This window comes from Rhipicephalus sanguineus, chromosome 1 (genome assembly GCF_013339695.2).
Source record: "Rhipicephalus sanguineus isolate Rsan-2018 chromosome 1, BIME_Rsan_1.4, whole genome shotgun sequence".
In the NCBI taxonomy this organism is placed as follows: Eukaryota; Metazoa; Arthropoda; class Arachnida; order Ixodida; family Ixodidae; genus Rhipicephalus; species Rhipicephalus sanguineus.
The window spans coordinates 44893174-44965262 of record NC_051176.1 but is presented as its reverse complement, the minus strand read 5'-3'; the positions used below and the strand labels follow the sequence as shown (position 1 = coordinate 44965262).

General features: G+C 47.0%; 1 protein-coding gene across 1 annotated transcript; it reads left to right on the top strand.

The window, feature by feature from the left end:
- The first annotated feature begins 21247 nt into the window (after positions 1-21247).
- Positions 21248-53348, top strand: LOC119383885 (uncharacterized protein K02A2.6-like). Its single transcript, XM_037652190.1, has 5 exons — positions 21248-21544; positions 21586-21769; positions 27263-27301; positions 46247-46345; positions 53257-53348. The coding sequence occupies exons 1-5, from the start codon at positions 21248-21250 to the stop codon at positions 53346-53348; spliced, it is 711 nt and encodes a 236-aa protein (XP_037508118.1).
- Positions 53349-72089: the final 18741 nt, after the last annotated feature.

Sequence of the window (72089 nt, the reverse complement as noted above, 5' to 3'; positions counted from 1 at the left end):
TGAAACGAAGTGCACTCTGAATTAAAAAGAGTCCTGATCCAAAATTTTACTGAGATTTGGATTGCACCGTATCCCTTGTATGATCATGAGGTGAATGCAAAGAACTTGCTTGACACAAGCAATGAAACTGTTGATAAACTTACAAATTCGAAATGAAAGCAGACAACAATTGCATTATGCGGTACATAAACCTTTTTTTTAAACGTACAAGCCTTCCTACCAAACCCACCACCACAATTTTTTGAAGGCGTTGTTATTACGCGTTATGGGCGATTGCGCTGATAGCTGATCACTACAAATGTTTCTGCAGATTCTATAACTAGGCTGAGAGTACCCGTAAGGAAATAAATGGTTTTGCCCTAATGCAGAAATACATTGTAAGAGTGCACTTCGTGTGGGCTGACAAGCAGCACTCATTGTGTCATTTGCAAACAAAAGCAGGTTGTTATGCATGAATGCTGGTCTTTCTCCTACGTCTGGCAAGCATAAAACACGTTTCTATTTTTACAGTTATGATACCGTATTTACTCGCGTAATGAACGCACTCGCATAATAATCGCACCCTCTAACTTTAGTCGTCAAAATTGGGATTTTTTTTTTCCCCGCGTAATAAACGCACCCCTAACTTTCATCCGCTGCAGTCCCACGAACCAACGCGCGGCGCTTCCTCGTCCGTTGATCTTTTCTTCCTTCCTTTTTTTTCCTTTATTACGCCGACCCCCCTCGGTTTGCTTCCCCCCTCCCTTCCGCCCGCGGTAGCGCACCGTTTTGTTAGTTTTTCTATCTGTGCGCGGCGCGGTCCCTCTCTTTTTGTATTGTTTTTGAAGTAAGTATCCGCACGCCGCAGCAGTATTCACGAACGGTTCGAGTGTAGAGACATCGCGGCTCACGAGCACACAGCGTAAGGAGCCTACACGACCGGTCGTGTAGGCTACCTAACAGCAAAACTGCCCACGCCATCCCACGGTCACACAAATACGAAGCTTTGCGGAGCCGGCGGCATCTTCTGTGATTATTGAGGAAAGGAAAAAGGCACCTAATTTCTGTCTGCCTTCAGGCGACACGGCGCAGTGCCTTGTAGGGGTGGGGGTAAGGAGGGTATGAAAGAATAGTAGGAAAAAATAGAGAGAGAAGTGATAGAGCCATCCATCCAACGAAGAGAAAAGAGGACAGGAAAGATGTGGGAGACGATCACGGGAGTTCAGGGACAGGACCACGAAACACAGCCAGAGGCGCGATGCACAACATCGGCGAAGCGGCGAAGGCCCCGACGATGAGCGGCGCACGGCATAGCGGGCGAGGCGACTGTCACGGAGCGCCGATCAGCGAGAGGTACGAGGAGTAATCCAAGACATCGCGGCCGGCACGTCCGTCTTGCTTGAAATCCAGCGAGCGAATCATCTAAATGTCTAATGCGGCGGTGCGGGAGCGCGCGGGGATATGATGATGATGATGGTGAAACTGTGGCTTTCCCTTTTGCATCGGGTGGTCGCAAGCCTTGCAGCTTGCAGCTTGCAGAAGATAACGCCATCTACCACCGAAGCGGCAGAATTTCCGAGGCCGGGTAGGACAGCCAATCAAAACGATGCAAGACGGTGACGCGAGTTTTAGCATTGTTGTCATCATAGCATCATAGCCCTACTTTTTTTTTTCGCCTCAGAAGTCATGCCATGCTGCCCACTGCCCATTCTCACCTCGTTGTAAGTTCTTTCTAAGCCTGTGTTGCGTTTTGTCGTGGACTATGGGCCGAAATGTGAGCTACACGGCCGGTTTCAAGCTACAGGCTGTGGAGTACGCACTTGAACACGGGAATCGTGCTGCCGGTAGGCATTTCGGAATTGATGAAGTACGTGTGCGCTACTGGCGGAAGCAGCATGACAAGCTCCGCGCTACAAATAGGGAGCGACGTTTCTTCAGGGGACCAAAGACCGGGAAGTTTCCTGCTGTGGAAGAGGAGGTCTTAAAATATGTCCGGGGCCTACGAAACGACGGCTGTGTCGTTTCGCACGAAATGATCCAGACGCAAGCGCGAGCCACAGCCAGGAAGCATGGCATCGCTCCCACGGCGTTTAAAGCGAGCAATGGGTGGACAACGCGCTTTATGCGGCGCAACGGACTGTGCTTGAGGAGGCGAACATCACTTTGCCAGCGGCTTCCTCCTTGCTACGAAAATAAGGTAGTGGATTTTCACAAGTTCGTTATACGCCTGCGGCGGGACCGAGAATTCGTTCTCTCACAAATCGGGAACGCCAACCAAACACCCATCAATTTCGACATGCCGATGAGTAGGACTGTCAATGACAGGGGAGCACGTAGCGTGCTCGTTAAAACGACAGGCGCCGAAAAGCAGCGCTTCACGGTCATGCTGGCTGTCACGGCCAGACGGCCGGAAGTTGTCACCGTACGTTATTTTCAAGCGAAAAACCGTGCCGAAGGCCAACTTCCCAGCCGGAATACACGTGCGGGCTCAGGAGAAAGGGTGGATGTCGGCCGATCTGATGGTCGACTGGGTGCAGACTGTCTGGGGACGACGCCCTGGCGCCCTGCTTCTCCCGTCTCTCCTTGTTCTCGATAGTTTTCGCGGCCACCTGGGAGAGAACGTTCGTCGGAAACTCAAGGAGCTGCGCACCGAGATCGCCATCATTCCGGGTGGACTCACTTCGGTGCTTCAGCCCCTTGATGTTTGCATCAATAAACCTTTCAAAGACGGTGTGCGCCGCTTGTACACGGAATGGATGGCCCATGGAGGGCACGCCCTGACGCCGACTGGCAAGATTAAGAGGCCGTCCGTCGAGCTGGTGTGCTCCTGGATCTTGGACTCATGGCGCTCGCTGCCAGGTGATCTGATAACAAAGAGTTTTAAGAAGACGGGAATCGCAAATGCGCTGGACGGCAGCGAAGACGACCACTTGTGGGACCAAGACATTGAAGTGGCCAGTGACCTGGACGACGGTACCAGCGATTCTGACGAAGATTGAAGCAATTGAAGTGCAATAAAAATGCGTGTTTTCAAATAGTGTACGCGCATGTTCATTGTAAAAGGTAAGCTACCCAACTTTCTTTTTTTTTTGCATTATCGTATTTTCGGCTCATCCCAAAAAAGTTTTAGAAAATTTACCTCGCATAATAAACGCACCCCCCAACTTTGCTCTGGTTTTTCGGAAAAAAAAGTGCGTTCATTACGCGAGTAAATACGGTAATCTCATCAGAAGCATACACCGTTCAGAGTTGCTAGAGAAAAAATGTGGATGAAAAAATGAGCAAGGAATGACGGACACATAAAAGAAAACTGCGACAGAACGAAGCTCGAACTAACAACTAAAAATTACTGCGGGAAGCAAACCATTTGAAACTTCTGGCAGTCACCTGGCGCATGCACGGGCGTCAACATAGAAGCACAAGCCAAGCACAACACTCGGGCAAAGGCACCAATCACTAGAAATGGAGCACTTTAAGAAGAGCACTTCCTTGTCACTGAGGCTTAGAGAAGTGGCTCTAGCGTTGCAGTGAAAAAGGCTTCTCTTTATGGAAGCTGAACATCTGCTGTTGCTTGCAGCCATATTGAACTGCTTTGTTTTGAACTAATAACTCGTATTGTAATTTTCAATGTGGTTTGAGGCACACTTCCAAGAATGTAATTTCATGTATGCTTTAAACCCCAGTACTGGTTTGGTTTGATATCCTGCGTTTAAATACTTTGCTCTCAGCTGGGAAGCTATTTTTTGGTTTGCGTATGGTACCTGTGGATGCATAATCAATTTTCGTTCAGCACATTGGCTCGTCTGCTGTGGCTTTATAACAAGATTTTTTTCAATATCTGTTACAATAATTGTGCAGTGACTAGCGTATTGTCAAGCATGATCACAGTATTGTGTTTGCTCAGAAAGCATTGTGTATTTTTTAAAGATGCACCCAACAACTATCTGTGGGTCTGTAATTAAACCAAAGAACGGCATGAAATGTTTCCTTGCTTGCCTTATGCTATATCCTATGCATGTTGCTAATAAACAGCCATGTATAATGCAAGCATTATGGTCTTTCATCAGAAGATGGTAAAAGTTGTGCATATGCAATGAATGAAACAATTACCTACAACTTGCGGCAGGTTGCATCAGTATGACAGCATGCGTTCTATCCAGTGATGTGATTCAGTGATCCAGTGATGTGATTGCTGCGCCAAAAGGTGAAACCTGCTACATCCTGCTACATCTTGGCAAAGAATTCCATTATTTGCACCAAGCATGCATCAAGACGTCGTTTGTGCGTTCTTTCGGTGAGAAGCATAACGGCAGGTGCTCGAAATCTATGGGTCACCGCTGCAATTTCGAGTGGTCATCGTGCTATGTAGTCAAAGTAGTTGCTGGGCGCAAGCCTGCCAAACAATTTCAGCTCTCCCGTATTGAGAAACTTAGTGCGTTAGATTTGAACTCGCCCATACTGTGAAACTTGCTGGGTTTGTTTTCTATCACTTCTAGACCATACTGTGAGATAACATTATTGAGTTCAATAAAACAGTTTCCAACTGTTGTGGATACTGCCAGAGAAAAGTAATAGTGACCTAGTTGTTCTTGGATGGCAGTGCTACTTGACTGGCTGTATTGATTACAGTGAATCAGTACGAGTATGTAAAACTGACCGTTCGTTTAAATTTTTTTAATTTGTTCTATTTGTTCTAGTTTACTTCTAAAGTTTTTCATGCAGGGTGCCTATGTTTTAACGCCATACAATGGGCAGAGTTTGCTAACCACACCACGTGCTATACTCGCGGACAACTTTTCTTGGTGATGAAGGCAAGGCTGCAGAGCCGAACCATGCGTGTGCTGCCACTGAATAATACAGTCCCACAATTGCGACCATGTTTCCTGTCAAAACGACACTAGTTTATTTTCTACGGGGCACTGTTTGAAATGAAAAGAGGGTCAGTGCGCACCAAGGAGATATTTATATTTGTTTTACTTTATGCAGTTTCATTTCGTACTTTTGCACCTGTGAAGACGTTGCACCTTTTATGTGCACCGTACAGTCAGAACGGCGTCTTCGTCTTCAGGCGAGCTCTAGTCACCGTCGAGCTTTTCCGACGACTCGCCGAAGGAGCTTGTGACGAATTTCACTAACAAATGGCTGTCTAAGCCTGTGACGGCCGCTTGAATAATCGGACGGTTGCCACAGGAGATACGGAAGGTTCTCAAACCAAAACTAAATTCGAAATGTGTTAAACGGGACTACTTCGTGGAGCAGTACATGTGCAGTAGCTCCGCCCCCGTAGCCTTTAGTTCATTGCCAAGAAAAGTTTACGTGAGTATATACAGTGATTGTCAATTCGCTGAGAAGGCATGGTGTCCCCAGTATTCCACTATATCTCTGCTTGGCTTCTCGACCTTGGCAACTGTACAGGTCAAGCAGCTTGTCAAACGTAAATACGTACTCCCCCATCACCGTAAATTTTGGCGATCACACATTAAATAACGAGAACAAAGGTCTAGTTACTACACCCTTATTAATAGGGGTGTACGAATAGTGAAATTTCATCTCGAATCGAATAGTGTCGAATAGTGGCCGAAAATATTGAATAGTATCGAAGCGTGCACCGCCAGTTACGGCAAGAGAAAAACAAAAAAATGAAGGAAGCCATGGCATGGTGACAGCTTGCGTGCTTGTTCGGGAGTCTTTGTTTTTTTTTTTTTTTCTCCAGCTTTTATGGCCATGCAACCACGTTGATAGAAGAGCCGCCATTCTAGTCAGCAGCGCCACTTTTAACTTCCTAATGGGTGACAGAGGGTGGTACAGTAGATAGCTTGTTTTTTTCCTATGGCCGTGCAATACGGCTCATCTGACAATGGTCACGTTATTGTGCTCCATCGCCATGGGTTCTCTGGGCCTGAAAATCTTCCGGCGCCCGTTCACAGCAACGTTTTGATTGCATGCCGAAACGATGGTAGTTTCTGATAGAACAGAGTTTCTAAACGATTGGTCAGTGCAGCAGTGGCAACTGCGCAGCGTAAACAAATTTTCGCATCTGAAACCAATCAAAGGTTTCACAGGCCAAAGTCTGGATGTCTTATGGCCCTTGTGGCATATGCGACCGAACTATGCAAGAAGTCTGGAAGCGAAGTTGAGAAAGGCTGGCCACTTTTCTTATCTTGCTTTTTTTTTTTTACGTGCTGAAATAACATAATCTCCTCAAAGGTAAACATGCGCTCATTTTCGAACTAGGAAATCGGTGAAAGTTTTAAGGAAAGGCCTATTGTAACAACGTTAGCATTAGTTTTAGCCACCCCAACTTCACCAAGTTGCACCATTGGCATTTGTCGAATAATTTGAAAGTTCGAATCGAATTATTCGATTAGGTAGTATTCGATTCGAATACGAAACTCGAATATTCGCACACCCCTACTTATTAACCACTCATTGACCAGGACCCTTACCATTCTGTACATAAAGCACAACAGCAGACACTTCCCCACAAAATGAAGGACTAGGTTGTACTAAAAGCACAAACGTAATAAGACTTTTTTTTTTGTGGAAAGTATATAGGATGCATGAAAAATTTAGACTGTGCTTCCAGTATCGTCACTAAAGCATCAGGGAAAGCCCGAGTCATTTGCAAATACCAAGCGAATTCCCGGGATGTGTTATGTGGCTTGAGCTGACTTGGGGATGTCTGCAGGAAAGTGAAGAGCAGTGACCTAATTTCATGTTTAGGAGTACTCCAAATGAACATACACGTATGCGTGCATAATGGATTTCCTTTGACGTGCGGTGCAGCAGCTCCAGCTTGAGCGACAAATGTTTGTGGCTCACACGCGTACCAACTGCCGATATAACTCTAGCCAAGTAGGTTACGGGGTGTCCTCTGGTACGTAACATAAAAGGGCGTGTTCGTAATAAATTGGGGCACTTCTGCCGGGGACTCGGAGCATGCGTCTTTACTCCGCGGCCCTCGGGCTTCGGCCTGCCTCCTCGGCCGCCTCGACTCGAACCCCCCCTACCACAGAGAATGTGTGGTAAGTAACTGCTCCAAATGGTTGCTATGCCGCTCCAAAGTGAAATTTTAGTTGCTCCAGAAGCTGCGCCAAAATGGCTTTGGTCAATCGCATCGCTGTTGGTACCACGTGGTCTGTCGCAGCACACGAGCTTTCATTTCATCATCCATTTATGGAGCTGTGCTAGAAGGCAAACCCTTTCATGCACGACATCACTGCAGCCATTGCAAAGCTTGATCAGTGGGATCAGATAAAGCACTGGCCACGGCGATGGTCGTGGCCTCATCCACTTTACACCGTATTTATGCGCATGCGAAATCTGGGAGTGTTGTGAGCGCCGAAGGTTGCACAGTCGGTCTCTGCTGGCGGCAAGTAATCTTTTCGTCGACTTTACTTTCTTCACGTCTATATTGCAATCACTACAATACACTTAAAACGGTACAATTAACGTCCCCTATACCTTCCTTGGCTTCATTATGTGCTGGTTAATATTCGTTAAGGTTGTCAGACAAAGAAATGAGCCCTCACAATTCCCTTCCTTTAATACTGGCCAGCTGTTTTATAGCCTGTGCCGACTTTTTGACCACTCTATCACTGTACCGTACCGTTCTTAATTCGAAATGGTACTGGGCTTGTGGTTTATATCGCAAAAGAAACGTTGCAGTGTTTTTATTTATGAAGCATTGTTGACGATCCCTTCGTCCGATTGGCCCTCTGCAGCCCGACCCACAGAAGAGCAAGTGACCGAGCCGCACGCACTGCCTTTGGTCACGCGACTTGCTGGCAGAGTATGCCTGGCGACGGCGGCTCCGTGTCTGGCTCGACACCCACGTCTGGCACGCCGAGTGCTTCGTGGCTGACCTGGGAGGATACCGCGTCCGGGTCCAGCCGACGGACGAGGGCATCCGGGCAGTCTATCCGGACGGTGGCAGACACCTCTCGCTCCACGTAAGCACGTTTTGGGGCTCGCACTGATTGCATGGGAAGGTGTGAGTTAACGAGGAAGAAGCAACGGGACACGTTCTAGCTTCAGCTGAATGTTTATTGTCGGAAACAGTGCGAGTAGATTCGTACACAGAAGACCCAACCACCACATGTGAAAGCCTGCCGCGTCCAGAAAGGCGAATTTAACTGTCACCGGTCCTCGCTCTTGGGGCAGCCTGAGCAACCTCGCGCAATTTTTATCTGCAATCTAATACACAACAGTGCACTCCTTAAGTCAAATGTAGTGGCAGATGGTCAGCCCCTGTGTGCGCATGCAAATGTCTGTCCTCAATAAGCACATGAACGATATGTTGCTGTATGCACTACCACTGTGACAAGAATTAATGAAGACTAAGCAAATAATTAAAAACAGTTGCAAATTTCTATATAGCAGATGCTGTCATAGTCTGCTTAGAGACAAGAAAAGACCATGAAAAAGATGTAAAATCACTATGAACAAGAAATTGTTTTGCAGTAAGGTGGTCTTGCTGAAATCCTCTTAGACATAAAAAAAGAGAATCGAGGAATAGAGCATTCACCGTATCACGAAAGTAATAAGATTGTGTAAATGGTGATTTCTTGGTCTATTCACGGGACTGCCGGGCAACTTCTGTTTTCCTCGATGATAAGAGACTGCACACGAAAGACAATGTCTAAACGCTTGTCGTGGTCTCTTTCTTGTCCCGTGTTCTTTATTGCGCTATGGTTTATGAAGAACGATGAACGACCAACACGCCCAAACGGTGTCCCTTCGAAAATGTCTAAACATGGAGACTCAAAAAGGTCGTGCCATTTGTTGTCAGTGATACTGACTGGATCAAAAGTGACTTTTCTCCCTCAGTGTTTCTACTTGACACCACTGCGTGCACTTATTTTTGTACATCTGTCCGCTACACGAACGTTTGCTGCAACGCGTAATTTTTACAGCGAAAGCTGTTATGAGATCATTTCAGTGGCTGTTTTTGGTGCCGTAGTTGTCCACCGCCGCCGCCGGTGTCCGCTGTAAGTTTGGTCTTGCGTGCTTGGCCGTGGGAATGTCCATCAAGTTGCTGAAAACCGTATGTCCGTCGGCGTGGTTCTCTTTTTATGAAGTTCTAGAAGATATTTTGGACTACTGGCGCGCCATTTTGTCTTTCTTGGGAAGCGACAAAGCCAAGGGAGCGAAGTGTGAGAAGCTCAAGAGTCTTATTTCATCGCCTGAAGCTGTGCACGACTTACTCGTTAAGATGAGGTTTCTGAAGACCCATTCATGTGCCCTGCTCGCAATCATTAAGGAATTTGAGGCAGAGAGTACCCTGGCACCCCAAGTTTATTCCATATGGGGGTTCGTTTGGACGCACTCATCAGTCAATGGCGTGATCCAACCGAGGTCTTCGCATCAGATGCCACAAGTCTGCTCGACCTCCTTCATGAGAATGATCGCTTAACGACTGTCGCAGACATTCACGATACTGCGCTGCTGTCGCTGAAAAGTGGATACAGACGTCTGAGAGGAACCTGTGTGATCAACTCCAGTACAGCAAAGAATCGTTTTGGTACTGTGTTCAAATTGTGAATCCAAATGTGAGGCATGAGGTGCCCTGCGCGTACGAAACCTATGCGCAGGGTGCGCACACGTTCTTGAAATCCTTGAAAACCCTTGAAAGTGAAAATTTCGTTTTCAAGGCCTTGAAAGTCCTGGAATTTCATTCCGGTCCTTAAACACCATTGAATATTGGGTATTTTCTCGGGGTCGGATTGCACGACTTGCAATTCAAGGCAGTTGAGCGTGGTGCCGGGCAAACTTGATTGCTTATCGCGTTCCGCGACACCGCGATTGCGAAGTCAAAGTCAGACACGGTCAAACCGCCTGTATTGGATTGGTGAGATTGAGGCATGCGCGCACCCGCTGTGCCATTTTTTTATCTGGCTTGCTTTGACTTTGGTTGGCCAAAAGCCATAAGCTGATGGCCACAGTGAGGCTACAGCATCTTGAGCTCTCCGGAAAAAAAGAAAAGTTGCACCAATGCGCTTGTAGCAGTAGATTTTACTAGTGTTTGAAATGTTTTCTTTTGGCTTTGGTTTTAGTGGTATCCCTCAGTAACTCGCTAAAAAAATACAGCACACTCTCACTAGCCTCAGCCACCTCAGCAGCATCTGTTGGCCACATTGTGCGCTGTGTAGCTTGTCAGTGCTTGCTCGTGTTCCGGTGGTGTTTTGATTTGCACGTGTCGGTTGTGGCGCGTGTTGAATTTCGCATGATCGTGCATGCAGGTGGCATAATTTGGAGTCATGCCTGGGAAAGGTAACTTCCAGAGCGCTTGGCTCAGCAACGATAAGCGTTGGATTGCACCGGATACATCTGACCCCCACCGTGCAACATGCACATTGTGCATGAAGACCTTCAACATCGCTTCTATGGGCGAATCTGGATGGGCCGAATGTGAACCTGAAGTTTTTCAGGAACATGCAAGCTCATTTTCAGGAGAACCATCAGGTCCAATGTGTCGACTTGGGGACGTGTGGCCTCCATACTGTCCATAATGCCTACAAAGCAGGCGTTGCAGCCTCTAAGTGGGGCATCGACATTCTACTGTCACGCATGAGTGCACTCTTCCATGACTCGCCTGCACGTAGGGACGATTTTTCAACCGTGACTAACCAAAAGAAATTTCCTCTGCCGTATGTGTCCCATCGATGGGTGGAAAACACAATTGTGATTGAGAGAGCTTTGCTTCTTTGGAATGATATGAAGAAATATGTGCAGAAATATGTGGAGTCCGCAAGAAGCAAGCAGGTGAGCTTACCGAAGTGTGCATCCTTTGAAAATGTGAATAGCTTTTGTCGCGACTTCTTGACACTGGCAAAACTGAACTTTGTCCTCTGCGTCGCATCGATTATTCAGCCATTCTTGAAAGACTTTCAGTCCGACGAACCTATGATCTTCTTTCTTGGGAGAGACCTTGAAAGTATTGTGCGGAAGCTCCTTTCAAAATTCACGAAAGCCTCAGTGTTGTCGTCATTGGGAGGAGTTGGTGGTCTGCTTAGGGTGGAGGTTGATGACCCCATTAACCACGCTCCACTTGAAAATGTGGATATTGGTCCCAAGTGTGAACAAGCACTGAAGGATTCAAAAGCTAGTGCAAAGGATGCATTTCAATTCATAATGGAGTGCGAACACTTTTTGGCAACTGTGGCCAAGAAAATACTGGAACGAAGTCCCCTGAGGTCATCTTTGGTTAGAAACCTGTCCTCTCTAGACCCACGCCTCATGTGCTCAAAGCCGGATCAGTGCCTGGTGGGCCTAAGGAAAGTGCTAGACACCTTGACCATGGCAGGAAGACTGAGCAACAGCCGGCGGGAATGTGTACTTGCAGAGTACACGTAAATGCTGGAAGAGTTCAAGCATGAGCTTCGCCTCTTTGAGTGGAGTGTCAGCAGGCTGGATGAGTTCTTTCGTGAACTCTTGAGCGTCCATCCCTCCTACAAAGAGCTATGGAAAACAGTTGCGCTCCTTGTTCTTAGCCATGGACAAGCAAGTATTGAACAGGTGTTTAGTGTCAGCCGCCAAATCTTCGTAGAGAACTTGAAGGGCTTGTATATTTCACAGCGTGTCGTGCGACTCAGTGGAGAGGGCAGGTGACATTTTAAGGGGAGACGCGGGTCTTGGAACGGTCAAAAATGGTCAAAAAATCGATTTTTCGCAAAGCTTATTTTCGAGGCGTTTGTACTTCTGAGCACCTACTCTCAAATTGCTAACGCTAAATTCGGTCGGGAAACGCGATAAAATCGGCTTTCAAAGCACCCCGGCAGCACTAAAATGTCCCCAAAAGGACGAAATTTGTTCGAACTTCCCGCGCGCGCCATGAGCGTTGCAGCGGGCCGAGCGCCGCCATCTTGGGCTAGATTTGAAGCTGTTTTCTTTGTGCACATTTTGCGCCATCTCAAAATGGCGTCGCTCAAGCAGAACGGCCGCCGTCGCGGGTTTTCTGAAGGTCGTTTCCAGGCCACTGATTGGCTCTCACGCGGCGCGCTTTTCAAGCGCGCCTTTCCGAGTCTCCCATTGGCTGGCGCGACCGACACGTCATTTTTTTTTTCTTTGTGTTTGGTTCTCCGCCGTGGCTGTCCGTTTGTGTGCGCCTGCTTTTGCGATCGTGCGTGTTTCTCGACGGACCGTGTCTCTACTTTGTGCCGGTAGTTTTTCCACGCGATCGAGATGCCTGGAGACTCTCGTCTGAAACCATCGACGCAACGAGCTTTTGGAAGCCGTAAAAAACGGGCTTGGAACAAGAAGGCGCCGGCTACAAGTGCACCGTCGGCAGCGGAGTTGGAGTCGCGGCCGGACCCTTTGGACCTGCCGGGAACTTCAACTGACGACACCGTGGGACCAAGTTCGACTAGCGAAACACTTCGGGTTGATGCCGCGTACTACTCAACGGCGGAGCAGGCGCAGCGAGTTGAGAGATCGGCGCAAACGAAGACCGTTCTGTCTGGAAAGTCGGCTACCCAGCGCAAGTTCGACCTTCTTGGAGTAAGCGCGGAGTGCCAGACCGGTGACGCCGGGACCGATTTTTTTGCTCGTCGATATGAAAGTTTTGAATAACTTTTTTGCACAAGCGAAGTGCGACAAATGCGACGCAAAAAGTCTCAGCGTGAGGAAGGCAACGGACAAGGAGTACGGCCTTGCGGTAAAGCTTATTTTTTCTTGCAGCAGTTGTGATTTCGAGAAGAAGCAATTTTCTTCTCCGAGAGTGAGCGGAACTGCCACCATCACTCCCTTCGAAGTCAACATGAGGGCCATGAAGGGGATACAGATGATAGGCAAAGGTGTTACTGCCCTTTCGGACTTTTGTGCGTGTATGAACCTTTCACACCGAGGCTTGCACCACAAGACGTTTCAGGGACACCTAAAAAGTTTAGTGAAAGCCTGCGAAAACACAGCGACTGAAAGTGAAGCTGCTAGTGTGGCAGTAATAAAAGAGCTGTATACAGACTTCCTGAACCCCATAGGGAACATCGATGTTGTGTTCGACGGCTCATGGATGACGCGAGGTCGGAGCTCACACATAGGTGTGGGCTGCATCATTGAGCTCTACACTGGCCTTGTAATTGACCATGTTGTTTACTCAAACTTTTGTCTCGGCTGTGCCCTGGGACCACAGCCGCAAGACGAAGGGGACACCAACTGGCTGGCAACCCACGAGTGCCAACGAAACATCGAATGCAACTCTGGCCGCATGGAAGTAGAGGCTGCGCTGACCATGTTTCAGAGGTCCTGGGCCAAGCATGGTCTGCGCTACACGACTGTGCTCTCTGATGGAGACAGCCGCACTTTTCATGCCTTGTCCGAAGCCGAGGTGTACGGCTTTATCCAAATAGACAAAAAGGACTGCATCAACCATGTCCACAAGCGAATGGGTGCAGCTTTACGGAACCTTGTGGACAAAAAGAAGGCTCAGGGTGAGTCTCTTGGGGGTAGAGGAAAGCTCACACAAGAGAAGATCAAGAAGATCGCGAATTACTACGGATATGCCCTGAGGAGCAATATCAATGACGTGCCAGCTATGAAGAGGGCAGTCGAAGCTACACTGCTGCACATGACATCGACAGATGATGCACCAAAGCACTCAAAGTGCCCCGAGGGTGCTAGCTCTTGGTGCAAGTACAATAGAGCCTTGGCCAATGGGGAGAGTCCACCTTCACACAAGAATGCCGTGCCGGCTTGTGTTGGGGCTGCTCTGGAGCCAGTCTTTGCGAGGCTCAGTGATGAGAGCCTGCTGGCACGGTGCTGTGAAGGGAAGACCCAGAACGCGAGTGAGAGTCTTCATTCGGTCATCTGGACCCAAACTTCAAAGAATGGGAACGCTTCGCTGGAAAGTGTGAAGCGAGCTGCCGCTGAGGCTGTTGCCATCTACAACCAAGGAAGAAGGGCAACCAACGAGTCCATTGCTGCAAGTTTGGGCTATATTGCTGGGGATTGCCTTGTTCGACGAAGCCTAGAAAAAGACTCTCTGCGTTTACGCAAGGCAAATGCAACTCATCTGAAGAGCACCAACACAAAAAAGACTCTTGCAAGGAGACACAAAACGGGTGCAACTGAAGATTACAGTCCTGGACTACTTTGAAGGTATTCTCTCAAGCATAGCAACCTATTACCCAGGGTAACATGCTGCCTAACATCTAGAAGGTTCTTCCTAAAGACTGAAAAGACATGAGCAGCCAGTCGCTTGAGCCTCATACCCCATGGCTTTTCCAGAACCCCCCAGCCGCTTGTCATGGTGGGGTTTTGATCATGCTTTGCACATTGGAAAATTTTTTTAGATATGATTCCTTGGGTGGAACAAGACACTTTCTGTTTTGTTTTGAAGGGAAACAGATGGGGAACATGTGAATAGAATTTATGGTTAAAGGTTCCTTTTAGAAATTTATACAGTGCGTGTCAATCTTCAAACGCGATTTTCTCAGCTTCACATTTTTTGCCAACTTGACCAGCCTTACGGATCTTTTCATTATGTTTTTGTAAGGTAATTTTGATAAATTTTATACCGTTGAATTCGTAAGAAATAGGACTGTGGAGCTATGCTATTTTTTTGTGGCTAAGATGAACATATGAAATTTTGTGAACAATAATGTGAGCTAATTGCATTTCAAGATTACACAATGTCAATACAATTGAAAGTTCTTATATGATGATATATCTCAGTGACAATATAAATAGCATAGCTCCACATGGCAGGTCTTTGGCTACAGCTGCATCTTAAACAGAACCTAAAAATACTGAGGGAAAGTGTCTTAATGACCCGTAAGAAATTACCTAATTAGATTTCACTTATGCTCTCACAATTTGATAACTAATTGAAGTACATGAAAACTAATTATATTTTTGAAAACAGGAGGAAGAAATACATATACACACCCAATTTCATTACAATATCTCCAATAATAAAACTTTTCGTTTCGAGACCAGTGTCTCCCCTTAAATGTCGCCATAACAAAAGAGCTCAGATCGGCTGTGTCCGCAGCGATTCAGCACTATGGTGCACACTTAGAATCGGGAAAGAAAAAGGGCCAAGAAAATGCTAATCAAACAAAAAAATGCTTGATTATTGAGGAACTTGAATGTATGCAGCTGAAGAGCAAGAAACTGGAAGCAGTTGTTTATAACCTCTGCTGATTCCTTTGCCAAAAAGGCAGAAGCGACAGGGGACATCAGACGTAGTGAAATCCAACAGCCTGCGAAAGACTGCAAAAGTTAAGACCGATGAACTTGACAGCATTAAGACATAAATAGAAAAAAAAACTGAAAGACCTGCCCTGAGCCTCAGAGCTTCTAATGTAGTAAAACTGTGCAATAAGTGAAGTAAACATCCTTTGTGTTGTGCAATAAAATTTACCGTTTACTATAATAGTGTTTCTTAAATTTTTTGGAAGGTCCTTGAAAAGTCCTTGAATTTTTCTCTTGGAAAGCTGTACGAACCCTGTATGCACCTATTTTTCAATTAGTGCTTCTTGAAACTGACGATATGAGCCAGCTCCCGAGTGATTTTTCGACCTATCAGTGCAGTGAAATATGTAACATTGTTGAACCCCTGCTGTTTTGGAGACTTCACAGTGTCCAGTGGCCAGTGCTCTTTATAAGAACCCTATAATTATTCAAGTGCTTCAATGTAACTGCAACTCGATTCTTCAGTGCACTCTAGGATGTGAAGTTAGCTGCTCCAGAGTGCTCTCAGATGCAAAATATCCTGCTCCAAAATGCTCCAAGATGGAAATTTTTGTTCTCCAAAGTGCTACAAAATGAAAATTCTGCTGCTCCAAAAATTGCTCCAAATCAGAAGTCCTCTGTAGTATCACTGGGAGTCGAAAAAATTAATTTATTCCCTCACTTGGTTTCCTTACTGACCGCAGCATCGTACATCAGCAATTTTTGTAAGTGGATGTAGGTTTTTTTAAATCCGATAATCTTGTTCCTCTCTGAACGTTATGTCAGTACTCTCTTAATGGTGATCACTTGCCTGGGACTATGTTTTTGTGATTTACTATTTAATATTGGAATTCTTTTTACTAAGCCTACCTAATGCAAGGAACTTTTTTTTTTGTTAAAAATAGTAACTTGCTGACATTCAGTAGCTGTTCCACTTGCTTAAAGGATAGTCCAACAGAGAGAGAAACTCACTAATTCATGCTGCTTTCCTCTGATGTTCTTTTTTTTCAGCAGTGGCGAGCGCTCGAACGGCCCCGGAAACTCCGGTGATGAGGGAAAGTGCTCGGCTGTTCCCGAACATCGAGGAACAGGAACGAGCAGTGCCCCCCAGGGCCTAAGTGAACGGCCCACGGCAGTGTCTCAAGGGGATCCCACGCCTCGCTACAATTTGCGGCCCAGAGCAAAGAAATCGCAGCAAGCAACAAGTATGCCGCAGAACAAGACCACGAGCGTGCTTCTGCAGGAAAAGCGGAACGTACCGGCGGCAGGCGTTTCCAGGCTAAAAGGGGAGCACGTGGCTAGCGGCAGCACGAGTGGCCACAAAAGGAAGCGCCTGTCGTCTCGGAGTTCCCATTCTGCCGTCTCGGAGTCCAGTGGCAGCAGTGCCAAAAAGAAATGCAAGCTCTCAAAAGGCGTTGGGAACTCCGGTGATGAACATCAAGGAACACCAACACACAGTGCCCCCCAAGGCCGAAGTAAAGGTCCCGCCACAGTTCAGAGAAGTGAGCCTCTAGGGGATTGCTCGCCTCGCTATAATTTTCGGCATAACAGACCCACTGCAAATAAGCCACAAGAAGCAAGATCATGCAAGCCCGAGCGCAGAGCCACGAGCACGCATCTACAGGAAAAGCAGAATGTACCGGCCGCAGCCAATTCAGAGCAAAGACTCAAACAAATGGCGAACAGCAGCGGGTGTGCAGGAAAAAGGAAGCGCGTGCAGTCTCCGAGTTCGAGTTCAGTCTGCTCTCGGAACGAGAAACGACCCAAGCCGCATCCACCGACCTCTCGGGACCCTCGGACCACCACGGGCCCGAAGGAATCGCCGAAACCGCTTAGCCGTGCTGAGAAACGAGCCCTCGCCGAGCAGGCGGTTTGTCGTGCAAACTACAAGCGTTTCATGAAAGAAGTGTATCCCGAACTCGTAAAAGCAAAAAGCCCGTGGGCCTGGTCTGGAACTTCCCGCACTCCAGATAGCCCGAAATCCTCGCAGCGCTCTCACGCGCCCGGGAAGCGCCCACTCTCGGAGACCGCCGAGGCTAAGCTCGGCAGGCCCAGTGCTCGTCCCGAAGGGGCACCCATGGGAAAAAGAAGCTTCTGGTACGTGCCTAAAGCACTGAAATCTCAAGATTACAAAACTGACAAGAAACCTCGTGAAACGCGAAGGTACAGGTATCGAACGTCCGATCCCTCATCAGTGCACGACCCTCCCATCGGAACTGTTAAACCCACGTACAATTTCTGGCAGAATTCTGGGAGATCTTGGAAAAAAAGCGCTCGGCCTGCAACTGGGCCAGAGCTTTTGATGGAAAGTGACGGAGAGAAGGAGATTGAGGCTGCTGTCAACAGTCTGAAGGCTGCGGCCGCACAAGCTGCAGAGACGAACTCCCCAAAGGCTCAGAGTCCCAGGGTCTCCAGGCTGCTCGAAAGACACGGCAAGGAACCCCCTATGCCACCCAAAGGTGAGAGTGCATTTTTCGGATAAAGTTTATGCTGGTAAACCATGTTGCTGGTGAGAGTGACTTCAGGCAGAAATATTTTACACTGCATGAAATTGGAGAAGAGCTTGTGCAATCGTGAACACTCTTAAGTATTTCTTGCATGTTTGCCATGCTCGTTGCCCAGGTCAAATTAGCTGCACACTGGTCATGGCACTTGTCGGTTTCAGCGTCGGCTTGAAGCGGCACTGAAGAGGAGATCACTTTACTGTCGGCAAAATTACCTGTCTGTACTTGCAAAGCTGCCACACTTGACCTTAAGAAGGGTGGTGCCACGAAATTTGTGGCTTGCGCGTTCTTTGCCGTATGATACACGCAGCAAGGTTCATGTATTCTCACTAAATAATTTAATATAGCCTTTTTATGTGGACAACTTTCGGTGTTGGTTTCTGGGTGCCGAGGTTGGGCAGTGACGTATAAGTGTAGTAAGGGGCTTGGTCACGTGACCACACAAGGCTGTGACGCACTTAGCCAGGAAGCAATCGAAACTCGGCGAGTGATGCAGCAACCGATGCTTTGCCGGTACATACGTTGCAGAGGAGGCCCCTTACTGCCTCTTCTCGGGACCAAATAAAGTTCAATTCATTTCAGTGGTGGAGGTCCGGAGGTCACTCACGTCACTACAGCAGATCTGCTGTGACGTCACTACAACTTTCGTTGCCCCTCCTATAGACCTACATCAGTGTTGGCGCACTAACGATGGGTCTCGAACGGGGGAATGGACATTTAGGTACACTTTGGAAGTGAATTAAAATATATTCTAAACGTTTGTCGTGTCCGACCCGTCATGTGGAGTGTCCTTGCATACAGAGGAAACCCACAACAGGCTTGTTACAGCCTCGAAATTTGATGGCACCACCCCTTTAAAAGAACACTGACACAGAAGCCTTGCTTCTTGTATTTTTTTTGTTGCAATAGGTAGCTAACGACTCGCTTATCATGGTGGGAAAGCTCGTTTGCTCGAGCACACTACTGTTATTTTGGAGTTGATATTATAGTGCCCAGTCAGTTTCAGAGAACGCAGGGTGACGCGGGACCCAGTGGTTTTCATGTAAACATAGCTGGCTAGATGAGCACACGAAACCGTGTGCACACGTGCACGGCATTGACAACTCATTGCTACAGAGGCTTCCTGGGTGCTGCTATATTCCCCTCCGAGCAGTGGTGTAGTTAGGGGGTGGTGACACCCCCCCCAAATTTTTGGCCATGACACAGAGCAAAAAAATTACTCGACCACACCTGCCTGCCCGGCCCGCAATTCAAATCAAGGAGGTGCCCCCCCCCCCCCTACACACACACACACACACACACACACACACACATACACCAGAAAAATTCTGCGCACGCCTCTGCCTCTGAGGCATTGTAAACCCTTAAAATGCACCCAAAGTGTAGACCCCCAAAATTGCACTGCCGAGGCAAGGACATCGGCCTTTGTACTCCCGTCCAAGTCTGGCCCCCTCTTTCCGTCAAAAATGTCTGCTAGGATGGAGCGCTTGCAAGGATTGTGGCAGCCAACATAAAGTCGTGAAGCGGGGGCGGTCATTTGTTACACTAAAACCAAAGGTGTGGTTCGAGTGCAGTGGCGCGACACGCACTTTAAAGTTGATCTTAAATATGTTCTAGGCTAGATTATCCTTTGATATTTTGTGGATGATGCGTGTTTGTCCACACTAATCTATCCCACAAGTTATCTCTTGAAATTTTGTCAGTACTCCTTTAACCCTCTGAGGTATAGAAGAAAACGAGAGACTGAAAACATGATACAATGATGTATTTTGCTTGTCTTGGCCTTGCAAGGAGCAAAAAAGCAGTTAAAAAGATAACTGCATCTATAAGAAAGAAGTTATAGGCTGGGACACATACGTCCATATATATTTAAGGGAACCAACACTCCTAAGCAATGATCGACACGTCTTTCCCGCATGGAAGTCTAGAAAACAATTTCTTGCCGCCGTAAAGCAGCAGGGCACTGCACACAGTTTGCGAAAACCTATTGCATGGTTTTCAGTCGCTCACTTCGCACAGTTTGGGCTTGGAACAGTGGCTTTTGACCATTGAAATACACGTAAGAGGCCGCACTTTGTAGGCTGTGTTAAAGTTGGGCTCCTCTCTACTCGGCTGAAACTCGTCTCCAAAATGCATAGCCCTTTGAAGCTTCTCGATGCGATGAAGTGTGATGTCTCGCCAGGCGTTTGGCCGAGGAGCACGACAGATGGCGCCACATCATGTGTTAACGGCTCATGTTTCAACGGCGCAGTTTGCGGAGCGCGAACTGAAATGAAGGCAGTTGGTCACCGGAGTCTGTTGGCTGGTCGCTCGTTTACGTTCTCCGGTTACATGTGGGAACGCTCTCAATATTACAGTGGCGACAAGGAAGACTCGTTCAGCTGCTTGGAGGCCGTTTGTTGTAGTGCCGCTGCTGCCCTGGGCTGCGTTCCTGTACTTTGGAAATGCCTGGCGTCTGCAAGCTGGAGCCGTTCGACCCGCAGACGAGCTGGAACGAATACCGGGAGTGAACTGTACAGTACTTTATTGCCAACGACGTGCCGGATGACAAACAAAGAGCTCTCTTACTCACGTGTTGTGGCCCGGCCACATACACCGTGCTTCGGAATTTACTGACGCCTGTGAAGCCATGCGACGAAAGTGACGACCATTATTGATTTTCTCGGGAAGAATTTCTCGCCAAAGCCATCGGAAGTCGTTGCTACTTTGAAGTTCGACTCTAGTACATGACAGGCGGGTGAAACGGCTGCGGACTACTTTGCGTCTTTGAACAAACTCGCTGACGACTGCGGGTTTGGCACCTTTCATGACAGGATGCTGCGTGACCGCATTGTGGCGGGCATTAACGATGAAGCTGTACAGAGACGACTGTTGGAGCAACCGGACTTGACGCTAGACATCACGAAGAAAACAGTCATTGCCATGGAGGCGGTGAGCAGGGATTCGCGCACGCTTTCGATGGCGCCGGTGCCATTCGTCGCGCCGACGAACGCAGTATCACGTGGTTCGTCGAAGCCAAGGAGGGAAGGAACGGCAATTGTGTGCTTTCGCTAAGGCGGCGAGCATCTGGCGACGCAGTGCCATCATCTGAACAGTGCGTGCCACAAGTGTGGGTTCAAGGGCCATCTCTCTCGTGTGTGTAAGGGGAAGAAAAAGTGTAACGAACACCAAAGGACAGGTGCCCCCGGCTGGCAAGAAAAAATTATGTACACGCCGGGCGACACCGGGGGCGACGGAATTGAAAAGCGGCTCGATGCGCCGCAAGTGTACGAAATGTACACTTGCGGCGCATGGTGGAGGACCAAAGTCGGAACGCATGGTGGCCGGTACACCCAGTTCTGCCAATGGAAGCAAGGTGTCGCTATGTAACTGAGGATACGCAGCCATTCCGTGTTGAAGTTTCCATGAATGGAATTTCCCTGCTGATGGAGCTTGACACGAGTGCGAGTGTGTCGGTTGTCTCGGAGGACACCTTTCGCCGCAATTCGGGCGAGCTCATTCCTGTCAAAGGAACCCTGGCTGTGTCCGTGCGGCTTGGCAGCCACGAGTGCGACGATCTGCTACACGTCGTCTAGGGCCGCTGCCCATCCCTCATGGGGCGGGGCTGGATGAAAGGACTGGGAATAGAACTTTGCAGCACCATGGATGTCAACGCAGTGTTGTCTATTCAGGACGTTATTGCGGAGTACCGCAGTATCTTTGACGACGAACTGGGGACTTTCAAGGGCGTCGCTGCAAAGATCAGCCTTTGGGATAATGCGAAGCCCAGGTTTTTTAAACCTCGCCCTGTCCCGTTCGCAATGCTTGATCACGTAAATGACGAGCTGCTTCGCATGGAATGCACAGGCGTGCTGCGACCTGTGAAGACCTCTGAGTGGGCTGCACTGATGGTGCCCATTTTGAAACGAAGCGGGCAGATTCGCATCTGCAGGGATTTCAAGGTCACAGTGAACCTATAAGTGTACCAGAGGAAAACGCCATACCCCGTGTTGAGGACCTGTTTGCCAAGTTCAGTGGTGGGGAGAAATTCACGACACTTGACCTGAAGGATGCATATTTACAAGTGCCGCTTCCTGAAGAGTCAACTAAGCTGGTGATAATCAGCGCACCGAGAGGTTTGTACCAGTACACCCGTTTACCCTTCGGCATAACCTCTGCACCTTCGATATTCCAGAGGGAAATGGACAACCTCTTGCAGGGGCTGAGACACGTTGTGTAGTTTGATGACGTGTTGGTGACGGCACGCGACGACCAGGATCACCTGGAAAACCTGGCCCAAGTGCTAGGCAGCCTGAAGGAGGCTGGACTGAAGCTGAAACTGAACTAGTGTGTTTCTTGCCCCACAGGTCAAATACCTGGGCCATGTCGTCACGTCTGCGGGTTTCCACCCAAATCCCGACAAAACGGAGGCTGTGCTAAAGGTGCCAAGACCAAGTTACGTCAAGTCACTGCAGAGCTGCCTTGGGCTAGTGAACTTTTATCGGCGTTTCCTACCCGATTTGTCCAACGTGTTGCATCCTCTAAATCAACTCCTTGGAACCAAGGCACCATCGGTGTGGGGAGATGACCAAGAACAAGCTTTTCAACAAAGGAGCTACTCGCATCGGCAGCTGTTCTGGTACACTATGATCCCAAGAAGCCCCTGGTGCTGATCTGCAATGCATAGGTGCTGTTCTGGCCCACTGCGATGAATACGGCACTGAACGGCCGATTGCTTTTGCGCCGAGGAGTCTCGCGCCGGCCGAGCGCAACTACAATCATCTGTGGTGGTATTTTGTAAGCATTCCTAAAACGGACGGGGGCGGTGGTCTGTCCGTTTGAGTCGCACACCATTGGTCAATGTGAGCTGTGAAATGAAATGAAACGGATGGACGGACACGCAAGAAAGTCTCGAGTGCCTACGTTTCAATCCAATCCAAGCCGTCTGGCAACCATTTTAATCCATCCGTTTCGTTTCGGACGGTCTCCGCAAGGTCCGAAACGAAACGGATGGATTAACGGAAACGGATGGATGGATTACAAGGTTTCTGGGCCGCTATTTCAACAATTAACCTCGACTTAATATTTGCCTTTAGTGTCCCTTTTAAGTTCAAAAAGAGACCAAGCTGTCCAGAGAGTCTGCGTTTCTGTGCACTGCCGCTGGCACAGCTTGTTGCTGCAACACGAGGTCTCGCAACTTTCTAATATACCCTACAGCCTCGGCTAGAGATACAGGATTTGAACCTGCCTCAGCTGCAACTTCCTCGTCGCACTCTTTTTCTTCCTGTTCCGGTCGAACACTGGTAATAATTTCTAAGCTCACGGTCACGCTGCACATAGTCTTTAACTTCGTTGAATTGATTTAAAAAATGAGCCATTGTCCGCGGGTCAAGTTCGTTCAACTGAAATGTTCACTATTCAGAAATTTGTTCAACTGGAAGATTTTCGCGTAGAATGCATAGGAAAAGGGCCTGGGGTTTTCTAAAGGTTCGTTATTCGGAAATATTCGTTAAACCGATGTTCGTACAAGTGAGAGTTCACTTTACATGCCAAGGACATGGTATACAGTCAGGCGACTGGCAGGATTTGATTGCAAGTCGGCCGAAGTACGTAAGAGGGTACTTCCTCTGCGTATTTCCGATTTAAGAGTTGACAGAAGCTGGTATTTGTAGTAACTGGTTAGTCTTAAAATTCCATGTTCTGTAAATAATGAAGCAGTGTATGCATTGTCGTACAACTTCAATGCACTAATCATTTTTTTGTAGCACGATCAGGTTATGTAATGATGCTTTAGACCCTGTACACCAAAACTGAGTGCAGTACTACAACAAATATGGGTGTTCTAAGCTGATTAGAGCAAAAGTTACGGTGTGTTGAACATTTGCGAATGAAATTCCAGCTTGAAATTGACGCACTCGTAAATGTTTCACGCTCACAACTTTAGTTCATATATGTTTAGAAAAATCAATTTTCGTTCCATTCCACACAGTCCCGATTCCAGATTACCGTATAAACACGTGTAAGGGCCGCACTTTTTTTTCAAGAAACGAGGGCCAATTTTCAGGGTGCGGCCCATGCACGCGACATTTTTTTTGAGTAAAAACGCACCAGTTAGCGAACGAAGGTCGTTTATTGCAGTATACGACATTTCTTGCGACATAAGTGCTCAATCGTCGTCACTTGGCGAGTCCTCAGACTTGGAGTCCGAGATGAGATGGTGTACTGCGAAGCACAGTCACCCCACAAGCAGTCATCTTCCGTGCCATCCAAGCTGTTAGATATCCCGGTGACTTTAAAACTTCGGGACACAATGTCCGTCGACACCGAGCTCCACGCAGGTAGGATCCACCCAGGTACAGTCGCCAAGGCTAGTCCCTTCACACGCAGCATGTCCGTTGTGAGTGCAAGACCATCATTCCGCACTTCAGTCACATAGCGGAGCAAGTCTTCTTCCAAATCAGGAAACTTGCACTGCTCTCCTCGGAAAGTGCGCTTAGTGCTGTTGGTGTTTCGCAAGGCTTCTTTTTGAGCACACCAACGTCGAACACACTTCTCGTCAACGTCGAATTTTCTGCCGGCGGCACGTTTCCCATGCTCGAGAGCATACTCGATCACCTTCAACTTATAGCCAGCAGTGTAGCTATTCAGGTACTTGCCCATCTTGCCAAAACGTGAACACCGTGCAGAAAACAAGATAGCACGAAGGTTATCGAACAGTTCAGAAAACTACAGCAAATGGCTGGCTGAACTGCACAAACCGAACAACGTGAATGCCATGCCAAAGTTGGTGATGCTAATGCCGATATGGATAGCGCCGATAGCGCGTTTGTATAGAGATGTGAGAAGCTAAAGATAAAATCCTGCTTTAACCTTTAGTTGGCGGGTCTATGAATACTAATAAAAAAGTTAAAATTTTTAGCCCACTTCACGAACATCTTAACACGAATAAAATCCAAAAAAAAAATATATATATATATATATACACTCTGGTGACGGTGATCATGGTTGCGTTTCCTTGCGCCATCTATCGACTACGCCTAGAAGCTTACGCGCGTGCGAATTTTGAATACGTATTGGTTGAGGAAAGTGTGGGTGCGGCCCTTACGCGGATTTTTTTTTTTTAGAATATGCACTTAAAAAAAAAATGGGGTGCGGCCCTTACACGGGTGCGGCCCTTACACGCGTTTATACGGTATTGTGATATGCTGATTCACTTTGTAACTCTCTCAGTTAAAAAAAAAAAAAACCTTGCTCCTCGAAAGGAACATGAAATATTCTGTATTTTAAAAACTACTCAATATACTAGAAAAATAATTACATATTTGAAATCAGCACACAAATATACATAAGCTCACCAAGTTTCATCAAAATCTATCAAGAAATAAGAAAACAGTTTTAAGAGCAGCGTCTCTCGGGTACTGACACAAAACTTTGCGGCTGAGATTGCCTGCGGGATCGATTCCTGTGAACATGCGTATGTCATCTGCAAAATATTGCCACGCTCGCTTCTTCTTTTATTTTAATGTGTTCGAGTTTGACCAGCAAGGACGGTTATCAACGCTCGACGCTGGCCGTGAAGCAGTGTTCGAGAAGCTTCACGATTTTAGTAGATCGCTTTGTTAAGATTGCGTGCCGCACGCGAATGTTCCAGCTTTGTCGAGAGATAACGCCGCCACCAGCGATATTGCTGGAAAGTTCCATAGCGCCTGTATAAAAGCCGACGCGCTTGACCGCTTGTCAGTTGATCGACGGACGACGCCCTGTTCGCCGCTATATTTGTACAGCGTGTATTGCTGTAGTTCTAGTTCTCATTTTCTGGCCACAAGTTCGGCCAAATAAACAGTTTCATCCTGCAAACGCCGACTGCTGTCTTCATCGACGTCACGACCACGTGACAATATCAACAGCCAACACAGCTTGTAAGGTATTTTACATGAATTTTGAAGTTTGCGTGCGCGATCGAGCACCGCCCCCTCAAAAGTGACCCACGATGACCCCCCACTTCCGTCACGTCACCACGCTGCAGTCAATACAAGTTATGATCACGTCATAGCCGCCATTTTTCTTTTTGCCGCGCTTGCTCCAGCAGACTACTATGCGGCGGCTGCTCGCAAGTCCGTTGGCCGTGGCACACGTGTTGTTTTGTGTTTGGCGACACTGTTGTCCCGTTTCCTGTTCGAAAGGACTTCTCGATGCGGACCGTGCAGAAGTGAGTCACAGTTCTGTGTGTTGACGTGGTCGAGCGTTGCACACGCTAGGTGGTGATAGTTGCACCCGGCGGCTTGTCGTTCTTGGAGCTCTTTGAAACCGAAACTGGGACTGGTCAGTAATGGGGAGCCTGTCGCATGTGGCAGCAAACGATGTGCCGTGTTATGACTAACAAGCCCCAAGCAACACATTGCAGCAAAAAAACGTGAGACCAGAATTTTTGTGTCAGTTCCCCTTTAAGAAGAGGCTCGGTAAGCTATGAAATGGAGACTAAAGATTGGGGGGCATGTTGGCCTGGCCTTTACACACCTGCTTAGCTTAATGTCGTGGATTTTGAGTCGGCTCGTGTCTGTAGATTTGTGTATGGGAAGAAACATACACTCCGTTTTACATGAAACAAAAACCCGACGAATCAAGTTTGTAAAATTTCCATGCCTAAACAAGGACATACCAACACGAAGGCGCAGCACAAAAGGAAGCGTGACCCCCGTTTTGCCAAGTGAATGATTATAAAGGCTAGCACGAGTGTTCAAGAGACGTGTTTAACCGGGAGGCCAATCCAGATTTCTTTAATCCGGTGCATGTAAAGTTAAGAATTGCTCGGGTGTCTCAAGCACCCACACACACACACACATGCACAGGACAGCCACTGAACTGATTTGAAGATTTGTTGCATTTGAAGGAAAGCCGAATTCGACTGGCCTTCAGAAATAGTGTTAGCTTTCAAATCTCGTAGTTATCGCACATGTTCTAATAAACTTGAAACGCAAAGGTAACAAATCTGTCTCTGAATCCTTTTCATTTGTCTTGCATTTAAGGCAAACATGATATAAGGTCTCCAACCTATTTTAAGAGCCAGATTTCTTCAGCCTGTCTGGACCTGCCTGCAGTGTTTCAATTAACTCATGCAGCTGATGAATGGTGGCAGTAGTCGTTAAAGCTGCCATTACTGGGATGTTGCTTTATGCAAATAATTTTAATTAACATTTGTGTTTGTCTGTTACAGAGGTTGTTGTTGCTGTGGCGTGATAGAGTGTCAGTTTTCAGTGTCTCTACTGCATAAACTACAGTTTTTCATTAACTTGGCGTTTGAGCAACGTAACAGTTTGTAGTGTCTTTCATGAAATCTTTGAAGTGGTTTACTTAGACTGTAACATGCTGCGATTGAAAAGTGCGCTGAAGGGTAGAGCATTGATAGCGTTATTTATTGATTTCATGCTGAAGGTTTCACGAAATTATGGATTGTAAAATGTGTAAAACCTGTGCAACGGGACAGCTTTGTCAATTTCAACTTGTACTTGGGAAGCCTTAGTACAAATCACCCTTGCTGCTATTCTCTTCAAGATACAGGACTGGAGATATTGTTTTTCTCTTCAGCAGTCAGTGGTGCAACCTACTTCATGGTTGCTATATTGTTTCAGGTGTTAAACGTAAAGCCAAGGATGCCTTTGCACAGACAGGTAAGTTGTATATTCAATTATTTTTTTTTAATGGGACATTTAACGTAATTTCAATGTGCATGTGTTTTGGTATTGGTCTAACATCGATATAAGGAAGTGCATCCCATTGAGGAGCTGGCGGTGTGGTATAGGAGGCAGATTGGTGATATTGTGTCCCACAAGTTCTAGTAAGCTGGGGTCCTGGTTTGAAGTTGTCAGGCAGTGGGTTTGACCTTCTTCATGCATAACTAGTCTTTCGCTCAAGTTGTTGTATTTAGCTGTCTCATGTACGAGGGCACTTGGTGCATAGCTCGGTACCCCAAGGGTTATGCGCGTGATGCCTCTGAGGAGGTTGTTGAGTTTAAGGAGTTGGGTCTTGTTGAGAAGCATGTATGGAAAGCCGTACATAATTCTGGTATGTACTAAGGCTTCTGTGATGTGCCATAGCTTAGCTTCTCTGACACCATTGTTCTTGTTGGCTATTTGTTAGAGCATATGCGTGATCTGACTGATCTGTCGAGTTCGCTGCATCCATACAGAAGCAATGAAGTCATCAGCCGTTTCACCAGGAAAAAATATACTAGTATCATCCGCATAGATTACATATTCTATAGAGCTGTCAACTTGTACAATATCAGTGATAAAAATATTAAATAGGGGTCCCAAAATGCGGCCTTGAGGCACATTGTACTAACATTCTTTGATGATGACAGCTCTCAGTTAATTGATACTCTTTCTGATTAGATAGTTTCTTATTAAAGTTAAAACACCGTGAACACAATAACGAAGTTTTTCTAGCATAATATCGTGATTTATTCTATCAAATGCCTTAGAGAAATCTAGGAATATTCCTAGGGTATGTTTTTTTGCTTCTCTATTCCTTAGAATCAATTCCTTTTGGTATAGTAAGGCACTTTCGGTTGACAGGCCTGACTGAAAACCGAACTGTGCCAACATAAGTGTTACGTTTATTGGAAAAAAAAAAAAAAGGATAGTCGAATGAAAATAAGCTTTTCACACCCCTTAGAAAAAACTGGAAAAATCAAAATTGGTCTATAGTTACCCAAATTGCTTTTATCCTCACGCTTATGTGTAACAGTTACTTTAGCAGTTCTCATCCTCTCGGAAAACACTCCACTGGTGAACACGAGATTATAAATATGTACTAAGAAGGCACATACAAGATCTAAGATATAATTATAGGTTCTAATTTTAAGCCATCTGTCCTCGCTTTTACTCATTTTGAAATGTTGAAAAACGCTGATGCGCTGTTGCACGTCTGTAGGATTAGCAAACAAAAAATCATTTAAAGCAGGAGGCAAATGACCTGATGAATTGCAATTATTACTAGTGTCAACTAATGAGGTAAAGTACTCAATAAATTTGTTCGCTAGCACTGCACCATTGCATATTTCATTGTTAAAAATCATAAGCAAGATCAGCGGAAGAACTAGACAGAACGTTATTCCACTTGAGTGCTAATGTCCTCTCTAAAAGGACGTAGCATTTGTGAATTGGCTGAAAGTAAACGGCAGGAAGGATTTGACTCCTTTCATTTGTTATATTTTCTGTGACTAGATATACAGTATGGGCATATGATCACTTATTGGGGCATGCAGGATGCCTGCCTGTTTCGCACTATTGTACTATTCGTGATAAAAAAGTCTAATAGAGTAGAACTGGTATCATTCCTACGTGTTGGAATGGTAATTGAGTTTTATATGAAAAAGAAAGCCAGAAGGTCTGAAAATAGTCTGTTTATGCGTATTGCTCAACATTTTAAGATCGCCTCTCAGCACTAGTGTGTAATTAAAACTCATTGAAAATAGATTTTTTTAGATATTGAATAAATGAATCAATATTGCCATTAGGTGGCCTGTAGATCACTACAAAAATATAGCTGATACTGTAAGGTTAACGCCTCAGGGACAACGATACTCATGTAAGCATACGCCACCGCGAATTCTGTATTTTCTATTTTGCTACACAGTGTTATATCCGTGAATACGGAACACGTCTGTCTCACTACTGTACCAAGTTTAGTCATCGTAATAACGGAAATTAAGAAATTGAACTCTTCAAAAAAAGTTTTCTTCTTTCGAACGAGCCGATGGCACGTTAATGTGAAGGAATGTCAGGAGCCGCCTATGACAGCCGCGTACATACGAGTTCAATTCGGATAAACTGGAATGCATCACCGTTACTCACTACAGAAATATAAGGTTGTCTACAGAAATATAAGGCAGGTGTAGGTGTCTAATCCGTTCTCCGAAAAGAGGGGGGGGGGGGAGTCCAAGAAGCAGGAAAACTCGTTTGGAGACAGCTGGCCCAGGACATTCGTATCTGCTTTGTAACAGTGCTCGCTTGCTCCCTCCTCCGTGCGTCATTGTTTGCGAACGGTGATCGCCTGGGAAGCAGTTCTTTCGATTTAGAACGTGTGAAAGTGACAAAGCTGAATGTCATCTTGATGCGCGTGTTCCACGAGCGGCTCGGAAACGAACACTGGTCATCACTTCTCCGAATCGGGGCAGGTACTTGCAAGAAATATCTTCTGAACGCCAATCCCACCAGAATCGTGAAGACTAACTTCGCTGCAAGTCGCCTAACCGAGCTCAGAGAATAAAATCGGGTACCTTGATCAACCATAGTTCGCGTTCTGCGCCTTTCTGAACAAATCAGAATTAATTCGCCTGAAAATTAACAACGGTCCTCTGTTTTACGACTTGCTTAGTATGACATATCTAAGTACATGAGCCAGTGTCGTTTCCGCCTCCACGGAAAAAAATGCGACCGCCGTAGTCGTGATCGATACTGCAACCTTCGGCTGAGCAGCCAAGCACAGTAACCACTGTTCAACCGTGGCGGCAAAACACAGGTTCACGGCAATGGAATATTCTTGCGAGAGCACAGCTAGGCGTGTGAGATTGTCCCATTATTACAGGTCACGTTTGATTATCTTTTGATGTTTATGGAGCATAGCTTGTGAAATGATCGATTTTTGAAACAGTCTAGGTTATTGCAAAAGTTTAAATGTCGGAATCTCTGCTGTCACGGCCGCCGAAAGCTGCAGCGACGATAGGTCACATGAGTGTTGTAGCAGACGACGCGTGAGGCATGATGCAAGATGAAACTGCAGCGCCGCAAGTTCTAGCGTCGGCCGTCGCGTCCACTTCGGAGAGCAAGCGTCTATGGGGAGCTGCGAAACTGACCTGGTTCAAGAAACGTTGGTACGCGGGGCCTCTAGCATTTAACCTCTATCGAATTGGGACCGCCGCGGCCGGGACCGAACATGCGACCTTCGGATCAGCAGGCGAGCGCCGAAACCGCTACATCACCGCGGCGGGCAGGCCGAGGAGAAGTAATATATGTGGAATGTCATGAAATTTTGATTGAGCACCTTCATGGGAATTGCAGGCATTGCTGCAGTTATATATGATAGAAATAGTTTATACGCACGGGAACTATTCCTTCCCAAACGGCGTGGCTTGACATCACAGCTGCCATGTAAATATTGCTTACCAATGCAATAAATAGCGCATCGTGTTTACAGAATTTTATGTCAACCTTTTTTAAGTAAACCCAGTTACCGATATCTACGCCAGATACACAGGGAAACGCTACGCTCCGAAAAGAACCGTAAACGACGTGCAATTTCCTACAAATTGTACATGGCTTGCAGCAGCTCTTCTGGCGCGCTATAAGGGAATTAGATGGTGCGCACACCCACACCAACTGAGAAAATGAACGCAGAAATAAAGAGAATCATTACACACAGCCGTATGCGAGACATGGCATGTGGCCATGGCTGGACTAGAAAGGCTGTGGCTAAAGTGGCAGCGCCAGCGCGCAACTGGCCTGAAAGCTTCACGCGTCCACCTGGCGCGTTCGAGGAGGCGCCGCCGTCGCACGCGAAATACGTGCAGGAGAGGAGGCGGCGGAGGGGAGAGCAGATGGCGGTACTTTTACGAAGTATAGGGGCTTTAGGGGTATGCTCGTGCATGCGCCCCCTGGTGGCAAGAACGCCGGCTTGAAGGGTGCAGGCCTGCCTCGCGCACAACCCGCATGCACAAGTGCTTGTATGACTTTTCAGAAAAAGCGCACCCGCTATCGCATTACAGTTGCCGGGGCTTCGAACGCGCCATGTGTGATGCTGCCACTTCGCGCTCCGTCGGCAGTGGGGCAACTGCAGAATATGCATGTGCCTCCTGCTCACGCCAAAATGACGAAGTTCAGAGCAAAATCGCCAGGTTGTCAGCGGCGAAAATTTGTTATATTGTCACGGGAGTGGGAATACCCGCAATAAAGAAAGAATGAATGAAATGTATTTACAAGATATACACGGGGAGTCCTTCAGCCAAGATGGCGGAACGCCAACAACAACGCGAGCGCTATTGCGATCGTAGTCTTCATCGACTCGATGGAGCATTCCTGCTTGTTTGTCACGGCTTGTAACATATAGCCGCCGCTGCTGGGAGCGCCGTCTCGGTGCTTAGGGAAGAGTACGATCGTGGGCGGAGAAGTGCGGCTTCAGGCGTGATACGTGCACAATGTCGGTAGAGGGGACAGACGATGACGATGTAGAGTCCAACGGGGCGATCTGATACGTGACGTCAGTAGGCTGGCGCAAGACCTTATACGGCCCGAAATAGCGGGAGAGGAGCTTTGATGACAGACCAACGTGGCGGCAAGGTGTCCAGAGCAGGACCAACGATCCTGGGGAGTAGGAGACGGCGCGGTGATGGCTGTCATAGCGAGACTTTTGAGACAGCTGCGAGGCAGAAAGACGATCCCGTGCGATCTGGCGAGCTGTTTGAGCTCGAACAGTTGCATCGCGGGCATACTCTGTAGGAGTGTAGGTATCTGATGGTAGAAGAGTTTCAAATGGTAAAGTGGGATGGTGGCCATACAAGAGATAGAAGGGGAAAAAGCCAGCAGTATCGTGGTGTGACGAGTTGTAGGCGAACGTCACGTAAGGCAGGGTGTTATCCCAATCTGGGTGGTCCGCAGAAACATGCATAGATAGCATTGTGGTCAGCGTGCGATTGAGGCACTCAGTGAGTCCATTAGTTTGCGGGTGGTATGCAGTGGTGAGCTTATGACGCGTAGAATACGAGCGAAGAATGTCGTCGACGACCTTTGAGAGAAATGAGCGACCACGGTCGGTCAGCAGTTGACGTGGAGCTCCATGGTGGAGAATGAAGTCGTGAAGCAGAAAGTCCGCGACATCAGTTGCACAGCTTGTCGGTAGTGCTCGCGTGATAGCATATCGTGTTGCATAGTCAGTAGCGACGGCAATCCACTTATTCCCAGTCAGCGACGTTGGAAATGGTTCGACGAGATCGAGGCCGACGCGGTAGAACGGGTCGGCAGGAATGTCTATAGTTTGAAGTGGGCCGGGCGGCGACAGTGAAGGACGCTTATGGCGTTGGCAGGACTCGCAAGATGCAACGTATCGGCGCACAGAACGGTAAAGGCCTGGCCAGAAGAATCGATGCCGTACGCGATCATACGTGCGGGCTGTTCCGAGGTGTCCGCCGGTTGGAGCGTCGTGAAGCTGTTCAAGAACAGTAGAGCGGAGCGTTGCGGGAACAACTAGTAGAAGCTCTGGGCCTTCGGAGCTCGTGTTACGCCGGTAGAGAATGCCATCACGGAGCACGAACAAGTCGAGGGACGGGTCGGAGTCGTGAGAACGTAGACCTTGGATGATGGACTGCCGATTGGCATCGCTGAGCTGTTCACTGCGTATGTCGGTGAGGTCAGAGATGGCGAAAACGCAGGCGTCTGAATCATGCACCGACAGGTCAGGGGGATCTACAAGATTACGAGATAGACAGTCAGCATCCTGGTGCAGTCGGCCAGACTTGTAGGTTACGTCAAAGCTCTATTCTTGAAGCTTCAAAGCCCAACGCCCAAGTCGTCCAGTAGGATCTTTGAGGGACGACAACCAGCACAAAGCATGGTGATCTGTCATCACGGAAAAGGGGCGGCCAAAAAAATATGGTCAGAATTTGCCGACTGCCCAAACAAGTGCGAGGCACTCGTGCTCAGTGATCGAAAACTTGCACTCGGATGAGGAAAGGAGGCGACTGGCGTAGGCGATGACGCGATTTTTTCCTTGCTGCCACTGAGCGAGAACTGCGCCAATACCATGTCCGCTGGCGTCGGTGCGAACTTCAGTGGGTGCTGACGGGTCAAAATGGGCTAAGATGGGCGGGGAGGTAAGCAACGCAGTAAGTTTGCGAAACGTATCAGCTTGTTGGGGACCCCAAGAAAATGGCATATCCTTCCTCAGGAGTTGTGTCAAAGGCCGACCAATGTGGGCAAAGTTCTTGACAAAACGTCGAAAATAAGAACATAGGCTGACAAAGCAGCGTACATCTTTCGTGGAACGTGGTATAGGGAAGTCGTTGACGACCCGAATTTTGTCACGATCACGTTGGACGCCTTGAGCACTGACGAGGTGGCCGAGCACAGTGATTTCTCGGCGGCCAAAACAGCATTTGGAAGAATTCAGCTGGAGACCTGCGCTCCTGAAAACTTCAAGAACTGCCGACAGGCGGCTAAGATGGCTTTCGAACATTGGTGAGAATACGATGACATCATCGAGGTAACAAAGGCACGTGGACCATATGTACCCACGTAGCAGGGAGTCCATCATCCTTTCAAACGTAGCCGGGGCATTGCATAATCCAAAGGGCATTACTTTAAACTGGAAAAGTCCATCCAATGTCACAAATGCTGTTTTTTCACGGTCTTGGTCATCGAAAGAAATCTGCCAGTATCCCAACCTCAAGTTGATAGAGAAGTAGGCAGACCCATGTAGGCAGTCGAGAGCATCGTCAATCCTTGGCAACGGGTAGACGTCCTTGCGCGTGACCTTGTTTAAGCGACGGTAGTCTACGCAGAAGCGCCAGCTGCCGTCCTTCTTTTTTACGAGCACGACTGGTGATGCCGATAAACTACAGGATGGTTCAAGGACGTCTTTCGTGAGCATTTTATCAACTTCACGCTGTATTACCTGTCGCTCAGCATGGGACACGTGATAGGGACGTCGTCGGATTGGGCTGGCGTCTCCCATATTTATTTTGTGAGTGACGACCGATGTCTGACCTAAAGGGTGGTCGTCAAAGTCGAAGATGTCCCGGAAGGATTCCAAGATACAGTCAAACCTCGTTAATACGTACCCGCTTTAAGCGTACTAACGGTTAAAACGTAGTTGCGACGAAACCCCGACCGAGTCTCATAGAGCCCAATGTATTCGCTGACCGCTTAAGCCGTAGTACTTCGCCCTACGCCTACCGGTTAGTGCGTACCCTGCGTACCGCGATAACGTTTTGTGCCATAAAATTTTACTGCGCCGCTGAACTTCCCGACGCCACAATGTGCCGAAAGGTTTTCCGTCTTTTCGAGAAGTGCGTAGATCGGTCGATCACTGATTCCGACTTCCACGCGATTGCGGCGATGCCTTTGCGGGTAAGCGGGAAAGAACGAAGGTGAGGCGGCGGCCACCGACCGACGAACGCGCCAGCATGACTTATCGTCGACAACCTTATCACAATAAGTATCTTCAGATATCTGCTCGGGCACGCGTGCGGCGCAGCACCACTTTAAGCCTACTGCACGCTTTTAATAGGCGACAACCTGAACGCGCTGGGCCGCCGCAGAGAAGGAATATACGGCTCTGGGCCGCCGATCGCTGCCGCCTCGTTGCGCGGGGCCGTGTTCAAGCGCGCGCCGCTTTGTAGAAAAGAAAGCAGCTCGCTGTTGCGGAGTTGAGCGTTGCTGGTCACGGGCGACGAGAAACCTCTGCATAGACGCTATCACGTTAAACGCACACGTACGGTACAGCAAGCGTAGCGCTGTTGTAACCATACTGCACGCTTTTATTGGGCGACCACCCAAACGCGCTGCCGTTCGCTGCCAGGACCGCTACAGCGTCGCGGAGTGCGCATCGCTTGCAGGAAGTTCGTCATCGCCGCGTTAAAGGGGTCATGAACCACTTTTCCAAGTAATGATCTAATGGCCTCAGTATCGGAGTGTACTGCCTCCCGAATCGATTGCCGCAAAAATTTCTCGAATCCGTCAAGAATCAGCGGAGTTACGGGAGTTTGGCGCACGCTCCCAGCGCTTTCTCTCTTTTCTCGTGCCGACGAGCGCACTGGAAGCTAGACAGGGAGGGATGGCATGGGGGAAAGAAGTTACGCCAGCGCACGTCATGAAACGCGATCGCTCTCCCGCTGTGATTCGCTTGCGCGAGTGCGGCGCCGGCAAGTGGCGGCATTCCGCGGCAAGAAGCGCATCTGATCCGAACGCTGCTCTCGATTTACGTCGGCTATCGGCCAATAAGCATGCTATGTCTTTGCGACGTACAGCGGACAGACGCCCCGCCCACCGACGAGAGTGAGAACCGGCCTCTGTTTGAAAAGAGGGTGCCTGGGGAAACGGCAACTTCGCGCTCCGCTTGTGGCCATTACGCGGCGCGCACGACTGTAATATTTGGCAGAGCAGTTCATAGCCGTGTCAGCTTTCCGCAGGATGTGTTTTTTCAATCAGCCCAAGGGGTGCTTCATGACCCTTTTAACTGAACAAGCTACTCGCCGCATCTGTGTACGGTCTGGAGCGAAGTGGGTACGAAGAACACTCCCACGACAAGTGCGCGCGTGCGGTACAGCAAGCGGCCCGGCAGTGACGGCGTGAGCCGAGAAGGCGATGCGCTGCACGCAACTAGCCAGGAGACGATCGGCTCCACGCAGCCGTACCGCGTTTCACTGGAACTGCGCCAGTTTTCATTTACGAGCAGATCGCGGTACAGACGCGCGCACATATATCGCGGAAAGCCGACACTATCCGTTCTGTCGCTATGTTGGTCACTGCGTATACCGGACCCTGTAATAGTTCCGAAATGCTGCTTGACGTCGCCACCGCGCGCTATCGGCACTATCGGACGGTCGTGCGAGTACCAGAATCTTTTCTCCACTTTGGCAAAAAGAAAGAAAAGGCTTTGCAGTGGGTACTTTAGGCAATATTTGCTGTGGCACTGTATTTATTTCTTTGCTGGCGGCGATGGCGTACGCGAGGAGATGCAAATCTTTACTTGGTGGTTAATGCGTACTACCGTTTAGTGCGTAGTTACGCGGCGTTCCCGGCAGGTACGCATTAACGAGGTTCCACTGTATGCCGGATATCGGCTCTCTGTGCTGGAACAAGGTCAGGCGCGATTATCTTGTCAATGTCGCCATCAGCTGGGCTCAGTGAGGAACAGAATGAAGTGGGGGGAAAAGAAGTGTCTGCAATGAACGCAGAAACAGAATGGTCAGCAAGAGAAGAGACGTTGGCTAGAGTCATGCCATCTGGGATAACTTGCGCACACCAGCTGAAGTTCAGTATCGGTAGAGATGCTCGATTATTCGTGACCGTGAAAACCATGTGAGGAACGGCAATATTTCTGGCCAGCCAAACGTCAGTCGTCGGAGTCAACACATAATCGCCGTTGGGAATAGGAGGACAAGAGCCCAGGGTCACATACGTAACTGCTTGAGGCGCTAGGCGGATGTACTCGATAGAACACAAATGTGGTTGAGGTGTTGCTGGAGCGTCGTAGTAACATGGCAGGTCGAGCTGAATTAAGCCGGTACCACAGTCAATAAGGGCAGAGTGGGTGGACAAAGTCCAGGCCGAGGATGAGATCATGGCAGCACTTTTCGAGCATGGCAAATAGTACAGCTGTGGAGCGGTCAGCAACCCTAATATGTGCAGAGCACATCCCAAGCACGGGAAACGTTCCACCGTCGGCGACCTGGATGAGTGGCACCGTGGGCGGCGTTAAAACCTTCTTTAGGCGGCGACGAAGCTCTGAATTCATCACTGATATGTGGGCGCCTGTGTCCACAAGAGCAACAACATGTGCGTCGTCCACTTTAAAGGGACCGACAACCAACTTTTGTGGTACCCGTTTTCTTGAGTGCAACGGGAAGCTTACCGGTCAAAGCTTCTAATCACGGAGTGGTAACGCGGAGAACGCCGTAAAACATTTGTAATCAGAGTTTTTCGATCTGCAGCGATTATGCAGTCTTAATATCACATGCCGCAAACAGTGAGAGGTGAGCGCGATAGCAATTATACGCCAGCAGTGGTGACAAGTTATGCCCTAAGTATAAAAAGGCAATGTTACGTTTGCAAAGCCTACGGTGCCGCGACTACTGCTTTCTAGCCTATTAAATTATTTTACAATAATTATAGCGTTTTTCTGGGGCTTCTTATAGAAGTACTTTGGCCGTACACAGGTCGCTTTATCACATTTTAGTCAAGCCAAGCCAAGCTAAGCCTTCGAAAACGAAACACAAACGTTGGGATACACCAGCAGTGTTGTTCATGAAGTGGTAGCAATCCTCCACAGAACAGTAAGTCGATGGCATTTTGCGAGCAGCAGCGCAAACTCGCGTGCTACTCTTCAAAAGTCCGATACGACGAGAGCAGACAAGGGTCGAGCTACGCGGGAAACGCTGCGCCGCAGGCTCTGTTTCACTGGAAGCCACGAAAGCAGCGCCGCATCTCATACTTTACTTCTTTTACCTTAGAAACAAACGGGATTGGACAATAACATACATATTCAAAATTTCAGCCCTCGTTCTGGTGCGTGTAAAAGTATTGGACTACGTACAACAAAGTGCTTAAGACTGCATACGTCTAGTTCATGGCGCTCGCGCAGGGCTGCGCGACATACCGGTTTTTGTTACTTTTAAACGCGATTTAAAAATATAAATCCTACTCAGATCGCGAAAGGTATTCTGGAATCTGTCACTATAATTCACGGCCTTTTCGTTTCCACCAGGATCTAATCACCCGTTCTGGCCAGTTGTCGGTCCCTTTAACGTCAATAAGGTTGCGTCGAGTCTGCAGTGTGGTCAGAGGACTTAGTGGGCGAATCGTCGATGCAGCGTCACGTCCGGGAGCGGCATCGTCTAGTTTTCCCGAGACAGGTGGGAAGTCGGCGATGCAGGACGGCGGAATTGGGGTGAGCGAGACGACGGGCAACGAGATTGCGGCGAGCGGGACTGGTGACCATACAGTGATGGTGACCAACGATACGGCATAGAAGAAACGTCATCACTGGTGGACTGAGGTGACTCACGGTGGGGTTGGAATTGACTATCATTTGTCTCTGGACGACGGTTGGACCCATAGGACGCCTGACGCGAATACCACCTGCTGTTCCAATAGCAGGCCACGTGGCCAATACGACGGCAGTTGAAGCATATGGGCCGGTCGTCAGCAGTCCTCCACTCGGTGGGATTGCGAGGAAGCACCGACCTCTGGCCTTGGGCGTACGAAAGTGGCTGACGACGGTCATTCGATCGGGAGGGAGCGGCCGTGCACACGGAGTCCAGGCCAACATTCGAAAGCTCTTGACGAACGATGGCATGTACTAGTGGTACCATTTGTGAGCCGGAATCAGAGGAACGAGAGCACGTGGAGGCAGGAGAGATAGCTTCGAGTTCACGTCGGACTATCTTCGTCACGTGCTCCGCAGTCAGTGGTGCCTGTGGGAGGGGGGCGTCTTCGCACGACCATGTTGCTGCTGTATTAGGAAGTCGAGTAAATTGATGGGCAAGACGTCAGCTTTTGGCAGTCTCGAAACGCTGGCACTCATGAATGATGGCATCCACTGTGTCACAGTCCTTGGAGATCAGGAAGTTGAATGCGTCATCTGCGATACTTTTCACGATATGAGCCACTTTTTCAGACTCCTCCATGCTGTCGTCCGCTTTGCGGCAAAGGGCGAGCACGTCTTGTATATAAGACAGGTAGGATTCATTCGATGTCTGAGCACGAGACGCCAGCTCCTTTTTGGCCGCTATCTTTCTACCAGTCGATTTGCCAAACAGGGCACGCATCCCAGCTGCCAATTTCTGCTTCGTGGTTCTCGAACCACACTTTGGCTGTCCCTTTCAGGTAGAATAGGATGTTCGCCAACATAAGAGTGTCGTCCCAGCGGTAATTCTTGCTGGTGCGTTCGTACATCGGCAACCATTCTTCGATGTCGACATTGTCAGTCCTGCAAAACGTGCCTGGGTCTTTCAGCTGTGGGAGGACAACTGTCGTCGTGGCGGTTGCCGCTGCAGGGGCCGAACCCTCTTCTGCCATCGTGGGTTCAACCTAGTGTCGGCCGCTTCGGAGCTCCGTTATACCGTGTTGGTACCCCGCACCACCACCAAAATGTCACGGGAATGGGAATACCCGCAATAAAGAAAGAATGAATGAAATGTATTTACAAGATATACACGGGGAGTCCTTCAGCCAAGATGGCGTAACACCACCAACAACGCGAGCGCTATTGCGATAGTCGTCTTCATCGACTCGATGGAGCATTCCTGCTTGTTTGTCACGGCTTGTAACAATGTGAAGGTTGTCTCCTGCTGCCACTTTGTTACATAGAGGTCGCAAATACATGTGCTTCTATGGAGTAACAACGGGCAACAAAACTTCATAATATCGATGAATTCATTGTATGGAGGTTCGTTATAGGCAGGTTTAACTGTAGCTTGACTTTTCGTTTCTTCGGCGCACAAGTTCGAACAAATAGAGTTAAGTCTTCAATAGCCCAGCTGCAGTCTTCTTCGCTATCACCACCAGGAGACAATATTGTGCAAAGTGGTAACGGTGCAACACAGGGCAAAAGAAACAAGGACGGGAAAGAGCATTTTTTTTCGTCCTTTTTTTCTTCGCTCTTTGTTGTATTGTTACCATTTTTGCAGTAATTAGTCTGTCTTTTGAAGGTATGCTTATGGATGTATGCTTTCCACATTATGCTGCTTTCCTTCATTAGTAAATGTTCGAGGGTGGCTCAGTGCCCCCTTTAGGAGATTTAGCAACATTGATTGAATATTAACAGCACCCAGTTTGACAAACTAGGTGTTGGAATTTGTGTCCAAGTTTTCTTTGACCACCTTGTCCTGATAATGACAAATTAAAGCGCCTGGGTCAAGACACTAGCGTTCACCGTTCACCTTCAAGCATATATAGCTTCTTACCTTCAGTGAAAATAGTCGTAAATGCTTTCTTTGTCATCAGCTAAGGAAACGTGGTATGCCTTAGTAACATGCCCTCTGCTCTCAATTACAGCAATTCCACTCCTGCGCCAAAGTGCGCTAAATGGGATTTACTGTGCCGTCCTGATAATATCGACTGAAATTGCACCAAACTATGCCAGAGTCACGGGTTTGGGGCTGTCTATCTCCTGCAATCACGCCGCCGGCACACCAAAACATGTGCAGCTTGATCTTGGGGCCGTCAAAATTGCAGCCACGGACCAAGAATAATTCTGCTTAAGAAACGGCGCTCGTGCGTGCGTCCGAAGTAAAACACTGTGCAGACACAGCTTCTGGTGTGCGAGTCGGCTCGACGGCAAAGTGCGCTTTCTGCAAATTCTTGTGACATCTGTAGGCCAATCGATAGCGTGAAAGGGTGGCAGTGATTTGTCTGTTCCAGAAACACTGCTGGTAGCTCGTTTTAAGCGTCGCACGGCACGCAGCTATAGCAGTGTTCACTAATTACATATGTACCGCTTAAATGTCTGTTGCTTCCGTTTCCGGACATCACGCAATGAAATCTGGGAATGCTAGGAATAGATATATGAAACAATATAGAATTTTCTGTGCTTCACGTCTGTGGAAAAGCACGTGAACAGTACGAACGTGTTGACACTTTACCTCAAATATACTTTATCCGTGGATCTTTATCCAGAAGAGCTTTTTCGTAATTCCTTTCACCAGCACATCTGGGTTTGTAACGGCTCTTGCGGTAAATACCCCCTAAAAGTCCTGCCCTTTCCAGCTCGTGAGTGCTAGGGTCCCAATTTGAATTTTTCGCTTGCTTTTTTAAAAAAATGTCATCGCGTTAATAAACGCATGCTTCCTGGAGAGCAGCCGCAATTCGGTTTTAATATGCGCAACTGTCAGTAGCGGGCCCGTCGCTGACTGACTGCCCTGGTGTTGGAAGGCCCACTGTAAAGCGGCTACGCCATGTTACACGTCCGCCTCTCACTTTTCAGTAGCTGACTGTTAAAAAACAATCGGTTTTTCTTCAGGGCGATGGAATGAGGTACCAACAAATTGTATTGTTATACAATGTAAGGCTGGTAGCTAACTCTTTTGGATCCGATCTCGTGTAACTCAACGCTCCCTTAAGGGAATGTGGCCATTCCAGGGACTGAAGCGGTTTTTGTGCTGTCATTTCTCTAAACGCGAAGTAAGTGCAGCAGATTCGGTCACAACATGGTATGAGCTTCTCGTCACGTGCTCGTGCAAAATATTGCGACATTTCCACGGCAGTTCCGCACTGTCGCTCCATATGTGATGCAGAAGTCGCCATTCTGAATATTTTGGTGATGTAAAAGTGGCTATTTTCGTAGTTTTGGTACCTGCATAACTAGTCCGACTGCTGCGTGAAATCAGGAGGATTACAGTAGAACCCCGCTGTTACGTTCCTCACTGCTGCGTTTTCCCGGCTGTTACGTCGTTTTCCGCCGGTCCCGGCATAGCTCCCATATGATACAATGTATTGGGAACCCCGCTGTTACGTCGTAACTGTCGGACCGTTCCCGTATGATACGTCGCGAAGTGCGCTCGGAGCCGACCGAGTGACTACCGAAGAGAGCGGCCATGGTACATTTTCACGCAGCTTGGCCTGGTTTGCCCGTAATATTAGCCGCATGAGAGGCGCAAGCAAAAGGATCTTTCAATTGATGCAAACAAAAGCATGGCCTTCGAGATACGTTTTGCAAACATGGCGTCTATGACGTAACTGCTCGCGAAAGCAAGGCCTTCGAGATTGGCATTTACTATTGACAAAAGCATAGCCTTTGAGATTTGTCTTGCACCAACATGGTGTCTATGACTTAATTGCTTGCGAAAGCAAGGCCTTTGAGATTGGCATTCACTTCCATCGCATTGGCGTAGATTCATCATCATCGTTATTTGTCGGAGGACGGGAGGAGTTCGAGCTGGTTGGAGCTCGCATGTTCGTGCGCGCGGTTCGCGGTCGGACTCGCCGCGCTGGTCGTGATTGCGTGTGCTTACCGTATTTACTCGAATCTAACGCGCACCTTTTTTCCGGAAAAACGAGTCCAAAAATCGCATGCGCGTTAGAATCGAGTACCGAAAAAAAAAATTCGGTTATCGTATGCCATCGACATTTCAAAATGGCCGCCTCCTACGATTTCATTTCTGCCATTTTTTCAGTTCGTACGTGTGCTGAGGAGATTGTCGTCCCGTTCTGCGTTCGCATCGATGGCATGGAAGTGCCGACTCCAAATACTCGACGAGTGTACCACGATGCCGCATTTAAAAGAATAGTTATTACATGTGCAGAGACGGACGGAAATCGGGCCGCATCGCGGTCGTTCGGATATAGTTCGGAGTTCCCGAAACGTGCGTGCGAGACTGGCGCAAACAGAAGCAGAAGATTTTTTACAGCAAAGCTTCACGAAAAGGTTTCAGTGGACCAAAGCAGGGCCTGTTTCCCGAAATCGAGGAGCGTTGACAGCGACAAGGAGTTGTCCGACAGCGACGAGGACTGATCCATTACGCTACTCGTATCGCCGCCGTAGTGGTGACAGTTTTAGCGGCAAGGCCCGCTTTTTGACTGCGTTTTACTTTTTTGAAACTTTAGTTCTTTAAAACCCAAATACGTGTTCTTCTGAATGTGCAAAGTTTGACTCCTACGGACTTTTTTTGTTCTTTTCTCTCACGAAAAATGGGTGCGCGTTACAATCGAGGGCGCGGTAGAATCGAGTAAATACGTTAGTTCTTTCATGTCTACAGCTGTTGGTGTTAAAAAGATCACATACGTTGATTACATTTCTGTGGATGAGGCCGTCCCCAGCTCTGTGTTTCTATCCATCGACTAGATCGCGGCTGAGCACGCCAATTTTCGTGCTGCTCGTAAGCATTGAAATAAAATTGTGTGCCACTAAATATTTTGTCGTTTTTCCTGTTTTTCGGCTCTTACGTTTCTCGTCTCTTACGTTTATTTCCTATGGTCCCTTCAAAAACGTATCAGCGGGGTTCTACTGTAGTACTGTAGCCCGACGTCAAGCTAGTGTTGTCGTCAGTAGGTGTGCCATGGGAAAATTGGCTTTAATATCAAAATAAAATGTCAGTATTTGCTGAGCGTCACACTTGCACGTAGCTTTCTTTGTATACAGATTTCTCTAGCAGAGTAAACTCTCCTCCAAAAAATGGTGTCAGTACCCCTTTAATGCCGTGCGAAAGCCAGTGGACATACGGATTTTTTTAGTTTTTTACCCTAGTATCGGTGTTGTAGTTTCTAGCAGCATGTTGTCCTGTGTCCTCTTTTCTTGTGTGCCGTGTTTGTTGTTGCCTCCCTTTACATCAGGCACCAAAACTTTTTATTATACTAGAACACACAATGCGCGGAGCGATGTTATCAATTTGGACTTCATACAGAAAATGACAGCACCGGCGACGGTCACTGCATAAACCCGCAGAGTGCGTCCATATCACTGTGGTCTCGGTAAAAAAAATGAGGAGCCATTCCACTCTGCGATGTGAATGACCAGCGAAGCTGTTTAGCGCACGGTACAGAGATTACATAGTGGAGGCCATTTTGGTATGTAAGACCTGTTTTTAACGGCCAGGCTGTTAACATTCAATACACAATATTAATGTGAAAGCCTTGGATGCCTCATGAATCGTGAAAATTGACCGTTGGCAGCGTCAACACGAGTGATACAAAAAAAATCATCACTTGATGACGTCATCATGACGTCATGGATCGCCAAGACTTGACGTCGTCATGGTATCATGCACTGTGACGTTGCGCGATCTTGCATCACATGACATAGTCACTTTGCACTGGCTCTGTGATCGCTGCGCCGATCAAGGAGGCAGTGCAGAACCAGGTGAGGTGCGGAAAGCTTGCAATGCCTGATTCTGGTTCTGGAGGCGGTACAAAACCTCCTTAGGTGCAGAAAGCTTTGTCTAGAAGTCTGGAAGCACTGCGAGAATGCTCTTTTTAAAGCGTCGAGAGGTCTCAGAAAGAGGGAGTGTCAGAGGAGGTTGGTGGCATGTTGTGCCCGGCAATATGATCTGTTGAGAAGAAAAGGCACCTGGCTTTCGCCTTGGAGTCTTAGGGGAATGCATTAGGGACACTGTGACTTCTACTCTTCGGCATTGAGGCACTGTTGTATGTTGCGGCATTTGTCTACCACGTCTGCTGATAACCACATACAGTAATACCTCGTTAACTCAAATTAGTAAAAATAAAAAAAAAAATTCCAGATAAGCAGATTTTTCAGATAACAAAGCTGCACAAATTCCATTGATAAGTCCAGTTCTATCTAAAAACATTATCACTACTGACCAGTTTTTAACAGGAGTGCCTAACTGGCTGTTTGTAAAGGTTTTAAAGAAAAATTACATACCAGAGCTATCAACCAGCTGTCTTTTTTGGCACTGTCTTTTTATGTAGTGCAGGAAGGCTTACACTGGTCTGCCTCTCAGTAAGACTTGCACCTTGAGCTTTCTTGAGTTGCTTAACACGTCGCATGTGCCGATCATCCCCGCCGCTGTGCTCAACTTTAATTCGCATCAAGCGAAGCACGTTTCTTGTTTCGGCCGATGTCGTCACCCCTTGAGTAGCTGTGTCCACACTGCAGCGATCAGTCTTTGACACGACGTTGTTTCGCTTAAGAATATGGTCAAACCAGCCGATGTTGCAGGTGATATTGGTGTAGCCCACCACTAAGTCCAGAGAATCGGTCTTTTTGTTGTGACTGGAAGGCTGGCTCCTCTCGCACTGATGCAGCCACACAAGCAGTGCAGTTTTGATGTCTGGAAACTTCGAGCCTCGAATCCTCTTCTTTAGTTAGGGTTACCTGTCTTTGCAGCATCAGTGACTTTTCTTTGGCAACGTTATTCTCACATCGCACGGCAGACGAAAACATGCGCGCGGTGTGCCTTGCGTAAATAAACCAATACTGAAATCACATCTCTGACGGTAAACAAAACAAAGCATACGAACCGTGCTATTTTGCAGGGCCTGCCTCTATGCACGTCTATAGCGTCACATGACGTGACACAGGGTTGCTTGACAAAAATATGCGACTAGGTTCTGACTTCACATTCAGGAACAGTGTCCGCTTTGTCGATAGCATGGCAGCCTCTCGCGAACCTTGTGAAACTGTTCGGCGGTGAAGTTTTTGTTCCACTCTCAGTCAAGATTTCGAGATATCCAATAGTGGGCACGAAAATACCTCGAGATAAAGAGCAGACATTCCACCTATGAGAAATCGTTCGGTACGCGCGGAAAATTTCGACTTAGCCGATTTTTCAAGATATGAGAGTTCGAGTTAACGAGGAATTACTGTAGATGTATTTAGAGTGTTATTTCGTGAAGTACAGTTTCATTGATCCAGTAATGTGTTCATTTGCTGGTGTCGAAAATAAATGCTGAAGAGTTTATTCCAGAACATTTATCTGCATGACGCTATTATTTTTGCATTGTCGAATGAAATACAGAGTGCTCCTGAGAGGATTTTCTCCAGGAGATTTGCAATTAATCGAAATATTTCTAGCTCTTCATAAGAGCTCCATAACAATTATTCAAGTGCTTGAATGTAAATGTAACTTGCTTCTCCAGTGCACTTCCAAGATGTGAAATTAACTGCTCCAGAGTGCTCCCAGGTGAAAAATTACCTGCTCCAAAGTGCTTTAAGATGAAAATTTTGCTGCTCCGAAAATTGCTCCAAATCTGAAGTCTCGATAGCATCACTGCATTTAGCAGTTGTAGCATGTATGCTCCTGCCACTTCTGTCCAGCTGTCCTTGTCAGTGGTGTGAAATCTCGCTGTTTTACTGGGGAATAAGGGAAACAGCTGCAGCTGCTTCTTTTGTTAAGCTCCTTTTCTTTTTTTCCTTGTAACATGAGGGCATCTTATTTTGTGCAGCATTGCCCGTCAGGGAGGAACAAGTGCAGTTCAGGGACATGCCTATGGAAGAAGCTGGTGGTGGTGCCGGCATCGCCTTCGGCAACTATTTTTCTACTGGTACGACTGCCATGGGTGTCATGAGACTAGGCCCGAATAGCGAAAAGCCAACGTCTGTCAACAACGAACATGATATGGTTAGTACTGCACATGTAACTTGATATCATTACTGACAATTGTACTTAATCTTTCTCGTGTACTGCTATGTTTGTAACTTCTTTTGTTCTGCAACAATAGACTCGTAATCATCTGTCATATTTTATGAGGTGTGGAATGAGAACCTCGTTAATTGCGAGTTGGTGTCGCGGCCAGGAAAATATTTTTGCTGAACCACACTGAGGTACGGTATGCCCAAGGCACTGAGCAGTGAAGAATACACTTGTGTACAATACGTGTCAGCTGTCCGCCACAGCAGATCGGTGGTTACGGTGCTCAGCTGCGGACCCGAAGGTTGCGGGTTCGATCCCGGCTGCGGCGGTCGTATTTCCGTGGAGGCGAAATTGTAGAGGTCCATATGCTGTGTGATGTCAGTGCACATTAATGAACATCAGATGGTCGACATTTCCGGAGCCCACCACTACTGCGTCCCTCATAATCATATCCTGGTTTTGGCACGTAAAACCCCAGATATTATTGTAATACTTGTCAGCCCTTTTTTAATGAAAAGCAACCTGTTCTGTCTAAGCATAGTGTTCTTTTGTTGCTAATCCTTGCATGTGTGTGCTGCGCTTGTTCTGATAATCGAGTGCTGCTTACGTTAAGTTCTTGCTTATACATGGTAAGCTGTTACTGGCAAAATTTGAAGGGCATCTTATAACATGCTTCTTGCTTGAAATTAGCCCATTTAAGTGTTTTTGTAATCCTTGATTTTTATCTGTTGTTTTCATTCAGTTTGTCTACGCTCTTGATAACGGAGTGAAGATCACTACATTAGGAGGCACTTGGATGATTCTACCGAAAGGATCCACATTCTTCATCTGCAGAGGTTTGTTGGCAAAAGTTATTTGCTACTTCTTTCATTCCTCAGTTCCTTTACATCACAAACGTGTGCTTCTTTTTCAAGTTCAGGGAATAACTTTATATGCGACGCCCTTGCATGTCTGCGTTTGCTTTTTGAAGGGTATCAGAACTGAAAATATTGTAGTGTGCTCTCAAATATTACGCCAGACTAAGAAAAAGTCAGTTTTGCCGCAAGAGCGAAGCAATGAATGCGATAGCAAGAAATCGAAATGTCACACGAAGAACCAGAAGCATCTCGATAATTGCAGCCTGCCGCTGAAGCACAAAGAAGGATGCCCTAAATGAACGCACAGGCATGCACAGGGCAAGCATCAACTAACAACTGTCACAGTTGTTACGCCTATGTGCTTGGGCAGTGTCGACAATGGAGAATGAGATGCTTGCGTGCTCGCTTGCTTGCTTGACCCTTAATTCTTGGCTCTTACCCACTACGGGGGATTGGCCATGAAACCGGCGGTTAATATAAGTGGGGAAATTTAGAATTTAGACGCTCTTAGATATTTCTTTTTCTTTTAAAGTGCGGCGCGTGCAGTGGCCCTCTGCCTCTCTTACCACAGGGGCGTCTGATGCAAGATGTGCCCCGTGTTCTTTGTCTTTTTTTTTTCCTTCCACATCCCAAGTGGGTACAGAAAATGGCCACTTTGTCGTGTGCGTCTCAAATGCAGTATTCGAAATGAAAGAAAATTGGGAGCACTGCATCTGCAAGTGTCAACAATGGAGAATCAGACGCTCTTAGATATTTCTCTTTCTTTTAAACTGTGGCGCGTGGAGTTACCCCTGCGTCTCCAGCCACATGGGGGCGTCTGATGCAAGGTGTTCACGGTGTTCCTTTTTTTTTTCCACATCACGAGTGGGTACAGAAAAGGGCCACTTTGTCGTGCGCAACTCAAGGGCAGCTTTCAAATTGAAAGAAAATTAGGGGCGTTGCCTGATAGAAAACACGCTCACGGTCCTCAGAGATTTGCTTACCACCAGCGGTACATGGTGTATATACATAGCTCGCCGTTATTTCGCCGGCGCATACAAAGCGTGTGGCTGAGTTGTCTAACACAGCGCGCTGGGGAGAGAGGGGTATCTGGTTCCAATCCGCGGACGGGTACTTCAGAATGTTTTTCTTCTGCTTCATTTTTCTTTGTGCCTTCTTTATATATGGGTCATTCCATGCCAACTGTCCCAGTCTGGGCGCTCGACAAAAATTAATTTCTCTGAAAAAAATCTGAGAAAATTACACAGATATAGACATTAGTTCTACAGTATTTTCCCAAGATATTTCGAGCAGAAAAAATTTTTCGGGTATGTGAGCGCCATTTGAACTTCTCAATATGGTGGAAAACCAGGTAAGAAAGAAAAATCCGCTATAAATGGACCGTTTCACGCATTCAGCCGAAACTTACTTTTTTGTGGTTTTAGAGCATCGCGCTTTCATTTAGGACAGTTGGAGAGTAGCTATATATTTTTCACTCCTTGGCGCGTAGGTAAAATTGAGTAAATTTAATAGTTTCGGGAATTTTTTTTACAAAAGACGATTGTAGACAAAATACATCAATTAGTTTTATAAAACTCTGCATGGCACGTACTAAGTCCTAAAGTTTTTGTTCTGCCTGTGTGCGACGCACAGGCTCTAAAATAAAATCCTGAACTTGGAAAAAACGCTACATTGGCCTATCTTCAGACGTCTGTAGCACCCTAAGGTGGTCCAAGAAAAAATAAGCAGAAAAGCGCATACGATTGAGAATCGAAACACCTTCGTCCACAGAAAGCTTAATCGAAGCAGTTTTTCTTTTAGTCAAGAAAACATTTTTTGAAATTTAGTCCCACCATAGCAATACTTTGCTATGGGGGCATACAAACCGACTGAATTTACTGAATAAAAAAAAAGGAGTTCAGCTCGTTTTGTTAGTCCTTTATAATGTATATTACATATCAAGGAGATGATAAACTGAGGTAAAAATATAACAATACCATTGGCTTAGATGCCGAAATTGCCCAATAATGAATCGCATTACTTATTGCATGCGGCTCTGAGAATCAATTGGCGTCAAAATAAGTTAAGTCTTAAAGTTCATAGAAACCGGAGAAAGGAGGCGTGAGCGTGGTCATTTGTAGCGGATCCTAACTGAGTTCATCTAAGTATTCCGCAACGAACGGCACATGATGTGGCAACGCGCCGCATATTCGCGCATTCCGTCCGTCGTCCGTGACATTACGGGCGGGATATGCCAAGCTATTTTTCACATCCTTATTTGGATGGTTGCAGGCAGCAGGTTTTGGTTAAAGTATAATTTGTCTGTCTGGTAACATGCATTGTTTTACAGCTGTTATGAGATCACAACAGCCTATTTTTATGGCGTAGTTGTCCGGCGCCGCCGCCTCCTCCGGTGTGTGTAAACAATGCAATAAGTAACGTGATTCATTATTGGGGAATTTCGGCATCTAAGCCAATGGTATTGTTATATTTTTACCTCTGTTTATCATCTCCTTGATATGTTATATACATTAAAAAGTACTTGCAAAAGGAGCTGAAAACGATGTGCTACGAATACACTACCTCTTGTTTTTATGGAGTAAATTCAGTCTGTTTGTATGCCCCCATAGCAAAATATTGCTATGGTGGGACTAAATTTCAAGAAATGTTCTCTTGACTAAAACAAAAACTGCTTCAATTAAGCTTTCTGTGGACGAAGGTGTTACGATTCTCAATCGTATGCGCTTTTCTGCTTATTTTTTCTTGCGCCACCTTAGGGTCCTACAGACGTCTGAACATAGGCCAATGTAGCGTTTTTTCCAAGTTCAGGATTTTATTTTAGAGCCTGTGCGTCGCACACAGGCAGAACAAAAACTTTAGGACTTAGTACGTGCTATGCAGAGTTTTATAAAACTAATTGATGTATTTTGTCTACAATCGTCTTTTGTAAAAAAAATCCCGAAACGATTAAATTTACTCAATTTTACCCACGCGCCAAGGAGTGAAAAATATAAAGCTACTCTAAGCAACTGTCCTATAATAAAAGCATGTTGCTCTAAAAACACAAAAAAACAAGTTTCGGCTGAATGCGTGAAACGGTCCATTTATAGCGGATTTTTCTTTCCTACCTGGTTTTCCACCATATTGAGAAGTTCAAATGGCGCTCACGTACCCGAAAAATTTTTGCCGCTCAAAATATTGTGGGAAAATACTGTAGAACTAATATCTATGTGTGTGTAATTTTCTCAGATTTTTTCGGAGAAATTGATTTTTGTCGAGCACCCCGACTGGGACAGTTGGCGTAAAATGACTCATATATACATACATATACATATCCAGGACATGACGGCGTCGACTGACGGCGACTGCAAAAATCTGCCGGGAGTGTCCATATAATTGCTATCGCAATAGGAGGGTTTAGAAAGAGCTCCTAATTGGTATAATAAACTAGGTAATAGAGTGTTGGTCTTTGGCATCCTTTATGGGCCCTGACAAGGCCTGAAGCATTCACCGCAGGATTCCTAGATCTGCTTTCTTTACTGGAGGGATAAAAAGTCTTATTCTATGAGGCAGTCGTAAAGCTGAAATGAGGTGAAGGCAACTTTCTGTCCTGTCTAAGCGCGCTGTTTTATGTTCAAGCAGTGCATTGGTTAGCTGCTTCAAGTTCCTTGAAAAGACATCCCTTTCTGGACGGCCTTCTGTCAAAAACTGCATCGACCTGCAGAACATTTGCAGAGTGTCTGGATTACTTTTTTGACTTTGTAACTGCGGGACAAGGAACTTTTGAGCTGGCCAAACAACTTTTTAACTGCTGTTAGTATGCGTATCCACAAATAGCCTTTCAGTGCTACCCTACTGTCCAGTGAGTAGACAGCCAGTTGAGCTGTGAGGCAAGCATTCTAACAGCACCTCGAGGAAGACGCTATTGGGTGAAGAAACGAGGACAGAAAAAACTTTGCTTTTTCCTGTACTTGTTTCTTCGCCGTGTATTGCGTCATTACCATTTTGCATTGTTACCATTTTGGTAAAAAAATTCTCATAAGCAACACACGCTATGAATAGCTTGTGAGCTGTTCAGTGTCTGCATTCTGCAGGATGTGTTTTCTCACCAAGCCCAAGGGGTAGCTCATGACCCTTTTAATCTCATAGCCACTACAGCAGATGGGCTTCAGTGGAGTAGAAAGGGAATGGAATGTCATACAAATGTGTAGCACAAGGCAGTCTACTTGCTGTAAATATAGACTGGTATTGCCTACTACATTGTATAATGAAGACGCTTATATATATTCAGCTGGGACACGATGTGTGATTATAATTTGATTTGTGCCCTTCTCTACGATCACTCCAAGTAGTCTCTGTTGTGCTCTTTCTGAAAGATGCATTGCTTTGTATGTTTGTAAATACAGTCGAATCCCGCTATAACGAATACTGCTACAACGAAATGTCCGCCACAACGAAGAATTTTCGATTCCCCGTCAGCCGCCCATAGAAAACAATGCGAAAAAGGTCTCGTCACAATGAATACTTTTATGGGTATTCCGCTTGAACGAAGTTTTCGCGAGTGCCACCACATAAGGAAAAGGAGCTTGCCTAGGATTGCCGCGAAATTCCGCTAGAAACTCGACCATTTCTCGTTGCCAGAGCCGTGCGGCCGCATCGCAAGACCAGTATCATCATCGGAGACATGCTTTCTGCCACCACACGCAGATCCCGGTAAATTATTCGCCATTGAGATGCTCGGCGCCAGATCGTCCATCCGCTATGATGCTGCCAGCGGGTTTGATGCGCGTGCGGGCCGCGGAAGAATCGTTCAAGAACTCCCGCCATTGTTTTGACGTAGCACGCAAAACAAAACTACTGCTCGTCGTTACAAGCCCTGCCCGGTAAATTATTCGCCATTGAGATGCTCGGCGCCAGATCGTCCATCCGCTATGATGCTGCCAGCGGGTTTGATGCGCGTGCGGGCCGCGGAAGAATCGTTCAAGAACTCCCGCCATTGTTTTGACGTAGCACGCAAAACAAAACTACTGCTCGCCGTTACAAGCCCTGCGATCGTGAAGGACATCCACGGAGTTTAGAAGGCACACACGCTGCCAGCGCGCACCTAGTCCAAGCGTATCTATATTGTGCCGCAACCGCTGCGAACACAAGCGCGGTCGGGTCAACGCGATCATGGGCTACCACGAAAGTATGCGCGCATCCAACGTACACGCACCGACTCAAACCAATGCTGCAGTCAAAACGGCGGTAGATGCGATCACAGATAGCATCGACGCGGTTCTGAAGGCATGCGCACGGCCAGAGCACACAGATTGAAAACAGAACTACCGTTTGCCATAACCGCTGCGCAGAAAGCCGCTGTCGCTATCATCGTAATCATCGATAGCGAATACGCTCAAGTACGCAGCTAACGCACCGCTCGGCACGCTTCGAGGGTAGCCTGCGTATCGTATTTGCTCGTGTATAACCCACGTGTACAACTTGCGTAGTGATGCAAAGCCGCCTTCCTTGCATTACCGTGAAGCCAACTTGTGCACCGAAATTCGCGTATGACCCGCACCCCGAGTTTAGCGCTAAAGTTTTTGTATAATTTTGTGCGTGTTATACACGAGAAAATACATTCACTCGGTGTGCGGCCAAGTATGTCTGAGGTAGCGAGAGTTATATGCAAAGGACAATGCATGCGCTTGCCGGGACCAAAGGACAAGTCATGATCATCAGATCTTCCTAACTTTTGTGGTCTACAGATGAAATTTTTCTGCTACGAAATTCCGCGACAGCAAACTTTTTCGCGCGCATCGTCAATTTCGTTGTAGTGGGATTTGACTATATACTTCCTACATCCCAAGTGGCAGTCACTTGTTCTTAAATTTTAGCAGCCACGTAAAGATAAACAGTTGGTAATGCAGATTAACTTAAAAGCCTTTCATTTTATTACAAAATAAAAAAGAAAGCTTATTCTTTCCTTTTTTTTTTTCCTTTGCAGGCATGCCTTTTATGCTGCAGAATCTCAGCTTGAAGACGGCCAAGGTCCTTTATGCCTTGACAGATCCATGCGAGGCTGATTCAGAAGCATGAATTTGTTTCTGAACACGTTACGGAAAACTAAGCCCCATAACTCTGCTTGCAATACGTACGTGTTTTTTTTTAATTTTTTGCTACTTCTGTGGGTTTATGTGGTGCCAAGAACTGTGGGCAACTTTCAAATGCATTTTTTTTTGTGACAAGGTTTTTCACTTTTAATTTTTAGCATTGATAAACTTGTATGTACGAAGCCTTTTTTTGTTTAACACTTTCCTGTCCGCGGTAAAATAGGCCAATTTTGGGTACTCTAGTAAACAATTTTTCTACTGTCACGCAAGACTATTGATGCTATAATATATTGTATGGATTTGTAGAACAAGGAATGCACTTTCTAATCGTATTGAAGCAAACATTTCTAAACAATTTTCGAAAAAAAAAAAACTTTAATCGGAAATTTTATTAAAAACGAGAAATATTTGTAAAAACGTAAATGCTGCTTTGCACCAATTCAACACAAAAAAACTTCAAAATACAGTCAACTGCCGATTTTTCGGATACGGGATTTTCCGGACATGCTAGAAAATTCTGACTCTTTCGCGGCACCGTCACCAGTCCCATAGACTTCAATGTGTTCGAACGTCCAAAATTTCGGACGCTGAAGCTATTCCGCGTCCAATTTTACGGACTTTCTGCCTAAATTGTAGGTCCAAAAGGCATTATTTGAAGCCCCCACCTCTGCCGCGTCTATTATCTCGTAGGTTCAAACCAGCACTTTCGCGAGTCAATCTGTTTGAGACAGTAGCAGAGTCCAAAAGTCAGCTTTGCCGCAATGCCCAAGCGTGATCGGGTGAAGCAGACCAGAAATTCAAAGGGGCCGCTATGGCGGCGTCGTGCGGTGATGTTACGGATAAACAGTGGAAATGCACGGAGGCGTGATGGCGGCAGCTGGCAACTGCGCCAGTACGGCTTAATCGCTGACAACCCTTACGATAAGCAATCTTCAGTTACCTGCGCGGTAGTGCACGTGGCCTAGCGCAGTCGCGTGCGTACTGCATGCATTTAATAGGCGAGAACCCAAATGCGCCGCGCTGCCACTCCTGCTGCGTCTTTGTGAGAGACCGCTAAGTGCGCCGAATAGACGCGTTGCCTTTGTGGACGAAACCAGCTCGCCATTGCCGCGCCCGTGTGCGGTCAGGAACTAAGTGCGCATCACGAACCCTTTCATGATAAATGCGTGTGTACGATACAGCAACAGTAAAGTGATGGCGTCAGCTTGGCGATGTGCTGCACACAACTAGAAACTACCGGCTTGACAGGGCAGCAAATGCTGCGTATCGGCGGCGATTCGGCGATGTGTGCGTGCATCGTTTACATGCGCACACGCATCGGGGTAAGCCAGGCGAGTCGTCCGCTCTTCCGCCACAGTCTTTGTGTTCCCTGTCGTCGTTTACACACGCTTCATGCGAGATAGCCGTAATCTATTCCGCGCTTTGCTGTTATCTGCGGCGCTCATCACAAGATGCAGAAGTGGCGGTTGGCACGTACGTAGTTAAGCGGGTTCGCGGCTGGTACCGAATGCATTTGCGAGATCCTGGGCACACACCAAAATGCCTGATAATTGTACTGGGAGGCATTAAAGCTATTTCTGACGTGGCTGTGGTGATTTGACCACTTGAGCAGAATAAAAAAAGCATGAAGTCATTTTTTCGGACGATTTCACGGTCCCTAGAGAGTCCGAAAAATCGGCAGTTGACTGTATACATTTTCATAGAAAATGCCATATCCAATATTTTCGCAAATATACGCATTCTTAAATAACAACTGCATTGCAACATAAGCAGTCTTTATTTAGATACATACAAAAGAAAACGTTAGCCCTAGTGGTTATTGTGCCACTGCGCTACGCAGTTACGTGATGTGGTGAAGCACAGGATTGTGCAGAGTGTTTTGCAGAAAACATGCTCTTTCTGTTCGACTTTTCACTCAAGAGTATGCACTCATGCATATTTATTAGTTGTGCTGCACATCTCAGCGATTATTTCTCCGGTAAAGAAGAGCATGAGGAAATCGACTGTTCCAACAAAACTCTGCGCGGCACTACGGGGAGAGCTATGTCGAGGTCCACACCGCATTGATTTGTCGCAATAATAAACTCCACTTGTTGAGCAGCTGCCAGCAAGTGGTTCCGCCCAAATGATGTTGACACTCCGCAGATAAGAACTGTGACCTTCAGAACACGCTGGATATATTTTAGGGTTGTGTGGATAGTAAATTTTAGTTTCGAAGGGAATAGTGCTTTGGTCGAATAATTTTGAATCGAATCCGAATAGTATATATCACATAGTATAAAGAAAAAATGAGCATGTTTGTCATGACCCAACTAACCTCAACAATATTTTTTTAAAAATTGAAACAAGGCATGTGCAAATGTTATTCTTTTTTGGTTCCAAGGAAGTGGAAGCAACTTTGAATAGTAGCGAATTTTGACTTTTGGTAGAATGGAAGTGATACTCGTAAAATATCGCACATTTTAAAATTTACTATACTTAGAGCATATATGCCTATATAGAGAACGTTTAAACTTAAGTGGGGCTTCGCGGCAGTGCAGATTTTTTTTTGAAAGCTGTATTCACAGTATAGCACCCCTTTACTGCAGTGAAACCAACTTTACAGGGGGTTACATGTGGACTAATATACACATATTCGTTCATTTCGGATACTTCGAAATTTCCATGAACTTAAATTCGAATCCAAGCGAATTCGAATACATAAATATTCGTTTGAATATTCGAAGTGCTCGAATATTCGCACAAGCCTAATATTTTCAGAACTGAGCGTGGCAGCGACTACTCGGTTCGGAGATAAAAAACAAAACTTACCAGTTCCGCGGCTGTTTGACGCTCTTTCGCTGTCTGGGATGAAGGCTGAGGAGTCAGAATCATCGTCCAAGTTGCACTGACGCCATCATAAAAAAATTCTGACTGCGACACATCGGAATCCGCCGAAATTCGCCGTTTCCGAGAGGCAGGTGCGCGCGATGTCTACGCCATGTTTGAAGCTATGAGCGCTCGGGCTATCGATGAGTATAGGCGTGAACAGGAAAGTGTTAATATTGTCACAAGCCAAGTGTACATATACCGTAAAAATCGGAATATACCGTATTTTCCGGTGTATAAGACGCACCTTTTTTCCTAGATTTTCGCTGGTGCGTCTTATACAACGGTGCGTCTTATATACGCAAAAAGTCACGTGATTCTGCGAGACCAATTTGTTTATATTTAATTTATGAGTAAGATAAACAGAGCTCGAGAGCATTCGTAAAAATATATCTAATTTTGTTGTAACAATGAAGCGGCTGCGATCTTAGATGTCAGCTACTTGCTGTTCAAGCAGCGCGGCGACCACGGAGATTACGGCCGCAATAAAAGCCACCACTGTCGCGTGCCCCATTGTACTGTTTGAATTGTTTGTTCTTAAACGAAGAATTAAACCCACAACTGAGGCAATAAATAAAAAAGAGCACCACAACGGTCCATTGTAACGTTGTAGCGCCCACAATATCAGTTACAAAAACGAAAGTACCACTTCATTATCATCATCATCAGTTTCCGTGTGAGACGTCGCTGCAGTCCAGTAGTAGTCGCAGCTTCCGGCTTCCGGTCGCCATTTACGTTTTTGTATGCGTGTGTAGGTGGTATCCGACGATTGTGTGATAACCGTGCGGCGCGTTCGTTGTTTATGTGTTCTCGCCAAGTCTGGTAATGCCCTAAAGGTATGGTAGCCACCATAGTACAGGCAGTGCCAACGATGTGCTTCAAGGCGCTTACAATGCTGCGCAGAGGCTGACGACGGCAACCCAGCGATGCTGCCAACCGAGGTGGAAGAACTTTTGACAGTGCGTCGGAGGATGTGGCTTCAAATCCAGTAGAATAAATAGTGGTTTTCTGCGCCTTAATAAAACTGCTGCTTACAGATATTCAGTGCCGTGCGTGACTACGCATTTCGCAATCAATGTACTCTGCGTGGGTCATTGTGTTTTATCATGTCGACTGAGTTAAAAATTGATGCGTCTTATACAAAGGTGCGCCTTATATATCATTTTTTCTTTCGAAAGTCGTAAAAAGTAGGGGGTGCGTCTTATACAAAGGTGCGACTTATACACCGGAAAATACGGTAGGTCAATTTTTTTTTTCAAGAAACAGTCCTAAAAAGTCGACCCCCCTTCTTATATACCAGTCATTGGCAGAAAAACTTCACAAGTCTGGCCACTATGGGCAACTGAAGTCAACCGCCTCCATCGCCATCGCACTCATCGGTGTCACATTGTTTACTACCAGTCTTGTGCCATGGACGGTCTCATTTTGCGCTTTTTGTTGTTGTCTTGTGAATCTATTTGGGCTCCGTGCCCCGCCTGGGTGGTCTTGTGGTTATGGCGCTCTGCTGCTGACCCGAAGGTCGCGGGATTAAATCCCGGCCGTGGCGGCTGCATTTTCGATGGAGGCGGAAATGTTTGAGGCCCGTGTACTTAGATTGGGCATGGTAGTACCACAAGGATGCAGACGTCTAACCCGCTGTGCTTCGTCATGCAGCTTGCCGCCAGCGCACTCCTTATCGGTGGGGGCGCGCGCACTGTTCTGCTGCCTGAGATGATCAGCGTTACGTATATCAACAGCAGCGATTTTCACGTGCCGGATGGTCGCTTCTATCTGCACTGGGACGACTGGCCACATGGTTCAGCTATTGACACACTCTGCTGGACACATGATCAGCATCGAGCGCCACCTATTCAACCGGCTATATGTGGTGTTTCATTCCAACCCGGAGCCATTGGGCACGGTAGTACCACAAGGATGCAGACGTCAAACCCGCTGTGCTTCTTCATGCAGGTGAGAAAGCGACATAAGTGTTTTAGGTCTAGTAACTCATTCTTGTTGGTGCTGCCATGCCCGCGGCTTCTTGTTGCAGTTACCGATGCTGTTTTGTACTTATGGAAACTTCTTCTTGTGGCTGGGGACGTAGAGGAGAATCCAGGCCCCGATTACAGCCAGATTTCTAAACAATTAAAAGATACCGCCACTGATATAGAAGATGTCAAAGAATGTCAGCTACCTGAACTCGAAAGAAAGATTGACGTCCTTTCCAAACTTGAAGAAAAAGTACCGTATTTACTCGAATGTAACGCGAGGGGTGACTTTTCAGTGCCGAAAAAAAAAAAAAAAAAAAACGAATGTAACGCGAGTAAAGCGGGGGGGAAAAAGTACCTTTATTTGCTGCACATGGTAGTGGCAAAGACATCCCAGTTTCTAAATGTACAGTGAGTTTTGTTCATTCGTTGCTTTCATCGCCATCATCGCCGGTGGTTGAGCCCTCTTTGTCACTTTCTTCCTCCCAGATGAGGTCATCCTCCGTGCCATCCATATATAGTTCGATATACAGCACTTTTTAAACACGAACTATCATGTCATGTGGCAGGCCGTACCAAGCGGCGGACACCCACTCGGCAATCTTCGCGGCGCTAGGTCACTTTATCCTACCCGTAGGTGTCAAAGCCAGACCTCGCATCCATTCTTCGTGCAGCTGCCGCATTCTATCCTTAAATGGTTTGTTCAGGCAGACGTCTAATGGCTGTAGCACGGACGTCATACCTCCAGGAATAACAGCGAGCTGCGTCTGAGTTTCCCGCATCAGCTTCTTCACTTCGGGCGTCAGGTGACCGCGAAGAGAGTCGAGAACTAGGATAGAGGCGGGGTGGAGGAGCGCACCTGGCAGTCTGCACCACACAGTCTTGACCCAGTCAAGCATAAGCGGAGTGCCCATCCAACCTTTTTCTTGGCAGCGGACAATCACATCCCTGGGGAACAGCTCCTTCGGGATGGTTTTGCGCCGGAAAATGATGTATGGCGGCAACTTGCGCCCATCTGCCAAGCAGGCTAGCGTCACGGTTAGCCGCATCTTCTCGTTGCCTGTAGTCCTTATGCGAACTTGAGGGGCACCTGTTTCGCTGACAGTCCTTGACATAGGCATGTCCAAGAAAACTGGAGTCTGGTCCGCGTTGCCAATGTGCCCCAACGGCATTTGCGACGAGCGGCGCAGGTCGAGCACATAGCGCTGAAACTCCACTAGCTTCGCTTGCAATCTGCTGGTAGCTTCTGCCTTATCGACGTTGTTCGCCGGAGGGAAAATCCATTTCTTCGCATGAACTTTTGTGCCCATCCACATGAAGCCAAGTTCTCCCGCGGGATCCCCATCTCTCGAGCTACGTCTCGGGCTTTCCACTGAATCAGCTCAACGTTGACCCCCAATAGGCGATTTCGCTGCTGAATCACAAACTCCGCCACTTTTTTTTCGAGTTCTGTGTGACGGCGACAACGAGGTCCACGGAAGCCTTTTCGGCCGGGCTCACTCTTGAAGAGCACTTCACGCTGGAGCCTCCACCCACGGATAGATTCCGCCACATCTAGCCGTCGAGCCGCGGCTGAGTTCCCGATTTCCTCAGCCATCAGTATTGCACTTCCCTTAAAGCGGGCATCGTACTGAACTCGTCGCGCTGCCATTTGCTCGAGTCGAAGTCGCGGAAGCACACAGGAAATGAACCGCCCGCAAAACACGTCGCGAACAATACGATTGGATTGGATTCGATTCGATGTTGCCAGTGTGCGTATGTTGCCAGCACAAGGTTGAAAGATCGCTAGGTTTGTCGTAGCCATTTTAAGGAACCAGTGGGGCGGCACCACCAAGGCACGATTTTAGGTGCTTCGATTATAATGCGGACCCCCAAATCACTTCAGATTTTGAAAAAAACTCTCGTTACATTCGAGTAAATACGGTAGTCTCGTGCGAAAATCACGTATTACAGCTGGAAAGGGCCTTTAAAAAAACTAGAAAATAGGGTTGACAATTTGGAAAACCACAGCAGAAAATTGAATCTTATTGTTTACGGATTGCGTGAGGTTGAGGGTGAAAACTACGAAACGCTGGAACGCAGCGTCAATCAAGCAATCATCAAGGATACCCTCGGCTTGGAGCCAGTTAACATAGAACGAATACATCACCTAGGCAGGCCGACTAAGGACAAAACGAGACCGGTCATCCTGTGGCTCCTTGACTCATGACATGCATCAGTGATACTGAAGGAAGGCTACAAGTTGTAGAACACCAACTACTCTATAGGTGAAGATTTTAGTCGTAGGGTGCGGGAAAAAAGAAAACTTCGGGAAAGCACTAGACCAAACCGCGAAAAAGGAGAAAAGGTGTTGCTTTCTTTCGACAAATTACACATAAATGAAAGCACTTCTCTCTGGGACGACGAAAGAAATGAGTGAATCGCGGTCCCAAAAAATGCCGAAAGAAGTCGACCAATAACTCGAAGCTACAAAAAATAGCAGAAATAACATTATCAAACATAAACGCGAGAAGTATTGTCAATAAAACTGAAGCATTAGATAACTTGCTGCTTGAACATAGCCCTGACATTGTGGCTATTACAGAAACATGGCTTTCAGAAGAGGTATACAGCCACGAAATAGCACCCCCTAACTACTCCATTATCCGCAAAGATCGACCAACTAGAGGTGGTGGCGTAGCTCTGCTGATTAAGAAGAGCTTACATTTTGTCTTGATGCCTGACGTTCCAGATGCTGAGGCAGTTTCTGCAAGATTATGTGTGGTGACTTCACAATACTTACTGGTTGTTTCTACAGAAGCCCTGGGTCTGGTCATGAAAGCATTGTTGCTGTCCATGAGTTTATGCAGAGTCATGCTAGCAGTCGTGTTATTCTGATGGGAGATTTCAATTTGGCTGACATTGACTGGAATAACATGCACCACACTTCAGAATCATCCAATTCACTGATTGATTTGATGCTAAACTTCGGGCTTCACCAAGTTCTAACCTCTCCCACGCGAACACAAGGGTCAAGCGCCAACGTCCTAGACTTGATACATATTAGCGACAATTTCCCTCTTGGTGAACTAAATTTGGGGATCATAGATGGTATATCGGATCACAATATACCAAAATGCCAGCTACCCCTCGGTTGCATTGCTACTGCGAAAACTGCTGGAGTTGTGCCTAATTTTCAAAAAGCAGATGATTCAGCAGTACTTACCTACTTAGAACATAAATACGAAGAATTTTTTGAAATGGCCAACGATAGTTCTGTTAATGTCAATGAGCTTTGGCTTCAATTTAAGGGGGGACGCGGCTTTGGCATCGCGAAATTTGGCCAAAAAATCGATTTTTTGAAAATCTCATTTTCACATTCTGTGACCCCTTTTCTATCTAATTTCGAAGTTTCGTCCCTGAAAACGGCGTAGAAATGACGTAAAAATTTTTTATCGAAGCTAGGGTGGCGATGAATTTCACGGAAATTGCGAAAAAACGGCGTTTTTCGAGCCGCGATACCTCCGCAACCGCGTAACCTAGCGCCGCCATCTTTGTCTCTATGGATAGCGCGATTCTTCCGTTTCAAATTTGCCGCCTCGGCCGGCTGAACCAGGCAAGAGCAAGCGCACAGCAAGCCAAAGTTTAAAGGTACCACGACAGTTTCCGATTGGCGACGCGCGTCACGTGACTGTACGGCGGCTCCGCATTGGTCGCCCGTGCGGTCGCTTGTAGCAATCGGCGCAAAGGTCGTCTGCTCTATGCGCTGGCGGTGCTGACGGGCCGCTTACTGCGAGCGTTTTCAACTTGTCGCGGCGTGGTTTCGAGATCGCATCGCCCTGTGATAAGACCGGCGCTCGTGAGAGAAAAACGTTGTCCAGTTTGGCGCATCGCAGTTTTGAGATCGGTTCCCACATGCGATCATGGACCGGCGATCGTTCAAGAAGAAACGCAAGACTGCGCAGCGATTTGGTGCTCGTAAGCCGAAGCCGCCGATCGTGAAAAAGAAATTCAATCCGGCGACTTCTGCGAGCAGCGACGACGGCGTGCGGCACGACGAGGACTCGCAGCCGAGCACAAGCACGCACGGAGCATCGTCCGCGAGCATCGACGAAACTGTTGATATGCCGTTGGAGCAGTGCTTTGTGCCGTCGGAGGAAACATCCGTTCGTCGTTCCGCGCAGGCTGCAGACATCGCGGATGCTAAGCCTAGCACTTCGCGCGAGGATGTATCCATCGCGGATGCTCAGCCAAGCACTTCGCGCGAGGATCTAGACATCGCGGATGCTCAGCCAAGTACTTCGCGCGAGGATGCGAGGTCGTCTACCAGCACCACCAGTAGCACGATTCGGGCCCGATTAGAGCCTCGTTTCGTGTCAGCGGAGGCATCTCGCAAACGCGCCGCGGCTGTTCAGGAGTCTTTAAGAGCAGTGTCTGCGACGGAGCGCAAGATGTCACTGATGGACCAAGGGGACGACAGTGACATCGAAACGGAAGACGAAGATGAGTTTTTCCTCGTGCAACGCGCGGCCCTGAATGGTCTGTTAGGCAGTGCCCTGTGCCCGCAGTGCAAAGAGCCGGGACTCAAGATGAAGCACGGAACTAAGCACGGGTTAGCAGTAAAGATGGTGCTCACCTGCACTGCTTGCGGCGCGGACGCGAAAAATGCGTGGTCGTCGCCGCGAATGGAAAGCAGCAAGTCATTTGAAGTGAATATTCGGGCCATGCAAGCTATAAAAACGATTGGAAAGGGATCAGCTGCGCTCAGCGATTTTTGGTCAGTGATGAATGTATCACATAGGGAAATTCACCACAAGACTTTTCAAAGGCATCTCAAAGGGAAATTTCGGCCTGCTGGCGCAGCAGCTGCAGCAAATGTGTTTTCCGACGCTGTTGCAGCCGTTCGCGATGTGTACAACCAAATGGAGGGAACACCCACCAAGAATGTCACGGTGGTGTATGACGGGACGTGGATGACACGCGGCCACGCGTCCCACATCGGCGTGGGCACGGTCATTGAGTTCTATACCGGACTAGTGCTTGACAGTGTTGTCCTGTCAAATTACTGTCATGGATGTGCTGTGGGCCCCAAAGAAAGTGACGACGGCTACAGTGAGTGGAAGGAAGGGCATGTTTGCCAGAAAAACACAGAGGCAAACTCTGGCCAAATGGAAGTCGAAGCAGCCCTCATACTGTTTCGGCGCTCACTAAAAAAAAATGACCTGCGCTACACAACCATCGTTTGCGATGGCGACAGCCGCACTTTCTTAGCTCTGTGTCAGGACCAGACTTATGGTTTTATTCCCCTGAGGAAAGAAGATTGTATCAATCATGTTAAAAAGAGGATGGGCACAGCCCTGCGGACCATCGTCACAAAGAGCAAGAAAGACCAACCTATTGGCGGAAAAGGTGGCCTTACACAAAATTTGATCAAGCAACTGACTGACTATTATGGCCAAGCCCTTAGGCAGCATGATGAAGTGGAGGATATGCAGCGAGCTGTCATGGCTACATTCTACCACACCACTTCGACTGACCAGGATCCACACCACGAATTTTGCCCACCAGGTCCTGATAGCTGGTGCAGACACCGGGCTGCAGAAGCTAAAGGTGAACCACAGCCACCCCATAAGTACCACCTGGGACGACACGTTGCTGCTGCCCTGCTGCCCGTGTACCAGCGACTTTCGGACCCACAGCTTCTTGAGCGGTGCCAGGGCAAAAAAACTCAAAATGCTGCCGAAAGCCTGCACTCAATTATTTGGTCGATTCTGCCCAAAGAAGAGCATGCCTCATTGATAGCTGCAGAAACTGCTGTCAGTGAAGCAATCTGCAGGTATAATGCTGGGAACCTCCATGCCTACACCCAACTATGCACATCTCTTGGTCTCCAACCTGGACGCCATGCACTTCGTAGAGCAGCCGAAAAAGATGCCATGCGGAAAAAAAAGGCTGCGAAAGCTCATCAGGCTAAAGGTCAGATGGCCAAGCGACGCCGCACAGCAAAGGACACTAAGGACTACAACCCTTGTGCCTATTAGGCATGTAAACGTGACACAAAACTTTGAACCTCGTTTTCTCAATACCGTTTTTTTGGCATGTAGCTCAGCTCGTGGAGCAGATATCTTCGCAACTACTTGACAGATTTTGATTCCGTTTTTTTTGTAATGCTCCTTGAACTGTGCTTCAGGGGCTGCGTTCTTATTTTTTTAATTTAGCCTTTTAAAAATTTTTGGTAGGGTTTCTTGTTTGTAGTGCAAATGTGCTCATTGAAGTATCAGTGGAGAAAACATGAACTACAATTTTTAGTGTTGCAAAAAAATTATTTTGAAAACGCAGCCCCCTTCAGCATACATTCGCCTCTGCACACAGTTTTTACCAACTTTTTATGTCATTTTTTACTCTCCAGCCGCTCCACGAGGTCCAGTAATGAAATTATTTGTTTCTCAGGAAGTTTTTGTGATATCATCTTGAAATTTTTATGGAAGCATTATGAGGTCATTCTTAGTCTTTGTGCCAATTTTCATCAAGATCTAACCAGAAACAAAAAAGTTCGTTCCGAAAGGCACGTCCCCCCTTAAGCACATAATCTCGTACTGCATGTGTCATTACATCCCGATAAAAAGTAAAAAATCGCTGAAAAACAACCCCTGGATCACACGCGACATAAATCATGTCAAGCGCAGAATAAAACGCTTGAGGGGTAACATAAAAACGAAAGGCGTAAGCACACAAAAAAAGTCAGAATTACGGCGTGCCACCGACGATCTCAAGTTAAAAATGAAGCTGGCGAAGCACAAGTATTTCAATGAAACCTTGCCTGAACTTATCAACAACAACCCTAATTGGTTTTGCAACTTTTTTCGAGCACGCTCCTCAGCGAAACCATACCGCCCAGCAGAGGAAAAATTGGCACTCGCTGATAAGTTCAACCACCACTTTCAGTCAGTGTTTACTAAGGATAACGGCACACTTCCATATCTTCCACCTACATCATTCCCTTCTATTGAATCATTGACGATGACAGACTCCGGAATATTTATTCAGCTACTTGCACTTGACGTCAAAAAAGCGAATGGTCCCGATGACATCCCAAACGAGTTTTTAAAAAGATATGCTGACTGTAATCGTAAATATCTTGGCCTTATTTTCCGCAAGTCGCTTTCGACGTCAGACCTACCTGAAGATTGGAAGATCGCAAAAATTGTGCCAATCTATAAGTCAGGAGACACCAATGTACAGTCGCCGACTGATAAATCTGACATGCTCGTTAATTTGGACAGTCGCGCGGCACCGCCGATGGTCCCATAGAAGTAATGTTTAAAGACGACCGATATTTCGGACAGCTTCCAAATCTACATTCGATAATCCGGACCCCGTCTGAGACAGTTGCACATGCCGAATCGCCAGCCATTATCTCCTCCGGCACCCGTACCATACAAAGTATGGCCTCAGAGATCAAAACGAAAGCTAATTGGTGATCTATGAGGCTTTATTTCGATCGCTACTTTATGCCTCAGAGATTTGTAATTTGAAATGCCAATTTTGGAGGCACTGGTCAACTGTGGGAAATTATATTGACATCGCAAACATCCTACATTCTGGTTCCTGTATTCCCGCGCACGTGCTGCTATTGCTGCTATCGCCGCCATTCTGTCGAATGTGTCTGCGGTAAAGCGTTTTGCGCACATTCATTTTTATTTTGAGACTTGCTTTATTTTACTCTCTGCTGTCTCAAAAGATCAGAGTTAAATGGCGCCAATGGTGCCCTCACAGCCAGCGCCGAAGGCCGCACCGACGACAAGGAAACGTGGCAGATACAGTCAACTGCCGATTTTTCGGACATGCTCGAAAATTCGGACGCTTTCGCGGCACCGTCACCAGCCCCATAGACGTCAATGGACAAGAACGTCCGAAATTTTGGACGCTAAAACTCTTCGGCGTTCAATTTTTTGGACTTTCTGCCCAAATTGCAGGTCCGAAAGGCAATAATTGAAGCCCCCCACCTCTGCCGCGTTTATCATATCGTAGGTTCGAACCAGCGGTTTTGCGAGCCGACCTGTTTGCGACAGTAGCAGAGTCCGAAAGTCAGCTTTGTCGCAATGCCAAAGTGTTATGGGGTGAAGTGGGCCAGAAATTCAAAGGGGCCGCTATTACAGCGCCGTGCGGTGATGTCTTTACGGATAAGCAGTGGAAATGCATGGAGGCGTGATGGTGGCAGGTGGCAAACGCGCCAGTGCGGCTCAATCACTGACAAGCCTTACAATAAGCATCTTCAGTCAACCGTTCGGTAGTGCAGTGGCCTGGTGCAGTTGCATGCGTAGTACACGCATTAATAGGCGAGGACCGAAACGCGCTGCTCCACCATTCATGCTGCCTCTTTGTGCGGCCGCTAAGTGTGTCGCACAGACCCGTTGCCTTTACCAACGAAACCAGCTCATCATCATACAGCGATCACATCACACTGGCGGAGATACAGGCGGACTTGGTTGCACGTAAGCGGAAGTGCATGCAGCATCGCATTGACAACTTTTTTCGGCCACCGGGACCCTGAAGTGTCAATAAAAGTATTTATTTTCTGACACATTCGTTTTTTCGGACATTCGATAACTCGGACTTATTTACGTTCCCCATGGAGTCCGAATTATCGGTCGTCGCCTGTACCATCCAACTACAGACCAATTTCCCTTACCAGCACATGTAAAATTTTGGAGCACATTATACTCAAACAGTTGAGGGGGGAGGAGGCACTTTGACATAAAGCATCTTTTTATTTAAGTTAGGATGATGAAAACTTAAGTGATCATGTATTTACATGTGTAAATATCAAATATGAACTCAGTTTTCATGTAGCCCTTACGACTATTTTTTTAATTATTCATTAATTAAAATTTCGTTTGATCACCTTTTTAATAAATTGGCTACTTGGATCCTGCTGAATTAAATGTCATTGCATTGTACAGTTATGAAAGAGTGCAAAAAGCAAATTTTATGGTTCTAGCTTTCCTACAACATAAGTTATGAAGCTTCAAAGTTTGCCATTCGAGTACCGAGAAAATATATTTTCGTTATTTTCTCTCTGGTAAAAATTTACGCTTTTCTATAGTAACATATGACACTTTGTTGCACTCACTAAACATCCAGCTTTTCAGTAATACAAAAATGATCAAAACCGAGTGTACCAAAGCTGAGAAACGCTCGCCAGAAGAATGAAAGGTGGCCAAAAAATTGAAACTGAGAAAAAAGCAAAAACAAAACTCTGTATCTTCAAAGAGTGCTACGCAAGTAAAAATGCTTTACTTCGCAAATAAATGCCTTATAAGACACCAGAAGAGTAGTTTATCACATTTTCCAATCGAAACGGCCCCATTGCATGTCCTTTCAAGCAGTTTGTTGATTGCGGAGAAGTCGACGATCCCGTAGTTAGCCGCCGTCGGGTCAGAGCCCTCGCACGCTGTTGCGAGCGTCCGCAGCTTGCACTCGCTAGCGGAAGTTTGCCGATAAGCTGGAGATCTTATCTTCAGTCTGTATCTGCTGTTGCGCACGATCGGCACTAGTCAAGAACGTCGTGTCGATCCTTCTACCACGCTGCCTATCACTGACCTTGTCGAGGCGGCCGCCGACACAGGTGAAGTCGGCATTTCGACCGATGAATCTCGTTCCGCCGCCACGCCGTCCTCTGCTGGATGCGCTTCTGATGCACCCGAGCCGTGATCTCGTTTTTTTTTTTTTTTTTTCAAATTTATGAGCGCTGCGCAACTTTCGATATGACTTCGCCACGATCAAAGTTCCAAAACACGGCCGAGAGCGTAGGCCTACTTCACTCCCGGTGGCTGCGGCGCTCTTCGTCTAGCTCACTTGGCGCCGTGCCAGCAAGCCGCTGCAATGTGCAGTCTTTGTTGAGGAGGATCAAAAACGCCTGCTCCAATTTCTTGCCAGCTTGCGCGGGTTGGAACTTTACGGACGTAAATCGACGAGAACAACACAGGGATACTACGGCGAGATGAATTTGCCGCTTTGCGTTTGCTGCAGCAGACAGCGCGGGAGGCCCGACGAATCGGAAAGCGTTATTTAGTCACGTGTGCTCACTGTGCCAATGGGCTCACGCGGTGGGACCTTTTTTTGGCGCGAATTTTCTACGTGAATTCTGAGTGGACGGAAACAAGGGCGGCGGGATATTCAAGAAAAAGCGCGGCTCTTTCGAATGCGACCAAGATGGCTGCCGTAGGGAACCTAGAACGGCATCAGCGCGGCGCTGATCTAATCTACCATTGTTAAGTGGTGCTTCCCTTCGCAACCACAATTCAGCAAAACATCACCCCCCCCCCCTTCCCCCGTTTTTTCCCATGCAATACCCCTTTTGATTTGAAATACCCTGCTTTCGCAGTTGCCCTCCTTTCCTCATTTGTTTGTATTGGAGGAAAGGGTACGATGCATATTGTAACAAAGCTCAATACAAGGACTTGCTATTTACACTATTTATTAACCTCTTGAGGGTTTTCGCCGTACATGTACGGCAGAAGCTTCCTAGTACCAAAGGGTTTTCGTCGTACATGTACGGCATTGCGTTTATTTTTAAAACGCGCGCCTTTTTCGATCATTTTTCTTGCTTTGCATGTGCTGCCACGCTTCAGGATTACGTGGAAGTTTTTTCATGTGCCGACGTCTCTCTGTTGTTGCTTTTTCTATGCTTCGCAAAACGGCGCGCCGCACGCCGGCTATCACTTGCGCAACAGAGCGCGCCCGCGGAGTGGTTGGTTTCAAACGCGCGCCTTCTTCGATCATTTCTCTTGCTTGGAATGTGCTGCCACGCTTCAGGAATACGTGGAATTTTTTTAATGTGCCGATGTCGCTCCGTCTTTTTTTTTTTTTTTGCTTTACAAAGCGGCGCGGCGGCTTTCAATTGCGCATCAGAGCGCGCGCATGCGGTGCGGCTGGTTTCGGTTTCGTCCTTCGGGTGGTTTTCGCTTTTTGCGCCCGCAAAGCTGATGGCTGTTTGGTTTCTAATCTCTCAAAGGGTGACCGCTTGTTACTCTCTCGTTGATTGCTCTCCGGGGTGCGATTACATGTGTTTCTGTGCGGCACTAAATTACACAAACGACACCACCGTGATTGCGTTTCCTGTTTTGGGGTCTCGGAAAAACTAACTACGTCTTGTTGGCGATAAGACGAAGGATTACTGTAGCTTTTTCACTCGTCTTGCTTTCTGGATGGGCGCACAACCATAGTTTTCTTCCGTGCGCTCACTGACACAGTTAATTTACGCTATGGAAGCGTGCACTGGTTGTTCTGCTGCTGGTGAGTCGAGCAGCGATTCTTCCGATGCGGCCTATTCCCTAAGTGCCGAATCAGAATCTGACTCATTGAATTTCAGTTTTTCAGACGAGGATAATGCATAATTTTTGTTTATAAAAAACTGTTAAGTTTCTTTTTTTAGGGTTTTGCTTGATTTAATGTACTACGAATAAACCATGCGTATGTAACAACACAAATGATATTTTTGCCATTTTATGGTCGTGAAAAAAGATTTTAGACAATTTTTTTCTTAAATAGAAGCGTCTGAAGAATTTATTTCAGCAATAAAAAATTTACACATTTTTGGACTGGATTTCGCAAAAAAAATTCGACCCTCAAAGGGTTAAGGGCGAACTTGTGGCCAAAGCCAAAAGAATCACAACAGTTCAGGAAAAAGAACCGAGAGTCCGTAGTTCATGCGAGCCACACCTTCGATCGCAGTCTTTCTCTTCCTCACGCACGTTGGCCACTCGCTCGAAGCTCGTGTGTATGCAGGACCGGCCGGCGGACTGCGGCTGGCTTCATCTGTCGTAACGATGCCTTGAGCGTTTCGCTTGGTTTGCAACGCCTGCGTTGTGCTGAGCAATGGCGGTATTCCGTGGCAATATACTACTTAGACACACAAGTGCTAAGGAAATCAGTTCCAGCCTTGAAGACAAGTCCACTTGTCAAAACGTCGGCTCGAGCACCCACCCCATTTACAGGTTTTTTCATTGAATAACGAGAGACTTGCAATTGCTGCCTTTGCTTTTGCTTCCCCTCTAACCATTTGAATAAAATAGCCACTGCTTGATGTGGACTAGCTTGGGCTCCCATTTGCTGCGACACAGTTGCTATGGAGCTGCATGGAGCACTTAGGCAAGAATCTTTTTGTACATAATAGCTGCAAATCATATAAAGCCATGAAAGGTGACATCCATGGCAGAATGAAGCTTGTCTTCTAGGCTAACAAAAGACTTAAGGCGATGTCTTTGAAATGCAGTGATGGAAGTGCTGCTCCAATTGCTCCAAACTGCTCCAAAAGAGAAATGCTGCTCCATGCTGCTCCAAAGTGTAATATTTCGAACCTGCTCCGAAATGGCTTTGGGAAACTGAAAACAATCAATTTTAGCCGTGTGACCATCCGGCGAGACTAAACAAAACCAAAAACAAGCTGTATACTATCATCTTAATATGCTAGTATGCAGCTTGCATACTAGCTGCGTACTAGCATATTGACAATGCCACAAGTACTGGCACTATATATATCTGACAAGCAGACTACTTTGGTGAAATGTATGTGAGATTAGTTCGACATCATACCGATTACTAACTTCTGCTGTGACGACTTTGATGTGTGACTGATTACATTTACCGCTTTAACAGCTTTGACATCATTTGTGCCGCAAGAACTGGCATTTTAAGTGTATAGCTCATTTAGCTGTTTCTTTTTAAAGTTTCAGTGCTGGCTATTCCGGTGAAATATGAAGCTAACATAATTTTTTGATCTTGTGCCGATTATAAATTGCTGCTTTGGCGATAGTTACATGCGATTGCGGCTACTTTTATAATTTTGTGCTCAGCTTTATCACTTTTATATTATTTATGGCACAAGTACTGGTATTTTAAATATATGTAGCTCATCTTACTTGGCGTTCAGTGACCATACATCTGGTTATTTGTTTCTATATAGCAACATGCAGTGATTATTGTATGTGCAAGATGTTTAATCATAAATATTAATATTTATGAGATGTTTAAATGATGTTTTAAACTCCAGGAGTCATTTGGAATATTTTACCATATGCTCCGAAAAGACCAATAGCTGCTCCAAACTAGCATTTTTTGTACTCCAGAATCTGCTCCAAAAAGCAAAGTGTCGCTTCCGTCACTGGAAATGTGTCCCTCATCATACATATGGATAAGTTGACCTGTGTTCATCTCCTTCCTTTGTGTCTTCCAGGCATGCAACTGGGGCCTAGGTTGTCGTAAGGGACGCTGTTTCAGGGCAGTGGAGTCTTCACGTGAGAAGCTGTGATGGGCCCAGACACCCTCTTGTTCCAGACCCTGCTCCGCTTCGTTCATGCCTTGCCTCAGAGTGTGAGAAATGCAGTGTCTTGCATGTGGACTAGACAAGTGGTTTGTTCAAGTGAGTACACCTCTTTGTTCACTTCCCTTTTCTTGTAGCCAGATGTTGTAGGCATTGACATTTCAAATTAGTCTAACCCACTTATAACCATAGCATTTTGAAAAATATACTAGGTATAACAATGAGTAGCCACTGCACCACAAACCTTTGTGTGTCTTCCCTGGTGAAATTAAGCACCTATTAGCAGTGTTGTCATTCCGCATTTTTGGCTATAACAATTAAATTTGGCTTTTAGGTGCCTGCATGAAAAGGATCGCCTGAAATGCAGAAAAAGCAAAAATTCGGGTCTTCTTCATTATTGAAGTAACTTGGAATGTCTAAGAATAATGGTGGCAAAGCATTATGTGGATTGCTGCAGCACAGGATGCAGACTGGGCATCGAGCTGGCGGGAACCAATCTATGCGGTGAAATGAAGACTCGTTAAGTGCCTTAGTGCACTCCAGCTTGCATGTTGAAAATCCTTAAGGATATTCTGTCAACCACATCAGT

Excerpts from the sequence above, each read along its gene's own strand:
- LOC119383885 (XM_037652190.1), top strand. The coding sequence starts at position 21,248 with ATGGGGCGGGGCTGGATGAAAGGACTGGGAATAGAACTTTGCAGCACC. Across the intron at positions 21,545-21,585 it reads CTGAGTGGGCTGCACTGATG|GGATTTCAAGGTCACAGTGA; the intron begins GTGCCCATTTTG and ends TCGCATCTGCAG. Across the intron at positions 46,346-53,256 it reads CGGCAACTATTTTTCTACTG|GCATGCCTTTTATGCTGCAG; the intron begins GTACGACTGCCA and ends TTTCCTTTGCAG.